Here is a 72089-nt window from a genome sequence, read left to right on the forward strand (position 1 = left end):
ACATTACTTTTAGATGTTGATGGTTCTGCATTTTTATTAATGTTAGCTTTTATTTCTAAAATATAAAATTATAGTATATATTATATTATTCAAGAATTATTTAATTATTACGAAATATTTCTGTATATTTTCCAAAAAATAGATAAAAGAAAAAATACCTGTATGATTAGGTATAGCAGGAAATTTTATGGGAGCTGCTACTTCATTATCAGATGAACTTTCAGTAGAAAATGCGCTTTGTGTCTCATCTGTACTACTATACAGATTTTTCTTTTTCTTTCTGATTCTTTTGCCATCATGATCGGATGCTAGATCTGACGTATCTTCTGCTTTAGAAGCTTTTGGTTTTGCTTTTGGCAAATTATCTGTAATAAATAATATAATATATCATAATACATAGTATACATAATTAAATGTAAATAAGAATAAACAAAGTTTATTTCTCATATATAATTCATAACTTACCATAAGTACGTCCATTTTCCAATTGTCTAATTTTAAATAAATTCCAAGTAGCAAATACTGGCTTCTCACACATAGTAATAGCGTGATTTAATCTTTTGTTAGTATATGGCGGCCAATAACATAGTTTATCATGCAACCATACCCAGATAGCAACACAAATGCATTCTGAACTCATATTGTACTCATATTTCTTACAAACATGATGACAAAAATAGACACAGATGCAGGCTCATATGCTACTCAAAACGCAGACATGTTGTGATATCTTTAAAATTTTGCAAAAGGATGACATCATGAGTACATAAATGATGTTCAAATTAATATTGCATATTATATGTTATATGAAGTTTAGAAAATTACAACATTGTATGTTTGTATTTATTGCAGTGCTATGAGTTCACGAAAATAATATAATATTTTTGACACATATTAGCTATTCAAATTAGGATTATTTATAAAATTCAACAAATTGATAAAAAATTTTATTTATTACATATATATTTGGTTATTACAAAATAGTTATCACATAGGTGTACAACTTTGCTTCCGCCGTTTTTTTTCCGAAATTCGAGGCTTTATTGTAAAAAACTAGTTATACATTTATACATTTATGATTCAAAGTATTGTCCATCGCTGGCCACTACTTTCTCCCATCTTTCGGGCAGCGTACGAATCCCGCGTTGAAAAAACTGGTCATCTTTTGAAGCGATCCACGAATCGATCCAATTTCTTACTTCTTCATAAGACCGGAAGTGCTGGTCAACCAGGCCGTGTGCCATTGATCGAAACAAGTGATAGTCAGAGGGAGCAACGTCTGAAGAATACGGCGGGTGGGGTACGACTTCCCATTTCAACGTTTCCAAGTATGTCTTGACCACTTTCGCAACATGGGATCGAGCATTGTCATGCTGCAAAATCACTTTATCGTGTCTCTCGTTGTATTGCGGCCGTTTGTCTTTTAATGCTCGGCTCAAACGCATTAATTGCGTTCGATAACGATCGCCTGTGATTGTTTCAGTCGGTTTTAACAGCTCATAATACACTACGCCGAGCTGGTCCCACCAAATACAGAGCATGACCTTGGAGCCGTGAATATTCGGTTTGGCCGTCGACGTGGAAGCATGGCCGGGATATCTCCATGATTTTCTGCGCTTGGGGTTATCGTAATGAACCCATTTTTCGTCCCCAGTCACAATGCGATGCAGAAATCCCTTCCGTCTTTGCCTTTCAAGCAACTGTTCACAAGCAAACAAACGCCGTTCAACATCTCTCGATTTCAACTCGTACGGCACCCAATTTCCTTGCTTCTGAATCATTCCCATGTCTTTGAGGCGTTTTGAAATTGCTTGTTGAGTCACTCCCAATGATCGTGCCAATTCTTCTTGACTTTGACTCGAGTCTTCATTAAGTAATGCCTCCAATTCTGCATCTTCGAAAACCTTCTCTCTTCCACCGCTATGCCGGTCTTCGACGTGAAAATCACCGTTCTTGAAGCGTTGAAACCACTCACGACACGTTCTTTCACTAATAGCGGCCTCACCATAAGTATTTGAGAGCATTCGATGAGCCTCAGCCGCAGATTTCTTCATATTGAAGCAGAAAATTAAAACCTCCCGCAAATGACGAGAATTTGGCTCGTAAACTGACATTTTCAATCGAGAATAACTTTATGATGCAGACACAAATCGACTAATGTTTCTATGGGGTTATGTTGACAGATGCCCAAGTTTATTGCATGACGTCTATGATCTATTTATTTCGACCACTACTTACCGCTAAAGCCATCTATAGGAAAACGGCGGAAGCAAAGTTGTACACCTATAAAATAAATCATATTCATATACAATAATATATATATTATATAGGATTTAATTTATTGCTCCACATCTTTTGGAATCTATTACGGTTCTTGGATGAATTTACTCACGAGGTGAAAATTACAAAAGTGAGAGATTCACTAGATTATCTACGATTTCATTTGTCGAAATCTAATGAATCTCCTCACTTTTGTAATTTTCACCTTGTGAACAAACTCACCCAAGAACCGTAATAGAGGCTCTTATCGCCTAAAAATATCTTTGGGATATATCTTATTCCTAACGTCTTGTGAATACGCATATGCTATGTGGGGCACATTCTTTTTTATAGAAAAATAATATATTATTTATATATATATAATATATATATATTATACACACACAGAATGTGCACAAAAAATGTTGCGGAAAAAAAGAAATTGCATTTCTATAAAAAAAAAGCTGTTCTGAGATAGTCCGCACCGTTAAGGCTCCTGGCTTCTCACCGACCATGTTGGAATTATGACGTCAGAGGCGAGAAAACACGCTAAAAATTCTTAGATGCCATTTCGAAATAAAAAGATATTCCGGTTTCAATGAAACTGCACTTCAGATGGCTTTAGCACACTCTTTATACCTCGAAAACTATCTTTTTCTCTCTTTATAATCAAACAGCTGTAAAATGACTGTAAAATATGAAGCCCAGTGCGTCTGGTCTTTGCATGCGCAGTCATTCCACATGACAAAGTCTGATATATCACGATTATTATATAGTTATTGATTGACTGTCAAGGGAAAGAATAATTTTCGAGGTATTTTAAAAGTGTGCTAAAACCATCTGAAATATAGTGTTTCATCGAAATATCCTTTCATTTAAAAATGGCATCTAAGAATTTTCAGCGTGTGCTTTCTCTCCTCTGACGTCACAATCTAACATGGTCGCGAGGACCCAGAAGTCTTAATAAAAACTTAGATAGAAATTAAAATTTAAAAGGGATAACATTTTTAATAAATGTGCATATCTTGAATACTCTCATTACATCAATCACTTTCATGGGACGCATCAGGATCTTCCGTTTCAGGAATATCATCAGTATTGAACTGAACGTTGAAAATAGTATCCTCAGAAGACATTTCTTCCTCATTTTCTTCTGAAAGTGCCGCTGTACTTTTATTTTTCAAATACTGTCGTTGCTTTGCCGCACGAAAAACTTCCATTATTTCTAATTTAAATTCCGCTCTAGTTTCGGGCCCTTTAAAATTTGGACACGTTTTAGCTGCATCTATAAAATACAAATATTTATACATTATTGATATTTCAAGAATCAAAGTATTTATATTTTAATATATGTAGAGCATATCACACATAGCTTTCAAAAAACAACAAATACGTACAAAAATACACTTTTGCCATCTGTGTATTATAAAATGACGATTCTTTTGTTCGACCCCAGTAAGTAAATTTACATGTTAGCTCATCTGTCATTGTTTCTTTTTGGAAATGACTGAGAGCTTCTCTTAACTTTATGCCACCAACAAATTTAAGATATGTTAGCTGTAACAAATTTTCATAAAATTTTTAAATTATAATTATATACGGGTGGCTTATTTTAATTTATCGATTCAGATATCTTTTCTTTTATGCTTTTTATAAAAAAATGTTCTGACAAAAAAGTAGTAGAGTTCAAGAGGAACATTATATCACGATCTTGAATTATTTTTGAGTGGCGTTTCTCAAAGTCACACAAAATTTACTCGATTTTTTAAAAATGAAACTACTCAAAATGTTTTATGTAAATAAATTTCTTGTAATATTCTGCATAAAAAGTTATAAGTTATAAGGATAAAATAGCCATATAAATAAATAAATTATTATCTAATTATTATCTAGTAAAACCATATCGTCAGCATACGCAAGCGACCAAATCCTATCATTACCTAAAGCTACCCTTCCTATTCCCTACAAGATATCCCTTTTGATTTTTTTTATTTTGTAATTTTTTATATACCAAAATGTCAGATTGAGAGGTAAAATATCTTGTAAACTACGTTCAATTTTTGGTTATTTTATCTTTATAATTTTTCATGCAGAATACAAGGAATCAATTTATATAAAATTATTATATATATTAGGGTAATTTTATTTTAAAAAAGTTAACTTTAAAATGATCTTGAAAGACGCCATACGAGGCCAATTGAGGATCAATAGATAGTTCTCCTTGCAATCTTACAACTTTTGTTAAAAAGTTTCTTGTAAAAAGCATAGGAAAAAGGTATTTGAGTGGATAAATTAAAAAGTCACCTCCCTCGTATATATTTTTTGCAAAGAATATTAATATCATATAGACCAAGCATATATCTTTGTACAGCACCATGTAAAGCTATATGTTGACAGTTTACTGTGAAAGCTATATTTTTGAAAGCTTTTTAAATATTGTTTTAGTTGTATCTTATATATTTCATCAATATGTCAATTCTAAGATAGCATTTAATTATATAGTATTGGCTGCGTTCAGCAGAGAAAGTTGCTTTACAATTATTGTATAGCAACTTTCTCTGCTGAACGCAACCAATTATCTAATAGGACAATTGATTGCTAATAGAGTGACATCTTTCTGCTCTAAGATAAATGACTAGTCTTAAAGAACAACTATCTTTCTTAATTTTATAAACTATTAATTTCAGCTTTATTTATTTGAATGCTTGATCCATTATGATATTTATTATAATATATATCGTTGGATTAAAAGCATATTATAAATACCAATTCTTGCAGACGATCTGTATCAGTTTCTAGTTCCTTAAATTCTTCTATCGTTTTCAATGGAAAGCCATCTGGTCTTTTATATAAATTGTTTTGCATCGATGATATATGCTGCCCTTTTAAAGTTTTTATGTCAGATAACATTTTAGAATTTTGTTCCATCAGTTGCCTGTAACGTAGAAAATATATAATTGTACGTACATGTAATAAAATAAAAATAATACATAATACATGATTACTATAAACTTTTCACAGACATAAGATTTTTTATTGGTATAATACCATAAATAAATTTCAATAACATTTTATTTAAAAGCATGTTTGACATAAGAATTTTGAATAAACTTATAGTCAACATTTTCAAATTATAATAAATATTTATAAATTGAAAGAAATATAAGAAACTAATATTATTAGCATACCTCAAAAGTTTAAGAATTTCGCGTAGGTTCGTGACATCTTTCTCCAATCCATTGATACTTTCAGATGGCTCAACCGTTTTATTATTTTGACTTGATAATTTAGAGTTGTTAGTATTACAAGACATACTCGAATCTCCTCCACTATATTTTTTTGATAATGAATGACTTGTATCATGTTCGATTGATCGCTTTAAGTTCTTATCATTAAATGACATATTTGAATCTGATCTTGGTCTACTACAATTTTTTGATGATGAATCAGTTTTATCATATTCGACTGATTGCTTTAAATTCTGATCATTACATGACATATTTGAATCTGATCCACTATAATTTTTTGATGATGAATCAGTTTTATCATATTCGATTGATCGCTGTGAATTCTGATCGTTAAATGATGTATTTGAATCTACTTCAGTTAGATTTCTTGTCAATGCATGAGTGGCATCATATTTAATCGATTGTTTTGAATAATGATTATTGTGTAACAGATTAGTATCATCCATGCTAATACTACGAGGTAAAATAAATGTTACTTGCGTGGGGTGTTTTTGATGTAATACGTTTTGATGTATACACTTTGTTTGATGAAGTGGTATCTCTTAAGATATTTGGTTGTGATGCACATGACTGAAGATCGTTCAACTCATCATGCATATTTATAGATTTGCATTTTAAAATCCTTTTTTTCGTTTTCAATTTTTCATCAGATGAAGTTGTAAGCAATTTCTTGGGTTTTATTATATGTCTTCCTTTTGAAGTCACTTTCAATTCTTTTTTAAAAGTTTATCAGCGATCGCGGGGGTGACGTCGGCGGGTCGCATGCCGATTGTTCGGTGCTTGCGCGCGTTATAATCCGATACGAGTCGCGGCAACGCGTCGATCCACTTGTAAGTTCCATTCAGCGTAAACATCTTCCACATGTCGTTCTTCAGCGTAAGATTGAATCGCTTGACGACCGATGCCTTCATTACCGAATATATAGAATAATGATTGATGTTATGTTTCCGTATAAGCCGTTGCGCATCAGCGTTGTAAAATTCCTTCCCCATATCAGTTTGCATGTTTTTCGGGCATCTCTTGCTATCTCGAATTATATCGGCGATAGCGTCAGCCGTCTCGCTTCCACCTTTACTCTTGAGTGGTACTGCCCACGCGTACTTGCTCAACACATCGATGATGGTGAGTATGTAGTGATAACCTTTGTTGAAACGAGAATACGGACGCATCTCGACGATGTCGGCTTGCCACAGATCATCGTATCGTCGCACTATGACGTGTCTTCGGGGAAAATTTTTTCTCGCCGGCGCGTGCAGTTGGTCACCAACTGCCGTCTCTCCAAACTATGTTGTTTCATCGCTTCGTCGGTTTTTTTTCCCGATCGTCGTTTACTGCTGCTTGTTTTATCGCTCATTTCCGTTACTGAGCCGTTCGTAGTCGTTCTTGACCCGTTCTTGAGCCGTTTGTAGTCGTTCTTGACCCGTTCTTGACCCGTTCGTAGCCGTTCTTGACCCGTTCTTGAGCCGTTCATAGCCGTTCTTGCGTTGTTTACTTCCGTTCTTGACCCATTCGAAAATCGTTCCTGACCCGTTCGCACCCGTTCCTAACCCGTTCGCAGCCGTTCCTGAGTTGATAGTAGCCTTGTATGTAGCCTTTAATGACTTGTTCGTAGCCTCGTTCGCAACCCTGCTTGAGTTGTTCGTACCCTCGTTCGCAGCTGTTGCTAGGCCGTTCGCTACCACTCATTGTAGTTAGATAGCAGTTCGATAATTTTTCGTAGCCGTTCGATAATTGTTCGTAGCCGTTCGATAACCGTTCGACAGCCGCTCCTAACCCGTTCACTGCTGCTCATTCAGGTTGATAGTCGTTTTTGAGTTAGCATTAGCTGTACGTTGAAGTTCGTTTATCGCAGTCTGTACTGCTCGCACATCCTTCTCGAACGAAGTCAGCTTCTCATCTGATTCTTTCTGTTGATTCATCAATCTTTTAACGCAGGATTCCACATACAGTTTGTTGACAGCATCAGTGTCAGCTTCAGGTTGCGCTACACGACGAATCTTGCGCGATCTTGCATCATAGTCTGTAGCGACACGACACAGAGCGTTTCCGCGCACATAACTTCTCACCAATCTATCCCAATGATCGCTTGTGCCAGTTGCATCATTTCTCCGTTCGAATAATCCAAATTTGTTGATAGACATTTTTCGATGCGAATGACGCCGATCGACTGATTAGTTTTGCCGAGACCCCGTTTAATTTATAATAATGCCTGCTTCGCGAAGTTCCTCGATGATCGACAGGATCTCGTTGTCGTGAGCGTTGTGGCCAGCTCGGCGCGAAGCATCGAGCAATCGTACCCGATCCACTAGCTCGTTGGGGTCGTCCCAGTGCACGTAATCGATTTTATTGTCGGTTAGCGTCATCGCTTGAGGCATGAATACACCCTTTCCAGATTTTTTCTTTTCAATTGACATCAACGGTGCGATTATTTGTTTGTATTTGTATCTCCTGTTGCTCCGTCATTGACCTTGCGCTTCATATTTGCGTTTATGCGCGTTCGTCGCCAATAATATGCTCTTGTATTTTTGCATATCGTCTTCCGTGTAAATAACATCATCGGGAATCCTCTTGAAGACTAGCTCGTATAAATCCAGGTGTACCAATGTACTTTACTTTGTCTATAATTATAGAATCATATTTATCCATGTCAAATCGTTTGTTAAGGGTGCTCTACACGATGCTACTTTTGACGCTTGTCGCTGGCTTCTTTTGTCGCCAGCTTTTCGCTCTTTCACGAATTTCTGGTTGACGAAGTCGCTAGCGTTAAATCATTTACACGTTGCTGATAAAAAAAATAAAGTCGCAAGCGTTTTGGCAAAAATTTTGTTTTTGGGGACGACCAGCCTCAACAAACATGGCATCTCGGAATGATTTATTTCAAGCCGCTGTTGTGCTTTGTGCTCGAGCTCTTCAAGTAGAAATTTATAATTCTGCAATAAACCAGAAGAAAAAAAGAAGAATATGGGTACGAAAATGGATAAGTAGGAGACTAGTTCAGGGTGCCTCAAACAATCTCTTCATGGAATTAGCATTGGAAGATCCAATCGCGTACCGTAAAATATTGCGATTAACGTGTGAGAAATTTGAAGAGCTTTTGAAAAAAGTACATCCACTTATTCAAAAAAAGGATACTCTAATGCGACCTGCTATTCCATCTCGGACTAAATTGGAAATAGCTCTTCGATATTTAGCCACAGGAGACTCCTATCAATCGTTAGAATTGCTCTTTAGAGTCGCAGCCTGTACTATTTGTAAATTTCTGCCAGAAGTTTTTGATGCAATTAAACAAGTGTTGTGGGACTATCTAAAGGTAAGTCTTATAAAATTTGTAACTATTTAATTTTGAAAGAGATATAATATTCGGACTTGTTGTATTTCGGACAGTTTTAAAAAACAAATATTTTTTTAAAGAAAAAAGTATTGTTTTAATTCAGCTAATATAATTAATATAATATAATTCTTAATAAAATTAAATATAATTCTAATATAATTAATATAATTAACATAATTCTTTTAATTTATTATTTAAACATATCATGGTCATATTGAGAATGAGAATAAGGATGCAATTATGAAGACGAAGGAGGATGTAGTGATGGAGAGAGAGGAGGCTGTATTGATGGAGAGGGAGGATTTAGTGATGGAGAGAGATGATGTATTGATGGAGAGGAAGGATATGATGATGAAGAAGGGGGGGGGATATGATGATGGAGAGGGAGAAGGATGTATTGATGCAAAGGGAAGATATGATGATGAAGAAGGGGGGGGGGATATGATGATGGAGAGGGAGAAGGATGTATTGATGCAAAGGGAGAATATGATGATGAAGAAGTGGCCGGATATGATGATGGAGAGGGAGGAGGATATGATGATGAAGAAGGGGGGGATATGATGATGGAGAGGGAGAATGTGATGATGAAGAAGGAGGATATGGTGATGGAAAGAGAGGAGAATATGGTAATAGAGAAGGATATGGTGATGGAAAGAGAGGAGAATATGGTAATAGAGAAGGATTTGGCGATGCATTCAGTTGATTGACACTTGTATGGAAAGTAGAAGACCTGGAGTGATAATTGTAAACAGATGAAGAATAGTTTGATACGTCTTGTAAAGGATGTCGATGATAGGACGAAAGAAGTTCTTTACTAGTTCCAGGTTGTTGGCCAGACATAGATTCCAAAACAATTTTTGTAATGATATTTTGAATTTCATCTCTGAGCATGACAGACCAAATGGGAGACAAAGAACTGAGTTGGGAAGCTACATATCGGCCAAATTGATCATTTTCATTTTCTGTTTTTTTCATCTTTGAAACGATATTATCAAGATGCTCCATGGCGTTTTGTACTTCATTGCTGAGAGTTGGATTGGTCAATTTCTTTTTTTTTAGATCCTTCGTAACTTGCCTATTTTCAGTAATTTTCTCCAATTTATCATTCGATATTTGGCGTTTTTTCTGATTGGCTTCATTAGTTCTTTTCTGTTCCGGAACGATATTGTTTGTTGTTTCATCTACGACATTGTCTTTACTCTTATCCTCAGGAGTTTCCACGTGCTGGGTCAGTTCATTATTTTCAAATTCTTCAAAAGATACTTCTTGACTCTCTTTTATTGAATCACCACGGTCTTCATTCTGTCAATAAATAAGATATTTTGTTAGATATTTAAAAAAAAATTTTATTAATTTGCATTGTTTTTTTCAGTCACCATCTACACCACAAGAATGGAAGCACATAATAAAAGGATTTGAGACACGATGGAACTTTCCTAACTGCGCAGGCGCTATCGACGGAAAACATATCGAGATAGTATGCCCAGCCAATAGTGGCTCTGAATTTTTTAATTATAAGGGAACATATAGCATTATTTTATTTGCTATGGTAGATGATGACTACAATTTTACATTCGTCGACATAGGAGCAAATGGTCGAGCAAGTGACAGTGCTATTTTCAGAGATTCAAAGCTCAATCAAGGATTAGAGAATAAATCAATTGATCTGCCAGAAAATGCAGTGATTGTTGGAGATGATGCGTTCCCTCTGCGTTTCAATCTCTTGAAACCTTATAGCAGAAGATTACTTAGTGAAGAAGAACTTATCTTCAATTATCGATTATCTCGAGCAAGACGTGTTTCTGAAAATACTTTTGGTATTTTAGTATGGAGATTTGGTGTGTTCTTGCGAGCAATAAACCAGACGCCTGACAGGGTAGACAAAATTGTTTGGGCTGCATGTGCAATCCATAATTGGCTTAGGAAAACTTCGGCATCAACATACCTACCACCTAAATCTGTTGATGTAGAAGATATTGTTACTCGAGATGTTATTCCAGGACAGTGGCGAGGACAAGTAGGAGAATTAGCAGTTGTTAATTTAAGAAGTTCTAACAACTACAGATTTGCTGCAGAGAAAATAAGAAAGCAGTATGCTGAATACTTTGTTGGAGAAGGATCACTTCCTTGGCAATTGAAGAAGATTGGAAGAAAGATTTAATATACATATGTGTCATCGTTACAAAGGTTTAAAGATATTAAGTGACTTTTATTTATCCAGATATTTGTTTAAAAGTAATAAATCTTACCATATTTGATGATGAATTTCTTGTACTAACAATTTCTCGTAAGAAAGAATCCGCTTGATAATATCAAGTCAATCTTGGAATGTACAAGGAATCTGGATCTGTTCCACTTTTCTTGCTACTATTCACTTTTTTAAGTTCCTTCCTGTATGTATCTTTAATGCCTTTCAAACGTGCTATAAAAATAAAAACGAAGAAATTAAATTAAATTAAAAATTAAATTAAATTATTATTAAAAAAATAAATTAATAAATTATTATTATTAAAAAAATTATTAAAAATAATTATTAAAAATTATTATTATTAAATTATTATTATTATTATTAATTATATATATATTATTATTAAATTAAATTGTAATAGTTATTTATTTAAAAATACCAACTTACCTCGGAATTCTTCTTCGCACATCTTCAAATTCTTTTTTTCGAGGTCGAGGAGCATCATTGCTATTTGTCCATCTCGCATGGATTTGTTCGAATATTCTTTTAATTTTATAATCCAAATAATTGGATAATTTTCCAAAATATCCAGAAACGTACATATTTCGTTATTTTTCAATCTTGGTAATTTTTGGGGCATTTTGGACGCAAAAATGAAAAAGAACAAAATTCCATAAATAATAAGAAAATATTATTGTACCAAACACTCGCATGTAGGTACGTCTCCTGGATAATAAACGTCAGTTGGTCATCTAGTACATGCGCAGGATGCCGAATTATTCGCTACTCGCCTGTTTATACATTCGCTACCATCTTTACACGGAGCGTTTTTTGACGCTGCTGCTAAAGTCGCCCAGTTATTCGCTTGACGAGAGCGTTAAAGTTAGACATGTTCAACTTTAGCGCAGACAGACGCAGCGAATATTAGACGCCGCAAATTCAAAATTTTAGACGCTAGCGAATAAAAAACGAGCGTCTAGAAGAAGTTTTTATCAGCGAATTCGCTGACGAATTAAGAAGCTTGCTCAAAGCGAATAAAAGTAGCATCGTGGAAAGCACCCATTACCGAGCAACATTCCATCCTTTTCGAAATAGACACCATAAACGTGATCGATCTCGTTTTTTTTATCGCCACCGAGGAGAGCGCCCATGTATTTTTGTCCCAGTGTTACGTCCGAAGCGCAGTCGCGGCGTGAAATTCGCGAGAAATAATTATCGCGGTCCACGTGCTCGGATTATCGCGCTGAACAACGTCGTATTTCGGAAAACCTTTCCGGGGATACCCACGACGAAGGGTGTTCCGCCAAGGCTATACGCAACGGTTCCATGTCTAGCGGAGTGGAGGGTGTCGCCTTAAGATTCGTACGAGGGAGTTGCAAATGTTACTCAGGAGTTTGGGGATATTATCGAATATAATCCTGAAAACGTTCGAGGGAATCATCGACGGAGTGGAAAATTGTAATCACGATGTTACCATCGGTGTCGATACGAAAGGTTTCTTCGCTGTTGATGTACCGTAGGTAAGCGATATGACAACGGTAACAGTTGAGTTGAGGGTCGCGAGTTACTGATAGTCGATGGAAGTTAAACACAGCAAAGTATTCCGGTTGGTAAGTTACCGATTACGAGCAAATGTTTGGCAATGTTCAACCATTCGTTTCGAGCAGTACCGCGTAAGCGCATATGGCAGTCTACACAAAGGGCGGCATTTGTTTCTTTATTAATAAACTCGACTGATATTTGGCAGTAAGGGGTCCCCTGTTCAATAGGCTCTTCTTCCTCTTCGGGAAGAGGCAAGATGTACGGGGCGGTGAGGTACTGAGGCCTTATTGGGCACATGGGTGAATTATTTAAATAAATGGAATTAAATAAATGAATAAAACGTTCGCGTTATTTTATTCGGAATTCTAGAGTATTCATTGAATGTGCTACGTTAGCTTAGTTTGCAAAAGAGAAATCGTCGAGACCCCTTTTTTTTATCAAGGGTCTAAGGGTCAGTTTTATGACCCTAGGCAAAAAACAGAGTTTCACTTTTATGGCCCTTGGAAAACGCAGTTTTCCAAGAGTCTTTACGAATATTCTAGAGACCACGTGTAAAGTTATATTTCAAATTTCGTAGAAAATATTAATTTTAAATATGTTTAAACAATAATTATACACGCACGTATGTGTTTGAAATTATTTCGATAATTTGGCTATTTGTGACGGCAAATAGTCTTATCCTTTAGTTTTAGAATCTTAGCATTGAATTTTATTATTTATTTCAATTGTTTATAATAGTTGAGACTTACCTTAGTTGATCTCTAGGGGGTGGACAGTGGTTCCCCGATGCTCTGAAATAGGCGCGTCGTAATGGGTGTGCAGGATGTCCGCCCTGATTTGTAAGTGCCGGGTGCGACGAGGATCGTTGTCCGGGATGTCATCTCTCGGAATACGAGGGTTCTCGATTTCGATTGGAGTCAATTGCACTGGCCACTTTCTCAGTTTAACGTCTTTATTATTAATAGCGAACGGCGCGGTTTCGTCAAATAAATTATCGTACTCTGAGTCGTTATGATAGTAGGTGCCGATGAGATTTGAATATTCACTCGATGATGCTGGATAGTAGAGTCGCGCGGTTAAAGGGCGAAGTTGGTTTTTCCTGCCTGCACGGCGAGTCTTAGGCATAATGATTTATAATATAAAACATTCTGAATATTGCGTCACTTTTACAATAAGTCGACGTGCGGCGGTCCTCACTGTCGGTTATTGTTCCAGTGCGTAACTACGAGCGGTTCGTCCTCTCAAAGTAGTCACAACAGAATTCAGAAATTATAAGAAAAGTGAAATCGTGCGGCAGCGACGAGCGGTTCGTCCTCTCTAAGTCGCAGCTTGGATTCCACTAAGAAAATTATTTATATAATAGATTTTCACTACACGTGCAGATTGGAAGAACTCGTTTTAGAATATTTTAGAAATACTAAAATCGTAATATTAGAATAGTAATAATATTAAAGCAAAATATTATATTGAAAACGCGTAAAATTGGAATTGGAATTGTTTAAAATAAATGTGGAGAATTATTATAAATGAAACACACACTTTTATTCTAAATTAACACTACACGATACAAAGTTAACTAAAGTTAAAGTTTTAATACTAGAGTTAGGACTTATAATATTAGAGTTAGAATCAAACAATCAATAATAGGCCAACTTGCGAGCCGAATAATCAAGATGTTAAACAGATTCTTTATTAAGGAATAAATTAAGTTATTAAAAAAACATGTAAACGTTTCGACAGTACAACTGTCTTTTTCAATACAAAAACTTAAGACATATTATTACCTTGAAAATGACAAATTAAAATTTGTTTATAAAGAGACTATATCTAACTGCTAGATTAATTAACAAATTACTATAAATGTTGAATATATCGCAACGTGACACGTACATGGTTATATTAGGTAACAAATATTCAACTGAAACCGGACGCTGATAGATCTAATTTTATCGCTGGTAAACGCATAAAACCGACAATCAGGTTTTTCTCGATGTCACATTTTGAACAACGTCTAATTTTATGATCCGATACTCGTCAGTGTGTTAAACATGTGCTGTAGAAATAATGTGACATGTAACTCTAGAAAACAATTTACAGACATATCTTTTTTTAATTTTAAAATAAAGCGACAGTACTTATAAGAGTGTCAAGTCAAGAGAAACTCGCGATTATTATCCTCATTATAATTGTTCTTGTGTAACGTAACTGTTATAGAGCATGATGATAAGTCTAAGGGACAACGCCAACTAATATTTATTTAGTTATTACAAGGTTATTATATATATTTCTATGTTATGAAGACTCAGACAATTTAGATAAAACATCAAAATAAGAACTGTCAAGAAGTTCGGTGTCTTTTTTTAAATTAATACTGTTCTTTTGCTCTTTAATGTATACCATTTCTGAAATTAATCTTTTATGATAATTTCTTTCATGGTCTAGAATTTTGGTATTGCCCCAATCGAATGTATGTGTTAAATTCACAATGTGTTCCGAGACAACCGAATGTCTCGCAGAATCCAATTTTATGTTATTCTTATGTTCATTTAATCTTGTGTGTAATTGTCGTTTTGTCTGTCCTATGTAAGTTGCATCACAATTATTGCAACTTATTTTATAAATAACGCCAGCATTATTCTGAATTTCATCCTTGTCTTTCTGCGTCTTAATGATTCCGTTTAATTTTTTTAAAATTCTGTATCCCACTTTTACATTGGATTTTTTAAGTTCGGAGGCTATTAGATCAGAAATTCTTTCCACGTACGTGCGTTTACCAGCGATAAAATTAGATCTATCAGCGTCCGGTTTCAGTTGAATATTTGTTACCTAATATAACCATGTACGTGTCACGTTGCGATATATTCAACATTTATAGTAATTTGTTAATTAATCTAGCAGTTAGATATAGTCTCTTTATAAACAAATTTTAATTTGTCATTTTCAAGGTAATAATATGTCTTAAGTTTTTGTATTGAAAAAGACAGTTGTACTGTCGAAACGTTTACATGTTTTTTTAATAACTTAATTTATTCCTTAATAAAGAATCTGTTTAACATCTTGATTATTCGGCTCGCAAGTTGGCCTATTATTGATTGTTTGATTTTAATTATACACGAGCCTTATCTTAATTTTGATATTATTAATTTTAGAGTTAGAATGTTAGAATTGAATTAGATTTAGAATTAGGAGAGCGTTCAAGGTATGACTGCTCTAGTCGGAGTCGCGATGTGATCTGCCGGGTTTTGGGACCGCTCTGAGGTCCTTCGTTTTCGGAGACTCGGCGCTGCGGCGGCCCGAGAGTGGGAGACGCTCGGTGTGGCGGGGGCGTTTCCCCGTAGTGGGAAGTTCCTAGACGTTACGCAGCGCCTCTCTTAGTCACTAGGCTGAGTTAGGCATCATGGCCGGCACTGGCGCGCTTTTCAAACAGCGCTTAGAGGACTTAGAATTTATTTCATGTGAAAGTAAAAATTTTATGTGACCGGACGTGACACCAGTGGTCCGAAGTGCTCTCGCAACATTTCTTGATCTTCCGACGTTTGTAACGTGTTTCGAACGGATGTTTCAAGTGAATTGCTTGTGGTTTCGAAAACATTTTCGTTTGCGAGTGATTCGGGTATTGTAAATGGTAGAATTCTCGTTGTCGCGGACTGTGTAGAGGTGGACGGTGTAGAGCTTATCGGTGGTTCATCCAGTAAAAATCCGTCCGATGTACGTGGTGTCGATGAGCGATTTGTGTTTGGTCGTTTTCTCTTTTTCGGTGTCGCATCTTCCTCCTCCTCCTCGTACAGCTTAACAGCGGGTAACGTTTTAATTTTCACGTCAGCTTTACTCTCAGGTTCGTATTTCACTGCGATCAAGCTCGCGTTGTCGACAATCTTTTGTAGTGGTTCGATAATAGGTTTAAAGTGAGTCTTGACTGCGATATCGTCATCGATCTTACCAGTCTTTAAAGCACGATGTTTCTTACGGATCGATTCGCTCGTTTTCACAATTTCCTTTGCAATCTTTTCACGCTCGCGAATGTTATCGCTATCAGCCATGTCTGCAGAGTGCTCGCGTTTCACTCTTCTCGACAGAATATCGGCAGCGACTAATCGTTTTGCGGTATCGCAAACTCGTTAAATCCTTTTCTGTATCGCCCGTTTGTAAGCAAGCTGTCCTTGTCTATCACTAAGAATCCATACTTTTGTTGCCAACAAATACGACATAATTACGGCCCCCGACGGCATTCAGAACAAAAAGAGTTCCATTGTGTCTCCTCACTCTTTTTCAAACTGGGTGTTGGGATCTCAGCCCAGAATTTTCCACTAGGCTTATGAGTTCCGTCACCCTTGTTTCGCTTAAGTCTTGGGATTTAAGAAAACCTTGCCCCCAGGTCGTAAATCTCTTGCGAGCAAGAGCCGGGCATTGGCACAGTATATGTATGCTGTCCTCTTTCTCCTCCCCACATAGTCGACACTCCTTCCTATCTGCAAGTCTGATGTTGAATAGGTGAGCTTTAAGTATTGGGGAGTGTCCTGTAAGTAGTCCTATCCCCACCCTCAGTCTCTGCCTATTCAGTGCAAGTAATTCTTTGGTCCTGACACCACTGATGTCCTTCATCAGGAACTTGGCCTGGCGGCAGGTTTCCAACTTCTCCCACCTGGCCTTATGCTGTTTGCTTATGCTTTCCCTGATGGAGTTTTTGCCCACCGCGAAAGGTAATCCTACCTCCCGACTAGTTGGTGCCTTACTGGCCCCTTCCCTAGCCAGAGAGTCTGCTATTTCGTTCTTTGGTATACCTTGGTGCCCAGACTAGAGTTACCTTATTTGATCCGCTCAGCTCCTCCAGCGCTAGCACGCAGTCCCAAACCAAGTGTGATTCAGTGGTTGTCTTTGCCAACGCCAAAAGAGCTGCCCGGCTATCCGAGCAGATATATATTTTTCTGCGTTTTGTTCCTTTAGCTAGGATGTGTTCGATGCACCTGAGGATGGCAAGCATCTCGACCATAAAGACCGTACAGTCGCCTCCCATAGGAATGCTTTCCCTATAGTTTTCCCTAGATCCATATACTCCCGCTCCGAAGCAGTTGTTTATGCCTGATCCGTCCGTGAACCACCGGTCCACATTTGTGTTCATGATTCCCCCCGGATTCAGCCATTCGTTTCTTTCTGGTATCCATACTTTAAAATGTTTTACCAGCTGGTATTTCCTTGTTATTCTGTCTTGTTTGCCCTCGACAGGTTTCTTTCGGAGTAGACCCAGCCTAGTGTGTCCTAGTCCAGTGTCTCTCCATTCACCCTGACATTTTAGGCGGTATGCCGTGGTGTTGGCTGTTTTGACCACGGCCAGGTCTAGTGGCATAACATTGAGGGCTATTTCAAGCGCCTCTGTGGGTGTGGTTCTCATGGCCCCTACTGCAGCCCTTAGGTAGCTACCTTGCAGGCTTCTCAGTAGTTTCTCTGCCTCCCTCTTGCTTGTTCTCGTCCACCAGACAACTGATGCATACAGCAGTCGCGGCAGCAGGACCGCCCCATACAGTCACATTGCTGCACTAGCACTGATGCCCCACGACTTGCTCATTGCTCTTCTGCACATCCACATGGATGCGTAGAATTTTTTCCTTCGTTCTGTTAAGTGTTTTTCCCAGCTAAGCTTGGGATTTAGTATTAACCCCAGGTATTTTACTGAGTCTGTAAAAGGTATTTCCTTCTCCCAGAGTTTTAACGGCTCTATAGGTTCCGGTTTATATTTTCTGGTGAAGACCATGTTTGTCTTGCTCGGATTTACCGATAGACCTCTGTTCTCACACCAGTTTTGCACAATTCTTAAGGTATCCTTTGCTTGGTCCCTTAATGTAATTAGAAATGATCCTCCTACCACGATGGCCACGTCATCAGCATAACCAAAGGTCGAGAAACCTTTCCTCTGAATTCCTTTAGTAGGTCGTCTATCACCAGGCACCACAGCAGCGGAGATAGGACTCCTCCCTGTGGGCAACCTCTTGTTGGTTTTCCTCTGACGGAGATGTCTTGGCACTCAACCGACAGACATCTGTCCGCTAGCATATCTTCTATCCAGTCCACCAGCGGTTCTTGAACTCCATGTCTGATCAGTGCTTCCCTGATAACTGCATGTGAGGTGCTATCAAAAGCTCCCTCAATGTCCAGGAAAATTCCGATAGCATAGTCTTTTGCCTCTAGCTGCCCTTCAATTTTGCCTGTCAGGTGGTGTAGGGCAGTCTCGGTAGACCTGCCCTCCCTGTAAGCATATTGGGCGCTAGCTAGAGGATGGTGTATTAGAGAGTTGGACTTGAGGAATCTGTCCACCAGCCTCTCTAAGGTCTTCAGTATGAAGGACATAAGGCTTATTGGCCTATAATCTTTGGCTCTGACATGACCATTCTTGCCAGGTTTTGGTATAAAGACCACTTTAGTCTCTCTCCACTTTTGAGGGACGTGTCTAAGGGCAATGCTTGCCCTATAGATTTTCGTCAGTGGGCCTAGCAGGTTGCTGAGCCCTTTCTGCAGTAGGATTGGGTATATGCCGTCAGGTCCTGGAGCCTTTAAAGGCTCAAAGGAGCCGACAGCCCATTCCACTGCTTGCGGGTATACCACTTTGGCTGCCAGTCCCCATGCTCTCGGTTTATGAACGGTCATGGGTCTCTTCTTGTCATTGACTGTGGAGTCTCCCCGAAAGCCCGGGAAATGAATTTCCATAAGATGCTGTAGGGTTTCCTCCGCAGTTTCTGTATACTCTCCACTGGGACGCTTAAGGCAGCCCCATTGTGATTGGTTTTCTTTACAGAGTATTTTGCTCAGTCTAGATGCTTCAGAACTCTCGATACTTGAGCAAAAACTTCTCCATCCTTTCCTTTTAGCTTTTACTATCGCTCTTTTGTAGATTCTTTGGGATTTCCTGTACTCCTCCTAGGATCTCGGTGTATTTACATTTCTAGCCCTGTTAAAGAGTCTTCTCCCCTCAGCCCTGAGCTTAGCTAGCTCCTTGTTCCACCATGGTGTTCTGGCTGTGGGATCTTTCATCTCTAATGGGCAGTTCATCTCATAAGAGTATTTGATGGCATCATTCAGATAGTCCGCCGCCATTTCCAAATTTTCTTTGGTGTGGAATTTGGTGGGAGTATCCTTGAGTCGACTCTTAAGATCTTCCTCGAACCCCCTCCAATTCGTTTTCTTGGGATTTCTCTTCCATATCCCTTGGCTTTGTGTTCGCTCCATGGTGAAGCGGATCTGTCTGTGGTCTGATCCTGAGGGCTCATCAGAGACCCTCCATCCTCTCACCAGATTCAGTACTCCACCAGAGGATATGGTTATGTCTATCACTTCCTGTCTTCTAGTCCAGGAAGGTAGGTTCTGTTCCTCTGTTGAGAATGTGTAACTCTGTACCTACCACAAAGTTGAATAGGCTTTCTCCCCTGGGATTTATATCAGTGCTTCCCCACACCAGGTGGTGTGAGTTGGCATCACAGCCCAGGAGTATCTCCAGCCCCTTCTGCTTCGCATAGGTCGTGAGTTTGATTACATTTTCATGAAGGGGTAAGTTATCCAAATCATAGGGCATGTATACTGACCCTATTATCAGATCCCTGACTCCCCCACTAGTCAGCTTTATCTTCAGTCTGATGGCGACTAGGTCACCATCGCTGAATTGTGGCAGTAGACAGGCGTCTAGTCCTTTCACCATGATGCAGGCTCTCAGTCGGTTCGTGTTACCCGCCCAGAATAATTTTCCTACTAAGTCAGCTACCAAGTCCTCTGATATTCCATGGTTCCTGTATTAAGAATATATATCTACTTGTGTGCATCACAGCTGCACCTGGCTAGTACAGCCGAGGCGCTTTTGCTGTGATGCAAGTTAATCTGCGTAAAGTGTACACGGTCCGCCATATTTATTCTGACGGGCCCGGTGCTTTCTCCTTTGCGCTTTCCTTACCGCTGTCTCCAGCAGGCAACCTAACCGTCGCCTGCCCGAGTCCGCAGTAGGGTTTAAAATTGAGAGCTCTTAACGCCCTCAACGCCCCATCCCCCACAAGGGCAGCGAAGTGGGTGCTCGTGGCGTCCCTACTCTCGCTCCCCTTCGCGATCACCCAGTCCGATGACTGGATGCCTTCGTTTTGCCTGTCAAGTAGCTCCAGCGCTTCCTTGACAGGTATCGTGGGATCCTCTACGTGCACTACGATTCGATGTCTCCTAGGGAGCTCATCGACTCGCAGTGCACGCAGTTCGATCCCATTTAACTTGACTTCTGAGGTTAGGCTTCTAAGCCACCCTTCAGTCTCTTTGTCGGTGCAGTTGAAGACAACTGCCCCGTCCCCTATCCGAGGTGCCTCTGAAAGTAGGCGCTTTGGTACCCTTTGCTAGGCAAAGGATACGCTTTCTCACCATTTCTTTCAGAAGCGATGCCTCGTCTTTTTCTAGTCTTCTATCCGGGTATGCCATGGAAACCAAGGCAACCCTGATGAGACCAGAAGTCAGTTGGGCAAAAGTCCTTTGGTCAGTTACGACTTTCGGCCTTTTGCCCAACTGAGTGTTACTGGAAGGACTGGGTGTGCTATGCTCTGACCTGAGTCGTTTAACCGCCCTAGTAGTAGCTCGCTCCCCCGTCCTTGGAGTAACTGTTAAAGCAGGTGTCGGTTCTGGAGTAGGCCGCAGCCTACTTGCAGCTTTCCCCTTCGCCACCATCTGCTTTTGTTTTTTATAGCGTCGCCTTGCCGCTCCGCTATACCGAACCCGAACGTTTGGTGGCTGGGCCTTAGTTGGCTCCGCCCCCGAACTGCCCGGGCATTCTCCTTCAGGTCGTTCGTCACCTAAGGTGGCCACGCCCTGTAGGACTTCCGAAAAGTGTGTTTTATTTTTCTCAATGTCCATTTTGTTCCCACGAGTAGTGCGGTCGCGCGGTTTCACCCGGGCAGAGCCGCGATGCCCAGGGCTTGGCTCGATACTCTCGGAGGTCGCCCGGTATCCGAGAGGCACCGTTAGCAACGTAACTCCCCTTACGCCACGCAGCCCTCGGCACGGTTGCACACACCTTTGCTTGGGGGGTTCCTCTTTGTCCGGTGCACACGGTTGCTATCTCCTGAGCGAGCGGCCCCCGCGTGCCCCCTCAAGCCCCTCCACCCGTCCCTACGACTGGACGAGCGAGGGGGGCCCGAGGCTGCGGTCGGTCACACCCCTGAGCGGGTGATATCCTTCCACCTCGGACCCCCCCCCATCAGTCGAGGGACTTCGTCAAGGTGGGAACCCATCGGGAGGATTAAAGCGTTAATTTGTTAATTAAATTTTAAAATAATAGTATGTAATAGAAATTATAAAATGTTTTAAATAAAATGTTATAGTACATTAAACTCGATAATATTTTTTGACAGAAATCAGCTGATAATTGTGCGCCGTATGAGGTCCGCGGTTTAAAAATTCTAATTTTCAATATTTTAAGACGAGCCAAAAATGATTCTTTTATATATTTCAACAGTACATTATCTGCACAATATGATGGTACCATCAGCATACCGGCCTACAAACTTTTTGGTATAATATACGTAATATAATTGTGCGCCGTATGAGATCATCGGATTAGAAATTTTAATTTTCAATATTTTAAAAAGAGCCAAAAATTATTATTTTATATATTTTAACAGTACATTATCTGCACAATATGATGGTACCATCAGCATACCAGCCTACAAACTTTTTGATCTAATATACGTAAAATGAAACCGCGCCGTATGTGGTCCGCGGTTAAAAATTTTAATTTTCAATATTTTAAAACGAGCCAAAAATTATTCTTTTATATATTTCAACAATACATTATCTGCACAATATGATGGTACCATCAGCATACCAGCCTAAAAAATTTTATCTAATATACGTAAAATGAATCCGCGCCGTATGGGGTTTGCGGTTCAAAAATTCTTATTTTCATTATTTTAAAACGAGCCAAAAGTTATTCTTATTTCAACAGTACATTATCTGCACAATATGATGGTACCATCAGCATACCAGCCTAAAAACTTTTTGATCTATAATACGTAAAATGTATCCGCGCTGTATGTGGCGGTTAAAAAATTTTAATTTCCAATATTTTAAAACGAGCCAAAAATTAATCTTGTATATATTTCAACAGTACATTGTCTGCACATTATGATGATACCATCGGCATACCAGCGTACAAACTTTTTGATCTATCAAGCGCGCGCCATTCCTTGATTTTATTGAAAAAAGAATGATATTATAAAAATGATATTTTTATATAACATTTGTTTAAACTTGATTAATATTTTTTGACAGAAATCTGATTAAAGCGTTAATTTGCTAATTAAATTTTAAAATAAAAATATGTTACTAAATAATAAAATAATAATATTTTACAGAGAGAATTTTCTTTTAGAATTTGATTTAAAAAATTAAGGCTTTTAAGAGACTTTTATAACACGTCCAAATAAAATGTTCTACGACTTACACAGGCTTTAATTTTCGCAAATAACGTTTAAACTTTGAATTAAAAAATTAAGGTTTGTGTCAGTCATACAACATTTTCTTTGAGCACGTTTTAAAGGTCTTATCAAAGCCTTAATTTTTGAAATCAAAGTCTAAACGGTTTTCGCGAAAATTAAAGCCTGTGTAAAACGTAAAACATTTTTTTTGGGCGCGTTTTAAAGATTTTTTCAAGACCTACAAAATGAGCCTTTAGAAAATGTTCTACGTCTTACACAGGCCTTAATTATTGAATTCAAAGTTTAAACGTTTTTTGCGAAAATTAAGGCCTGTGAAAGTCGTAGAACATTATCTTTTAGCGATTTTTAAAGATCTCTTTAAGACCTACAAAATAAATTCTCAGAAAATGTTCTACGACTTACACAGGCCTTAATTTTTGAATTGAAAGCTTAAACGTTTTTTTACGAAAATTAAGGCCTGGGTAAGTCATCCAACATTTTCTGAGGTCTTATTTTGTAGATCTTGAAGAGACCTTTAAAACGCGCCCAAAGAAAATGTTCTACGTTTTACACAGGCCTTAATAAACTTGAAAAGATTAAGGCCTCTATAAAGCCTAGAACAGAAAATTCTACGTTTTATAGAGGCCTTAATCTTTTCAAGTTTAAACGTTTATCGGGAAAATTCAGCAAACTATAAAATAGCAATATGTTGTGAATAATATGTTGTAATACCTTATCCTTGATAAATATTTTTGTTACAGAAATCAGCTGATTAAAACGTTAATTTGCTAATTAATTTTTAAAATAAGAATACATGTTATAACATTTAAAATAATAATATGTTTTAAATAATGTATGTTATAATTCCTTAAACTCGATTAATATTTATGACAGCTATCAGCTGATTTCTGTCAAAAAATATTAATCGCAGATAAAGCATTGTAACATATTATTTATAAAATTATTATTTTAATTTTTATAATATATTTTTATTTTAAAATTTAATTAGCAATGTAATGCTTTAATCATCTGATTTTTTTATATAAAATCGAGGAATGGCGTAGTTCGCGCTTGTGTTGTTCTAGTTATTTTCTAAAAAAGACATATTAAGTCGATTCTCGTAAGTATTGTTGCTTCTTTTCCGCGAAAATATTAATCAAGTTTAAAGTATTATAACATATTATTTAAAACATTATTATTTTATTTAATTTTTTATTTTGGACTAACTGTCAAACTGCTAGCTGCTAATTCTCGCGATGACAGCCTTTCGATGCTACGAATATAACACACAACGCAAATCGACAGAGAGCCAATCAGCATTGCGGAAAAGAGGCAACAATGAGACTTTCGAGATGACTTCGATACATTCGAGAATCGACTTAACATGCCTTTTTTGATAGGGACTAGCACGCAGCGCGCGCTAACGCGCGCGCTTTCTTCGATCATTACTTAAATTTAAATAATATAAAAAATTAAACAAAATCAAATGGTCAGTAAGCGATTAATTATGATCTATTCTAATTGATTTGGGATCAACCTAATGAATTTAACTTCATCTTTGAGCTTGTTTGAGTGTATTTTCATCAAAAATTAACTCCAGCTTGATTATTTCGTTCTTCAAGTTATATGATAGGCATACCAATCTACCGTCATATATGAAAATAAAAACATTTCTTTTTAATAATGGATCAATTTTAAGACTTAATGCGATTTGATAGTATCCAACCAAGCCCAAAAATAATTTAAAATCAATCCCATCCCGCTTAATTAATATTCACCCTTAATTAACTGAAGATTATAATAATTGTATTAAAATGAATCTGATATAACTTCAATAACGAAATAATCAAGATAGAGTAGAAATTTTGGTAAAAATGCACTCAAACATGCAAAAGATAAAGTTGAATTGATCAGATTCTTCCCGAATTAATTATCATAATTAATCAGCTAACTAAGGGTGAATTTCTAATTATGCGAGAATTTTCTTTATTTAAATTATATGATATGCCTATCGATTTATTAATTTATATAAAAATAAAAACCTTTTTTTGACGATGGATTAATTATAATTGAAACATAATGCGATTTGACATGACTCAACTACACCCAAAAATAAGTTCAAATCAATCCCATCTTGTTTAATCAATATCTATATCACATAATTTTAATGGAAAAACTTATCGCTTAATTAATATTCACCCTTAATTTTTTGGTTAATTATGATAATTGATTTGAATTCAATCTAATCAATTTAACTTTATCTTTGTGCTTGTTTGAGTGCATTTTCATCAAAAATTTAACTCCGGCGTGATTATTTCGTTATTCAAGTTATATGATGCCTATCTATTTATTGTTCTATATAAAAATAAAAACACTTTTTTTAACGATGGATCAATTATAAGACCTAATGCGATTTGATAATATCCATGCCCAAACATAATTTAAAATCAATCCCATCTTGCTTAATTAAAATTTACCCTTAAAATTAGCTGAAGATTATGATAATTGTTTCAGGATAAATATGATATAACTTGAATAACAAAATAATCAAGCTGGAGTTTAATTATATATTAATGAAAATGTATTTAAACACCCACAAAGGTAAATTTAAATTGATCAGATTTATTCCAAATCAATTATAATAATTAATCAGCTAATTAAAAGTGAATATTAATTAAACGAGATGGGATTGATTTGAAATTATTTTTGAGATTGTTAGGGTTCTATCAAATAGCATTACATCTTAAAATTAATCCATCGTTACAAAGAAATGTTTATATTTATATATAAAATGATAGATCGATAATAAGCGTATCATAAATCTTAACGAAATAATCAACCTGGAACTTAATTTTTGATGAAGATGGACTCAGATATGTTATCTATTCCTTTTTTTCACTCTCTCTCTCTCTCTCTCTCTCTCTCTCTCTCTTCCTTTTCTTATTTTCTTTTTTCTATATTTCGCCTTTTCCGATTTTAAATCTTCCTTTATTTTTTCTTCATCTTTTTTCCTTTTATTTCTTTTCTTCTTTCTATCTCTTTCTATTGCCTATAACAAAAACGTAAATAATAATATAATATAATTATGTTATAATAATTACAAATACAATAATAATATTATACTTTTATAAAAAAAAGAGATATGAATTAAAATTGATATCCCTTTGTGCAAAACAAATTTTTGTAAATGTTTCAATTTTTTTTAAAAGAAAAAAGAGCATTATTGTTAATTCTCTATTTATACTAAATGAGAATTTAACAAATCAATACGCACTGTAATTTCACTATCAGTATTTACAACTATTACGCCAGTTCTATGAGCGATGACGATCGGTCTGTTCTTCTGTGATTCGGGTGTTTTTGATTTTACCACCGAGTACAGTTTGTTAGCATCTACCGCCATGAGCCATACGTTACCGAATTCGTCCGAGATAAATAGATTTCCTTCCGACGTCCAAGACGAAGACACAAATCTGTGTTCTGGAATTGGCACATCCACGTGATGTATACTCACGATTTTCGAGCACGTGGGTACTTGACAGATAGAAAGCGTGCCATCGACGATTCCGAATTGCAATATCAAAAACGGAGGATTCGGCAAACAGCTAATAAAATTATTAATTCCACTTTAATTCCACCTTTTTTCCACTTATTTTTTACATCATCATTACATCATTTACGTCCATACATTCATTATAATAATTGTTTTAAGATGAATCCGATATAACTTAAATAACGACATAATCAGGATAAAGTTAAATTTTTGTAAAAATGCACTCAAACATGCACATAGATGAAGTTAAATTGGTCAAATTATGCCTAATTAATTATCATGATTAATCTGCTAATTAAGATTGAATATTATTATAATTAAGTTATATATTTCTCTATTTAAATTATATGATATAGATATTAATTAATCGAGATGTGATTGATTTTAAACTATTTTTTGCATGTTCAAATACAATCAAATCACATTAGGTGTTAAAATAAATCCATCGTTAGAAAGAAATGTTATTATTAAAATATTCTTCCTTTATTAGCTGAAATCTTTGATAATTATTTTAGAATGAATTTGATATAACTTGAATAACGAAATAATCAAGCTGGAGTTGAATTTTTAATAAAAATGCACTCAAACACACACACACACGCGCGCGCGCGCACACACACGCGCACACACACACACACACACACACACACATATGCACAATGATGGAGTTAAATAAATCATATTCGTTTTAAATCTCAAATTGATCCATCGCGCGTCAAATAGAAATGTTTTTATTAATACAAAAATCGATATATCTCTAGGCATATCATATAATTTTAATAAAGTAATAATTAAGCTAAAACATAAATTTTGATGAAGATGCATTCCGACATGTCCAAAGATGAAGTTATTTAGATTAGATTTATCCCATATCAATTATCATATTTAATTGACAAATTAAGTGAGGATATTAATTATGCGGAATGGGATTTATTTAAAATAATTTTGAGGCGTAGTCGGGTCATGTCAAATTGCATTATGTTTTAAAATTAATCCATCGCCAAAAAAATGATTTTATTTCTATATAAATCGATAATTCGATAGGCATATCAAATAATTTAAATAGAGAAACTTCTCGCTTAATTATTATTCACCTTTAATAAGATAGTTAATTATAATAATTGATTTGAGATGTTTCTCAAATATAGATAAATTAAACTTCATCTTTGTGCATGTTTGAGTGCATTTTTATCAAGAATTTAACTCCAGCTTAATTATTTCGTTATTCAAGTTGTATGATATGCCTATCGATCTATCGTCCTATATAGAAATACAAACATTTTTTTAAGGATGTGGATCAATTTTAACATCTAATGCAGGCATGTCAAACTCGTTTTGGATTACGGGCCACATGATCTATTTTGTATTAAGCTGAGGGCCGCATGTTTTCAATGTTCCTAGAATAAATAAAATACGATTTTTTAAATTATTATATTTAGTATATTCAATGTATATTATACATAGTCGCTTTATATTTATATCTTATGTTACTTTTTAAAATAAAAATATTTTACGATTTTTTAAATAAAAAAACAAAAATAGAAACTATAATAAAAAATATTTTACTTTTTTTTATAAAAAACAAAAATAGAAACTATAATGAAAAATAAACAAAATCACAATTTAATATTATTTTTTAGAAGATATTTGACATCGTTTTTCACAAAACAATTTTTTTGAAAAGATTTTCAAGAAGTTTCGGCGGGCCGCAGTTTTTTTGTTGGCGGGCCGCGTGTTTGACATGCCTGATCTAATGCGATTTTATAGTGTCCAACCATGCTAAAAAATAATTTTAAATCAATCCCATCTCGTTTAATTAATATTTAACCTTAATTTTTTGGTTACTTATGATAATTGATTTGGATTCAATCTAATCAATTTAACTTTATCTCTGAACTTGTTTGAGTGCATGTTCATCAAAAATTTAACTTCAGCTTGATTATTTCGTTATCCAATTTATATGATAGGCATATCGATCCATGTCGTCGTATATGAAAATAAAAACATTTCTTTTTGACGATGGATCAATCTTAACACCTAATGCGATTTGATATTATTTAACCATGCCTAAAAATAATTTTAAATTAATCCCATCTCGCTTAATTAATATTCATCCTTAATTAACTGAAAATTATAATAATTGCTCTAAGTAAGATGAATCTGATATAACTTGTATAACGAAATAATCAAAATGGAGTTAAAAATTTTTGTAAAAATGCACTCAAAGCTTCACATAGATGAAATTAAATTGATCAGATTAATCCCAAGTCAATTATCATAATTAAGCAGCTAATTAAGAGTGAATATTAGTTAAGCGAGATGGATTTCTTTTTAATTATTTTTGGGCATGGTTGAATATTAACAAATCGCATTAAATGTTAAAATTGATCCATCGTCAAAAGAAATGTTTTTATTTCTACATAGGACGATAGATCGATAGGCGTATCATATAATAATACTTGAATAACAAAATAATCAAGCAGGAGTTAAATTTTTGATAAAAATGCACTCAAATATGCACAAAGATGAGATAAAATTGATCAGATTCATCCCAAATTAATTATCATAATTTATAAAATAATTAAGAGTGAATATTTATTAAGAGCAAACTTTCTCTATTTAAATTTTATAATATACCTATCGATCTATCGATTTATATAGAAATAAAAATATTTTTTTTACTATTGATTAATTTTAATTCCTAATGCGATTTGACATGACCCAACCACGCCTAAAAATAATTTTAATCATCATCAATCCCATCCCGCTTAATTAATATTCTCACTTAATTAGTTAATTAAGTATGATAATTTCATCTTTGGACATATCTGAGTACATCTACATCAAAAATTTAACTCCAGCAGGATTATTTCGTTATTATATACAAGTTATATCATATTCATTCTAAAACAATTATCATTATTTTCAGCTAATTAAGGGTGAATATTAATTAAACAAGATGGGATTAATTTTAAATTATTTTTAGGCATGGTTGAATACCATCACCGACTAGGTACTAGTAGTAATAGTATCTCGTAATAGTATCTCGTCGGTGATACCATCAAATTTTTTACTTATGATATACTTTGCTTTATTAATCTCTCCTTCTTTTTTTTCCTTTTTTCCCTTCTTTTCTTCTTTTTCTTCTTCTTTTTCTCATTTTCTCTTTCTCTCTCTTTTTCGTCTTATCTATGAACAGCATGTGTAAAAATTTTTATTTCTAACCAGCAGATTTCGAGAGCTCATACATATTCCCATTGATTACCTAAAGAGATGAATATTTTCTTTTTACGCACTTACTATATTAAACATGCGATACATAAACGACATATGGACACATTAATAGTATATTAATATATTACACGCAATATAAAATACTTATTTATTTTCGTCATTGCTTCCTATTTTTTAATTTGCTTTCTTTTATAAATTTTTTTCCACTAATCTTGCGCGACACAATACAAGCTCTCATACGAGCTGACATACTGATACCCCGCGACATTTAAATATAAATATTCGCCGAACATCGCATAGATGTTTCACAAAATAATCATTCGCAATAACGAGATACTAACACCGCGATCTCACGCAATATCTTCTACCGCAACATTTAACCTTTATCACTGTTAAACTGACAGGATACGAACTGTCAGTCACCATAACCGCGATCCGGGATCTCGATCGCCTCGAATCGACCGCCAATCACATACGCGGAAAAACGGCAACAATACACGCGATACATGTCGACTCCAAACGCACACTTCTCGGTACAAATGACTTTTTTCATAGTAGATACTGTTAATATAATATTTTGGTTAACGAAACGATTTTCTTTACATAGAAAATTATTAATAAACAAAAGAATATTGTAGAACAATCGGTAGTGCCGATAAACATATGGGTCAAAAATAATTTGAACGAGACAACAACAATTTGACCGAATAAACTTTTTTTATGCAATGTGAATTGCCGTTGAATCAGTTTTAATTTTAGCAATGTATACAAACACATTACATAATTTTTATCAAAAATAATAAAATATAGGTATTACACTGAAGAATATATCATTAAATGCGTCTTTATTCAAAATTCTCTCTGTTCATTCTACGATTTGTGCACAATATAAAATAAAATTTTATTATATTTTTATTTATTTTGGTCTCTTTTTTAATTTAGTTATTTATTTAATTTTGTTATGCAAAATTAATAGCATTTATTACATTATGCAATATTTAGAATGTACAAAATATTTATTAATAATAATAGTATGAAATTTATTTCTAATATTGTAAAAGTTGTCCTAAATATGATAAAACTAACTGTTGTATATTATAAATTAAATTACTATATAATATTATATAGTATATATTTAATCGTTACTGCCCGGGATACAGCATGTTTAACAAAATTTCTGTTTTTTTATTTTCTGTTTTTCTATTTAATTATTTATCTATAATTTAATGTTTACTGATTTTATTCGTGGACATTTGATATTTTTTATATATTTTGTATCATTTTTATATAGTTTGTATTATACACGCTTTTGTTCATCGAATTTCTTTGTTACTTTAAAACAATAACATTGATGAGTTCATTCAAGTCTCCTTTTGTCACACCTCCGTAATCAAAACATCTAGGAAGGGTTTATCGTGTTTCGCAAAAAGAAGGTTGCGTTTTTTTTCTACTAGGATCATGCAGTAATTTGGCAACCACAGATGTCCATACTGTAATATTGTTTTTATTTATTATTTTATTTGCATTGATGAAGGTTCAAAGATGAGTAATGTTTGCAAACTCCATTGTTAATTTGCATTAATAAATTCGTACGTGCTTTAATTAATGCAGTGGACCTATTACTGATAATATTTTATGCGCTTTATTTGTATTATTATTAAAATCTTTTATGAATATTAAAAGTTTATATTTTTTTATTTATTTGTTTTTTTCTAATTTAATATGTTATGTAAGTGTTAAATTAAAAAGAAAAAAAAATGTAACTGTGTGTAAAATTATTACAGTTTGTATACAGAAATTTTTTATTTTAAAATTGTCATATAAAAATATATCTAAGATCTAATGACCTACAATCATACGATTAATATTGTAATATTGGCTGCAGAAAATATAAAAAATGTATTGATAAGTTGGAATTTTTTAGCAAATATATATGTTTTAATATCAAGAGGTAACTAATGTTCGAGCCGAACGTGCTTATTATGTCTTAAATAGATTAACGACTTAGAAGAGACCTCGCTCTTACGCTATTTAAAAGCCGTTCGCTCAGTGGTTTCTGTTTTGTAAGAGAATTTAATCTCTTTTGCACGGGATGGAACCCTGTGTGATTTCGAATCATGAGAAGAGAGATAGGGTCAATAAAATATCTTCTGGATTATACATAAGAAATTGATATGAAGCAATTTGGACAGCGGCATTGTTTTTTGCAGCTGAAAATAGAGAAGAAACGTAAATACAGCTTTGTTTATTGTATATTCCAAAGATAAAATTTAATTGCAATTTATATTTGAAGATGTGTGTAATATATTTTATATTTTTGATCTTTTAAAACAAAAAGATTTATATTTTGACTAATATTCTAAATATTTTGCATATATTTAAGATAAATTTATTTGATTAAAAATTAAATACTGATGCAGTAGCATTTTGTTTAGTGTAATTTTCAAAATGTTTTATTAAAATTATTTAATAATTTTATTAATATTATTTGTTTGTATTGCTGATGGTCTCTTGCAAAGACATATTATAAAAAGCATAAGAAAGTTTTGCAAATAGAGTTTAAAGAGAACAGACAAAAGGATAAAAAACCCAAAAACTTTATAGAAGCGGGCATAGATTGTTCGAGGCAATTACGAAACAATATGTCTCATATAATTTATAAATATTATTATGACAATATATTGTCTATTAATTTTGGTGAGATGTCAATCGATAATTTAATAAAATTTGACATAGCTAATTTAGAGAATATTTCAAGAACCATCTCTAATTTTTTCTTTAATTTTAGTACTGAGAACGTATATTGATAATAAAATATCTCTTTGGTGTATTATTGTTTATTGATGAGATTAAAAACCTGCTTACACAATCTTCACAGTAAGATTTAACATATATTATAGTATTATTAATTTCATATATAGATTAATGTACTTATTGCATGTTTAATATGTAAATTTTTCAGAAGAAATGGTCGCGATTTAATCGAAAGACTTCTTTATATTGCAATATAAAGAAGTCTTACTATAAGAGACTACGTTTAGTGAGAGAAGCGTGGAATGAATTTCTAGAACGACCTGGCAAAATGCAGCTTTTGGAATTAAGGGGATGTCGGAGACGGGTCTGTCTTATCGACCGAATGCAAATATTAATTATTATGGAAAATCTTTTTATTGACTATACAGATCAATAAATCCTTTTCCACAATTAAAGTATTTATAAAAATGGATCGCGCACCACATAATTCCATATATAAATACAAAAAAGTTAAATAACATAGTTTTGTCGTCTGCTTCTCGTGTCAGTTCGTAACAATACTTATTTAAAAAAAAAGTTCTGCAGTTTGTCTGTGCATAAAATCTGTGCAGCGCGAAAGGATTAGCATAAAGAAATATTAGTGAACAATTAAAAGTGAAATTGCAAGTCTAATAAAAAAGTATTATTCTAATAACGTTTTCACACATATGTGTGTGTGCGAATCGAGGCTGAAGAATAAAACAGAGCATAAGATTAGTTGCGTGATGTCGCGATAGATGGAGCTGTAATATGTTGAGCTGACAAAGACAGATACAACAGTATATCCTTGTCTATATAATGTGCGTGTAGAATAATACACATACATGAAACAGACATATATACACTAATATTATTGCAATTTCTCATACGTTCTCTCGATTGTACGCTCATTTTATCTCTTTCTAATCACGCATTCAATTTCATTCTCCTCACATACATATATTCGCTTACACATTTACTCGCGGTTCTTTCTTTCTTCTTTTCACTCAAACTGCAAATGTAAAAATTGTATGTATAAATATAGAATTATATGTATAGAATTGTATGGATAGAATTGTAGTATAGAATTATATGTATGGAATTGTGTATGTATGGAATTGTATGTATAAATTAACAGCATAATTGATTTTAAAAATTGAAACATTTTATTCAAAACACAAATATATATTGTATACACTTATATGTATATCATAATTGAATCGAGGCTCCAAAAATTAGTCATAGCAATTGCATGCATTACAGGTTTTACAATTAAAAAAAGGATCTTATCCTACAACTAGAATGTTTTATAGAAACCCTGGAGACAAAGCTCGCCTCTAATCTTATTTGCTAAATGAAAAAAAATGCAATGTTGCACGCGCTTCGCTATATTTTAAATCACTACTACTAAGCGCTGGCGGTAGGAACGAGTCCGGACGCGACAAAAAGAAACAAACATTAATATAGAAAGAAAGATAGCGTTTTTCATTGGCAGAATTGGTGCGCACTGAGTGCATATAAAGGTTATCGCACACAAATTCACAGTGACATAGGTAATTATAAAAGTAAAATAATTAATAGTCAGAGCTATTATTATCATTATTCATATTGAACAACAATAATAATAGCTATAACTAATAATTACTTTACTTTTTTAATTACTTATGTCATTGTTAATTTGTGTGCGATAATCTTTATATGCACTCAGTGCGCATTAGTTCTGCCAATGAAAAACGCTAAGAGAGTGCCTCATAAAGATATTGTGTTAGCTGCCGACGAAATTTAATTTTCTTGTTTCTTCTAATGGTTAATTTCCTATGACAATAATACTCAATTTTTTTCCACATTCATATCCTCAGTACTATACATCTGGCAGATGCGAAAGATTATGCTAGCTAGTTAAAATTTTTAAGTGTGCATTCTTTGTTAAGATTTATTTATAAGTAAATTTGAAATACGACTTCAGTTTATTTCAAAATAGCTAGATTTTAATAGTAAAGCCTGTTGTATATTAATTTATCTAAGTATAGAGATGGACAAAACATTCGTAAGCTTTTTCACAATGATGAAATAAACATATTTGCTGAACAATGATAATTTATGCTGAGCGTTTCATTGATTCAACTATTTTCATGTTCATGTTACTTTGTATACAACAAACTTTATCTGCATCATCAAATTGAATAATATACATTATCTTTCAAATACAAGAAGTAGATTCAGATAAATTATTAAAACAAATATTTGCAGAAAGGCTGCAACTTTGACAATATTATAATTTTATTCAACATTTCTTTAGCGAATTAATTTTGCACTTAACCCTCTGCCTAGGTGTTAAGGGCTTAAACTGATTCTATTTCCTATATATCCGAATTTCTATTAGATTATTAAATTTTCTATTACAGTAGAAAACTTGCATGTTTACATCAGTCAAATAAATTCCTGTTGTGTGTGTAAACAATCTTGTAAACAATCTTGTAAAGATTGTTTAGTAAAATAAAATATCATTTTCATTAAAAGTTTTTACATAACTTTAAAGAAATATACAGTTCTTATATCTTAATATAACTTCAATTAAATCAAGAGTTTAAAACCATGGCAACAGTATAATCAATTAAATTATAATTGATTATGAACATAAAACAAATAAACAGAATTATTTTATAGATTGTACTTAATATACATTTTTCTTATAGCGAATTTGGCTGCACTAGTACATATTGGTGCAAATTAAAATCTCTTGTACAGTCGTGGTCAATAATGCCTTCCACCTGAAATCAACTACTATCTGATGAAATCACTACTGATTGGTTGATAGTGGTTAGGAGTCAGATAGTAGTTGACTTCAGATGGAAGGCATTATTAACCACAACAGTACATTAAACTCTCCCTCCTCTCGTACATTACAAATATAATATAAGTATAATTTGATTAATAAAATATCTTTAACATATACATATTTTATTAAATATAAATTATATTGAAATTATATAAATTGTATATATAAATTATATTGAGCATTTTGTCAGTCTAAAATCTGCTTAGATATTATGCAGATACATTTTTTTACATCATAATTTATATACCATAGCCTTTAATATGTACCAGCATTAGTACATTTAACCAAATTTGCTATTAAAGCTAAAAAAAACACTGAGCAGCTCATTTATCTTGTGCAAAAAGCTTTCCGTCATATCGTTTTCATTTTTTCGTTTCTTATTTTATTTAAAAATATTATTCATCTAATAAACATTTTTTTCCTTGTACTTAAATTTAAAGAAGTCAGCGCTAAAATAAACTAAAGACATTAAAATATAAAATTTACCATGGTTCTTTTTATATTAAAATACATGACATATAAAAATATAAGAATTGCAGCATTTCTAGTCGCAAGTATATTTTCATTTTTTCGATAAATAATAATGATTGTATAATGAAATTATTAATCAGATGTCACTTATATCTTATGTATTATTTTCGTTTTTTATAATTTACATCAATGTAATTTCAATACACATTGATACATTGATGTTCATGTCATATACTTCTAAAAATGTCAAAAAAAAACCCGCAGGATCCTTTAATCGATGATTCTGATGACAAATGGTACTCATAAAAATTAATTTTATTCATGAAATTGATATCGCATATATCGATTGCTGAAAAAAGATAATATTTATTATAATGTTTATCAGGAATGTTTATGTAGGATAAAACAAAGACAATGCAATTGCCCATGGCTCGTCTCTAATAATATATACGTCTGTTTTGTTATTAATATCGAATATATTGTAACGTCCGTCCTGCGTTATGTTTTACGACCCGTTACATTCGTCGTTCGTCATCAGTCATCTGTGAAAGGAAGATCGTCTCTGAGCACGTTGCTAGGAGGACTGTTGTTGTTGTGGTAGTGAAGTCGACTGACAGCTGTTGGTCTGCGCGGACGTTTTTCCGATTTACGGATTAATGCATTTAATATTTCTGTGTTTCATTGAGTTAATTTACGTTCTATTTTTAATAAAGTTCTTTCGCTTCTTACGCGGGCGTATTAATTTCGCGGTGTGAGTGAGCAAGAGGGAGTGCGTGCGAGAAACGTAACGAGTGCGCTTCGAGTAATCTCGAAGACGTCCGAAGGATGTTATATTTGTTACGACCGTCGACTCCACTTGACGTCCACCGCCGTTCGTCACGCAAAATTTTCTTTTCTTCTTCCCGAACCACTGGCAACGCGCACGATTGTCTTATCACTTAGATATAATAATTTCATTCACCCAACGCGCACCTGCAGCACACGGAATTAATTATCTTAGACAATTATCAAACGTAAACGCAACGCTGCACGTAACAGATTTAAAGAGACAGCCAGTAGCGCCCTGTCACTGCACGTATATCAGCGCCGCCGCAATAATGCACAGCTGTACGATTCTCTCCTGAGATCTCGAAACTCTCTCTCTCGCTCGCTTTAGTGATAGATGACATACAGGGTATAAATTTAAATATCATATATATATTATATATATTAATATATATAATATATATATGATATTTAAATTTGTACCCTGTATGTCATCTATCACTTTAAAAATGTATTATATAATACATTTTAAAAATAAATATACATAGTACATTTTTTAAAATCATAAATTCATAAATAAATAAATTCTACATTATTTATATATATATATATATATATATATATATATAAGAGGCTGTAAAAAAACTGTCACGCGTATTAGTGAACAGCTGTCTCTCTTCTTCATTGTCGGCTTGGTATAAAAAAGACAGAAAACAAAATATATCTGTCCTCCTCTATACTGAAGCGTCGAACTATATAATTTTCGATAGCTGCGTTATTCCATACGCAATTGCCTGTTGCCAGTCAGCGTCTCGAAACTGGCAACGCTGTGTCTGTTATATATATATATTTGCGCGGGATTACTCATTGTCGTGCGGTACTACGTACGTGTAAGCAGCGCGACTCGACCGTTACAACGTGTTATAACGTGTCAAATAGTGAACTGTGATATATAGTGATATTTTCAGTGATATTTATACAGGGTGTCCGGTAATAGTCGCATCAACCGTCGTGTGCAGATAGAGCTAGTTAAACCGAGTAGAAAAGTCCTCTACCATTTTGCGATATTCTCAATAATAAGAGAGATATTAATTAATAAGGATCGGCCAATTCGCGTGACGACGGCGAGAAGAGACAGCCCAGTTTTATGTCGTTACTAAGCATGCGGCGAAAAGAAACAGTATAATGTTACACGGTTGCTAAGCGCGCGATGAAGCGGGGAGGAGCGCTTTACAAAAGACAGTAACTCCATACGAGTAGCGCTAACTCTGGACCCCCGAGTGGGCTGTCTCTTCTCGCCGCACGCTTACCATCGCGCGAATTGGCTGATTTTCTTTAATTTATTTCTCTCTTATTATTGAGAATATCGCAAAATGGTAGAGGACTTTTCTACTCGGTTTAACTAGCTCTACCTGCACACGACGGTTGATGCGACTATTACCGGACACCCTGTATAATTATATACATAGTATATAATGGGAGCAAACAGAAATAAACGCTTGCCTGTCTCTGTTCCCAGATTGAGCAAAAAGAGAGCATGGTTTAAAAGGTTAGTAATGTCATAATATTATAATTGATTCAGAATTACTGTTACATACAGCACAAATACACATTATATATATCTGTTTATTATGCACATAAATGTATATAACAATTAGACGGACAAAGAGAAAGATAAAAAAAAGAGATAAAAGAGAAGAGAAAGAAATAGAAAGAGAGCGAGCGAGCGAGCCTTTTTATAAACATTGACAAGCAATATATTATTATGGCTCTGTATTTTTATGCTACGATGTTAGGAGAAAATCATCTCCGAGACGATTCACACGTCATTTCAGAGATGATCTTTCAACGAATAACATGACATCGCGGCACAGGAATACAGCTCACTCACTATCTTTCTCTTCTTTTCTCTTCTTTCTTTTTTTCTTCTGTATCTGTTCATTTATTCATTATGTACATTTATGTGCATAATAAATAGATATATAATCCGTGTTCATTTGTACTATGTGTGTATATATATGTGTGTATATATATGTGTATATATGTAATGTGTGTGTGTGTGTGTGTGTGAGAGAGAGAGAGAGAGAGAGAGAGTGTGTGTGTGTGTGTGTGTGTGTGTACAGGGTGTTAAAAAATTAGACCGACAATTTTTAAAGGGAAATAGAAGACTTAAAAATAAATATTTTTTGTTATTACTATTTTTCTCTACGTTTTTTATTTGATACTAATGTTAAATGAAATAGGAGTTTGTAACTTAAACAATTAACAAATATATAAGTAGAAAAATTAAATTGTATTTGTTACAATTAAATTAAATACTCAAAAATTCCTTTATTTATTTTAATACAAAAGTGACAAACAGAAGTCACAAACTCATATCTCATATCATTAATAATATTAAAACTAAACGTTATAGAGAAATTATTAACAAAAAATGTTTATTTTGAAGTTGTCTTTCTCCCTTCCAAGTTTGTCGGTCTAATTTATTAACACCTGTATGTATATATGACACACACACACACACACACACACATTTTTTATACAAGATGATCCAAAAAGATGGCGAAAAATTTATTTTCAAGTAAAATGTTAAGTATTATTTATTCATATTTACAAATTATATGTCAAAATGCAATTTTCAAATAATTTTTTATTTTTAACAAGAATTACAAAAAATCTGCAAAAACTAAAAAATAATTATATGTCAAATATTAGCTGTAACAATATTTTTTTCTTTAGTTATGCATTTGTAGAAAATTTCCGACAATATAAATTTTCAGACTTTGAAATACTGTACAAACGCATAAGTGGATAAATAGAAAGCATTCCAACTAAGATGTGAAATACAATTATTGACTTTATTTTTAACCATTTCAATAATAGTTACGATAGTGATAATAAAATTTTATAATCCAACTTTTTATAATAAGTTATTAAAATTTAATTTACATTAGATTTAATTTAATTTGCCTGTTTGCGAAAAATGAGCACTTTTCGACAAAATACTTTTTTGGATCACTTGACATTTTACGTACATATAAATTTATATTTATATAATTATATTGTGCCACAATATTTGTTTCTACATTATTCTTGTACACTATGTATACACAAACATATACACATACACAAATAATCGTGATACAAGTACAATCTCTGACAGATAAAAATGCAATCCTTTGTTTATTTTTTATATATAATTGATAATTGTTATAATTTTTATTATAATTATTTATATTTAATTATAATTATTTATATTTAATTATAATTATTTATATTTAATTATAATTATTTATATTTAATTATAATTGTTATTATAATTAAATATTATTGTTATTATATTGTAGTAGTTAGTGCCAGAGGCGATCTATTCGTGTGCTGGTTGTAAAAAATAATCCCAGAGGCGATCTATTCGTGTGCTGGTTGTAAAAAATAATTCCAGAGGCGATCTATTCGTGTGCTGGTTGTAACAAATAATTCCAGAGGCGATCTATTCGTGTGCTGGTTGTAAAAAATAATCCCAGAGGCGATCTATTCGTGTGCTGGTTGTAAAAAATAATTCCAGAGGCGATCTATTCGTGTACTGGTTGTAACAAATAATTCCAGAGGCGATCTATTCGTGTGCTGGTTGTAAAAAATAATTCCAGAGGCGATCTATTCGTGTGCTGGTTGTAAAAAATAATCCCAAAGGCGATCTATTCGTGTGCTGGTTGTTTTAAAAAATAATTTCAGAGACGATATATTTGTGTGCTGGTTGTTTAAAAAAATATTTTATACCAAATGCGGTTTGCATGTGCGCTTTGGTTTAGTGAAAAATATGGCATTTATGTTGTAAAAAAATTTTTAATAATAATTATTTCTATTATAAATCTACGATTTTAGATTTTTTAAACAAAGGATTGCACTTATTTTTCAGAGACGTTTTTTAAATAGAATTGTTAGAACTTATGTTACAAATGTGGCATTTTATTTCTTTGCATAAGATTTTATAATATAATAATCTATTTATTTTTCTTTGCAGGCGACAATTTTTAAAGAAATTAGGGAAGGCCCAAGAAGCTAATAACTCCAATATTATAAAGATTACCAAGGGTACTGACGACAAATCCATCGATTTTTGTAAATCAATGAGATCACCCAACATGGATTCGAAAATCAGTACCCAGGTAATGCAATGCTTGGAGTCAAATAAAGGTACGTATTATCAAAATGACAATTGCGATGATAACAATTCTCTTGTTATTATCAACGAAGCCCTTCCAGACAGTTGTTGTATACAAGAAAACTTGCCTGAAGGACGTCGCATTGTCGACATTTCTCATATGTGGAATGAAATCCAAACAACATTTAATGATCATATGAAAGGAATAGAGTGCCATTTTAGAGATTGGAAACTCATGTATACTCTTTCCAAAGGGTTAAAGACGCAATTTTTCTTTAAGTGCCAAATGTGCAATACTACAGCTAATTTCTGGTCAGAACCCGAAGAGCCAAAAACATTGGGCATTAATATGGCTGCTGTAGCAGGAACTATTACAGTGGGAATTGGCTATGCCCAGCTGGAAGAATTGTGTGCAGCCATAAATATTCCATGTATGTCCGATAAAACTTATATTAAAAATCGAGAAAAGTTAGTCGATGATTTTGAGAAAACAGTCATGGAAAATATGAAAATGGCTGGCAAAGTTGAAAAGCAACTCGCTCTCGAAAGGAACAATGTTATAAACGGTGTTCCGTACATAACTGTTATAGCGGATGGTAGTTGGATGAAGAGATCGTACGGCACCTCTTACGATTCTCTTTCTGGTATTGGTGCTATAATTGGTTACCGCACGAAAAAGATTCTCTTCGTCGGTGTCCGCAATAAATTTTGCACCATATGTGATATAGCGGAACGAAACAGAATCGAACCAAGAGATCATAAATGCTATAAAAATTTCAATCGTAACGCAAGCTCCACAAGCATGGAGAGCGACGCCATTGCAGAAGGCTTTAAAAATAGCCTAGAAATGCATGGATTAATTTATAGAACGATTATTGCCGATGGTGATAGCAGCGTATATCAGACCATCGTTGATAGCAGACCATATCGGGAACATATGGTAACCGTGAAAAAAATAGAATGTACCAATCATTTGCTTCGAAATCTATGCAAAAAGCTGAAGGCTGTAGCAGAGACAACTCAACAAAAAACGCATAGAAAGCGTGGTTTCGTCCAGCTACGAAATGTTGTAAAAGACAATATTTCGAAGATACGAAAAGAAGTGATAGAAGCAATTGATTTACGAAGAGAACAAGAGCAATCTGACGATTATAAGGCTAGAGAATTACAAAAAGATATATTAAATATTCCTAGCCATATATTTGGTGAACATAAACGATGTAAGGAACGCGGTCGTATATGTGACCTTGATGAAACGAAGAAAAATTATGTACCGTTTCTCAAGTTGCACGGTCTTTACCAAAAAGTAGAGAATGCTATCATATATGTAAGCACTTATTCTGACAGCTTGTTGTTAAAATTCACCAACAATCCTGCAGAGTCGTTCAATTCGATAATCTGCAAAGAAATTGGTGGCAAGCGCATTAATTTTGGTAACCGGGGCCCCTACAATGCTAGAATTGCGGGAGCAGTTGTGCAATTTAATACGCAACAAGTTCTCACGGAAGTACATAATAGCATGGGTAAAAATGTTCCTCCTGTTATCGAGACTCTGGAAAAGCGACGACAAGTAAAAGTTGCAAGAACTAGAGAATCTCGGGAAGTAAATGGAAGGCAAAAGAAATTTAAAAGGGAGTCAGGAACAGATTGCCATTACGGTCCGCAATCACAAAAACCTGATCTTCCACCCGATGTTTTTGAACAACTTCGACAAAATCATTTGGAAAAGTTGTTTGAAAATGGGAAAAATTGGAGACAAATTGAACATAATACAACGGAGCAAAGTGATTCAGATTTGGCATACATTGAGATAGGAATTGTTGACGGCATCTAATTTTGGAATCGTATGTCGCATGAGATCGACAACGTCTTGCGCCGCGACTGTAAAGAACATTATATTTCCTCCCTCTGTCGATACTGCGGCTATGAAATATGGTCGCGAAATGGAAAAATTGCGAGAAAAGAATTGGCCGTAATATTGAAAAAGGAGATTAAAACTTGCGGATTATTTATTGATATTAAAAATCCATGCTTGGGTGCTTTTCCTGACGGACTCATAGATGAAGATGGTCTGGTAGAAATAAAGTCCTCTATCAGCTGAGCATTTAACAGCGGAAGAGGCCATAAAGACATTGCCTAAACTGAAAGGCATCTTTGATAAGAAAAATCCAGATAATATGAATCGAAACCACCGATTTTTCTATCAAATTCAAGGCTAGTTAAATATAACGCAGCGAGATTATTGTATTTTCGCTGTGTGGACGCCAAACAGCTTGAAAATAGTACGTGTTAATAAAGACAATGTATTTTGGAGTAATCAAATGCTGCCCTTTTTAACACGTTTCTATTACGATTGCATGCTTCCGGAAATCTTAGATAGTCGGCATAATAGACATATGCCAATTAGAAATCCAAGCTATATAATAGAAGCTCAAGAAAAAGCAGCCCAAAAAAAGAATTAACCGAACAAGTCTTCGACAGTGTAATGTAGAAGACGAAAACATTGCCAAAGAAAATAAATGTATCAAATCAAATATGTTATCGATGGAAGCAACTATTACTACTTTGAATGCAGAACAAGATGATGATTGCATCGTAGTTAGTTACTCGAAAAATACAGAAGAGCTAACTGAACACGATAAGGCAAAACAAAAAGAATTTCTAGATAATTCGGTAGCTCCTTTTTATTTACTAAAGGATAATGTATTACCTTTACATAGTAAAATAAATGATGAATCATTGGATCGATTTTTGCGCGTCATAAGAGATAATTCTTGTTTTAAAACACAAAGTGTGTTATATTTGGAATCCTCATATAATTGAAGCAAGTCTTAGTGACAAAAGCTTACAAATTATTGGAGGAAATTGCAGTGATCACTGGCGATGTATTTCTTTTGATGGCACCAAGCTTCGAGTGTACGATAGTCTACCCGGCTGTACATACGATAAATTGGTGCCTAAAGAAAAAAATTACGTTCATCGCCGTTATCCTCAAATAAATAAAAAAAATATAATATTTGAAAAGGTTCAAACACAACCTGATGGTATATGTTGTGGAATCTTTGCTGCAGCATTTGCTACAACTATAGCTTTAGGAGGAAATCCTTGTAATGAGACATATTCTCATAATATTAAATATATGAGGCAACATTTTCTTCAAATTGTAGCAGAAAATAAATTGTCGCCTTTTCCTAAATAATAAAAATTTACCATTATATCAGAACTTTATTATATTCTAATAAATATCGTTGCAATAGACGCCTCAATGCAAATGTCTTGTTTGCAATTAATCGGAGAGACGAAAAAAAATACATATAATGTGGTTGCGTTCTCACGGGAATGGGCGATTGAGGGGCCCATTCTATCCTCGATATTTAAAAAAATATTGTATAATATAATATTCTATTATATTGTATATTTTATCGTTTTAAAAATATTTTATTCCAGAGGCGATCTATTCGTGAGCTGGTTGTTATATTTTCTATTTTCTCAATTATATTGATTAGAGAAAAATAAGCAAATGTGTACTGCATACATTGTAACTTATAGAAAGTTACATGTAATATCAATATAACATATTTATCATACACATGTGTATATATATATTCCGGGTGTTCTAAATAAAACGTTACAAATTTTTATCTCTAAAAGTATTATTTCTTAAAAAAATGCTTTAAATAAAAGTTCCCGTTTTTCAAGGATATAAGTTGATGTTACAGGAATGTTTGTAGGAGGCAATTTTCATGGTCAACTTGATTTTTTTATATGGAATTATCCTAAGTGTTTATGTAAATAGATTGTGTTACGTCCTGGAGGGAGATTTTGACGCGTTCTGGCGTGATCTATGAAGGTACGCAATAGAAAGCCTTTTTTTTTTTTTTTTGTATCGCAGTGGAAACCGTCATGGTAACCCCCGCCATCCACGAATGGATCGGCCAGGGGGCCCAAGACCTACCGCACTAAAACCACTGCGGGTATCCTACACGGGCGTTTCAGGGGGCGGCGAGGATGCTGGAATCCTATGCCAACTCGCCGCCCCCCGCCTTTCCTTCCCAGGGAGACTGCCGCCCCGAGAGGCGACACTCTCCCCCCGCGTATTGCATCGTGCGGGACGACGCGGTTGCGGCGCAGGGCGATACCAACCCCACGCCGCGCCCTCCCAAAAAGTTTGGGGGGCGGGGTCACGGCTCGAGTATCCCGTTCGAGCCGCCACCCCCCGCCTCCGGAGCGGTGCTCCCTCCCCCCCAGATGGGGGAGGGTAAGAAAAGGGGATTCGGCATCCGACCCCAGAGGCCCTCTCCGGATTGTCACCCCCAGAAGGGAGGTGACATCCCCACGGAGGCTGCTCCCTCCCCTCGGGATCACACCCAGTGACCCTGGGCGTATTTTCCGGTGGGAGGGCATCAACCCCCGCCCACTCGGGGGTAACCGGGGGATCAGGCACTGGCTTGGATTCCCTGCGGTTCCCCCGAGTTCCGGGTACCGCGGCTACCCCCCTCAGGGTTCGGCCAACGGCACCCGGCACCCAACACGCCGGGGTCTCTCCTTTTTGGAGAGGCCCCGGCTGGACTGGACGGGGACGCCAGGCCGCCCGCCGCCCCCCCCCCCGGCCAGCTCATACGAGCCGTCGGCGGATTGGCGGGCGGCCAGGCGCCCCCGTCTCCTTCTGCTCCGGGGGGGGGGCGAGGGGGCGCCGGTCCGGCACAGCGGGACCGACACCCCCACGCCCCCCTCTCAAGGGGGGCGACGGGGGAAAGCCAGAAGGACCCAAAAGTCCCCGCCACCCCCGCCCCGCGCCTTATCTGGCGCGGGTGTTGTGTTGGGGACGCCTCACCCCCGCCGCCACAAATGGGGGTGCCCACCAAGATGGACACCCCCACCGACGACGAAAAAAAAAGGAGAGCCACCCCCACCGTCTCGTGAGGCCGCCGGGGGGGGAAATTCCGGGACTTTAAGCGTCCCGGGTCCCCCCCGACGGCCTCATCCCGGGTCGACGCTTAACCGCGTCGAACCGGGTGTGGGCCCGTACCCCCCCGGCTCCCACCACGGCGGTTTCTTCGCTCAGGCAGCCAGGAGGGGTCGTCTCTCTCCTCCCGGGATTCTGGGGTGTGGGGGAGTCTCCTCCCTCTTCCCCGTCTCTCCCGTTCTCTTTCCTCCTCCTCCTTCTGTGACATTACTTTCTCGCAGAAGGAGGAGAAGGCTCCCCACTTTCCATTAGTTTGGACTATCTCCCTCACTACAGCAGTGAGGGAGAGGTCCCCTCCTATTTTCTCTATCAGCTCCTCTCTTTCTTCCCGCCACGCAGCACACTCCTCTAGAGTGTGCTGCGCGGTATCCTCCTCGGCTCCACAGCTGTGACACCGCGCGGTGCGTTCCTTGCCAATTTGACTCAGGTACCTACCGAAGCACCCGTGCCCGGTAAGCACCTGAGTCATCCTATAAGTCACCCCCCTGGCCCCGCCTATCCACTCTTCCAGGCAGGGCCGGATGGCCTCGTCGGTCCGCCGGCCCGGTAGTCTCGGATCTTCGAGCATACCGGACCAGCTCTCCATAAGGGACCGCCGAGCCTGGGCCCTGATTCTATATCGGACATGGTCCGTAATCGGGGCACTCTCCCTCTTGAGCTCGTCTGTACGCCGATATACTTCGGCGTACATTTGAGCTAATAGCTCAATGGGGGGTATCCCCGCGATGATCCCGGTAGCTACCCAGCTTACCGTACGGTAGCCCCTGCATGCACGGCCGGCCACCCGTCTTTGCAACTGATGTAGTGTTGCTTTGATTTCTCGGGTGGCCACCACTTTATTGGCCCCGTACATGATCATCGCGTGGACCGTGCCCGCATACAGTCTCCTAACCCTCCCGTCGGGCCCCCTCAGGTTAGGCAATAGCCTGCTCAAGGCCATAGAGGCCCTCTCTGCTTTGGGGGTTACCCGGCGGAAGTGTTCCTTGAAGGCCCATTTACCATCCAAGTGGAGGCCCAGGTATTTAATCTGGGCCCCCATCAAAACGGGGGTTCCTCCTACATTAATACGGGCTTCCGGTGGCTCCCCATGAGAGCCGTCATGCATATAGACGGCTTCTGTTTTTTGGGGAGCCACCTTTAGCCCCAGTTCTCTTATTGCTCGCACCACGCGATTCACTGCTATGTTCGCTCTCGCCCTAGCCTCCCACCAGTCTCCCCCCTTAGCCACAACAAGTGTGTCGTCAGCATAACACACAATGCTGCAACCGAGGGGGAGGGCAGTCCGCAAAACTGTGTCGTATGTGAGGTTCCACATTAATGGCCCCAATACTGAGCCTTGTGGAACCCCACACGACATTTCCCTCTCGCATACCTTGGCCTCTTGGTCTGTATACCCGATCTTTCTCTCGCGGAAGTAGTCCCCCATAATGGCAATAAGGTAGGGAGGCACCCGATGATGTTCCATCGCTTCACCCACCCTACGCCAGGGCAGGGTGTTGAATGCATTGGTTATGTCAAGAGATACCTAACCAATGCCACCCCGCCCTCTTCAGTGATGGCTTCCACCGCTGAGCGGACCCTGAAGACAGCGTCTATGGTGGACCGCCCAGCATGGAAGCCATACTGGTCCTTATGCAGGTTAGGACCACTCCGCGAAAGATGGTCGACGAGGCGGTCGGCAATAATCCTCTCTAGGATTTTGCCCGCCTCGTCGAGCAAACAGATAGGCCGGTATGCAGAGGGTTCTTCTTGCGGCCTGCCCCCTTTTGGAAGAAGGACTAACGTTGCCTTCTTCCTGGGGGGAATGTTCCTTCCTTAAAGCAGTTATTATATAACTCTACCTTTTCCTTTTCCAAGTGGGCAAAGGCGGTGGCCCAAATCTTACCATGCATGCCGTCAGGCCCAGGGGCTTTGCCTCTTTTTATTCTCCTGACGGCTGCTTTTAACTCCCCTCCCGTAGCCCCCATCTCGTTCTCGGACCATCTAAATTCCCTACGCGGGATTGGTTCCTCCTCCTGTCTCTCTTCTTGCGGAAACAGGGTGTTGATGATCCGTTCGACGAAATGGGGGTCCATCGCTTCAGTCAATGGGGACGCCCCTCTCCTTAATTTATTAAGAACCATTTTATATGGGCGCCCCCATGGGTCCTTGTCAAGGGAGAGGAGTAGTTCATTCCAGGCCACAGCCTTTGCCTCCCATATCGCTTTTCGAAGTTCATCCCTCGCTGCACGGTATGTTTGCCATGCTTCCTCATCCATGTCTTCGCCTCGTCTCCTTCTTCGGATTCGCCTCCTTGCCTGGTCGGCCGATCGCCTTAAATTGGCGATCGTGTCCGACCACCAATAGGCTGATTTGGGGGGGCAGAATCTGATCCTAGGCATGGATGCATCGCACGCCGCCTCGACCGTTTCGAGCATCCATCGCAGGTGTTCTTGCAGATTCCAGCCCCCCTCTACCTCACCCCTAATTAACAGAGCCGCTTGTAACACAGCTCCAAATATATCCTCATTCATCTTTTTGAGGGACCATCGTCGTCGCATTTTTTTCTGGGCCTGGCGGCGGCACCGAATTTCAGGTGGGATGACGGAGACGGAGAATTCTATGTACCTATGATCGGACAGTGTCTCCGCCTCTGTCACCACTCTCCACCCCTCTGTTAATCTCATTGCAGAGGGAGTCGCCCACGTTAAGTCTATGATCGACTCCCCCTGCATTCTCACGCATGTGCTGGTGCTCCCCGTGTTCATCACGGAGAGCCCCAGCTCCGCCGCCCAGTCCAGGACTTGCTTCCCTCTCGTGTTGTTTTGCGGGGAACCCCAAGCGCCATCTTTGGCGTTGAAGTCCCCCGCAACTATGGTTGGCAGTGGGAGATGCCTCTTTACGCAGTCTCCCACTGCCCCCAGCCTCTCTCGGAATTCCATGCTTCTCATATTCGAAAAAGCATAGAGGCTCAGGACGACGATGGCCCCCCATTTAACTGCGACGTATCCTTCGCCAGACTCTACTCTAGATATTGGCGGGGAGTTTTTCGCTCCCCTCCATAAGATGGCAGCTGAGCCATCCACACTCCCTACCCAGTTTGGGTTGTTCTTGGGGATGTGATATGGCTCTGATATTATGCCTAGCCCTCCTCCACGCTCAGCAAGGCTCTGTATAAATAGGTCCTGAGCCTTACTGGCGTGATTTAGGTTACCCTGTAAAGCCAGGCAGCTCATGCTGAGCTATGGTCTGGCCTCATCTCGGATACCACCTCGTATCCGGATCATCCTTTTCCAAGTTCTCTCGAAGCCTTTGCTTCTTGTTGCCTCCCTCTTCTTCTCTTTTTTCTTCCTCTCTTCTTTCTCTTGTCTTCATCTCCTTTGTGGAGATCTTTGCTTTCGAGAGGGTCAAGGCTCCGGTTATACTGTCGGTTTTAACCGCTATTGCTACTTCTTTCACCTCCTTAACGCGGGGCTTTGTTGCCTCTTTCTGGCTTATGGGTTTTGGGCCCAGACTTATCCCTTTGCTACCCTTCTGTGTGGGTCCACAAGCTTTACTCCCTGCCCTATGATTGGCAGGGAGTCCCCTGTCGCTGCACACTGGGCAGTTTATTTTTTCCGTGCAGAGTCTGGAGGGATGTCCTTCGCCCCCGCATCTGTAGCAGCGGGAGCTCCTGTCTACTTTGTTGGGACATCTGTCCCTGACATGACCCCCCTCCAAACATTTGTAGCATTGCAAGGGCCTTTTTTCGAGAACTTCTACTCTGGCCCTTGCCCATCCTACAACGATCCTTCCTCTTTCCGCTATTTTCTTAGCGGCTGTCAGTGGGCATCTCGCCCATGCCGTGCCCGTACCTGAGGGGGATATTCTGATATCCCACACCTTAATTTGGCCTACATCGCAGTCTCCTGCATCAGCTATTGCTTCGTGTATTTCTGAGGGTGAGATCAACCCTTCCAAGTCCTTAATTCTAATTTCGACTGTCTTGGTGGGTCGGTCCACCCTCACTCCTTCTTTCCCGGCGAGTGCTACTTGTAGCTTCGCAGCCAATTTGTCGGCCCTTTCCTCCTTGGTTTGGACTATTTCTCCGTCTTTGTTACGGAGTGCGGGAATTTCCATTTTTAGTGCTCCCGTTTGAGCTCTGGTAATATGAACTCCATCTTTCATATCTAATTCTTCCAGGTTTATTTTCTTTCTTGCCTCCCGCATTGTTTCCTCGTACGTCCCAGCGGGGCATGTTAGTATTACCGCGGCTGTTCGCGGTATTTTTCCCATTTTGGGTTTGTCCTTCTCCCCTTTTGGGTTATCCTTTTTGTTTTGTCCCTTGGTTGTGGTTGTCTCCTTCTCTGAAGCATTTTTTGGCTCCTTATTATTATTATTATTGTTAATTTTTTTCCTCTTGCCCACTGTGATCCATTCCTCCTCTTCCTCCTCTTTCTTTGGCTTTTCCTCTTCCTTCTTTGGTTTTTCCCCTTCTGATTTTGCAGCTATTGTTGCTGCTTTATTTTTCCCTTCTCTTTTTCTTTATTCTTCCCCTCGTCCTTTTTACCTGATTTACTAGGCACAGGGTTTCTCGGAACTGGGTTGCGAGCGGGTGGGTTGAGGGTAGTTACCCTCTGCCCACTTTCCTTGCTTTTGAATTTTTTATCTCTTGTTTCCGGTACTTTATTGGTCTCAAGAGGTGCCTTGTCAGACTTAAGAGGTGGTCTCATTGGCTTGACCACCATGGCGGTAACGTCTTGGATCATTTTTCCTATCATTCTTTCCATCATTGGGAAGAAATCACTATAGAACAATCTTTGGGTCACTTTTTCGATTTCCTCTTCACGTTTATTCCTCCCTTCCTCTGTCTCTTGAGCCTGAGGTGGGGATATGTTTTCCTCTTCTCCCTCTACTTCCATTCTTTCTTCTCTTCTAGGTGTTGGGGAGGCTTCCCTGCCACTCTGTGGCAGAAGTGGGGTTTCCTCGACACTTCCTTTCCCTTGTGTTGAAGAGGCTCCCCTACCTTTTGGTAGAAGTGGGGTTTCCTCAGCACTTTCTTTTCATACTCCTCTTTTCCTGGGGGCTTTCCTACCCCTTGCGGGTAGAGGTGGAGCTCCCTCTTCTGTCTCCATGTCCTCCCCATCACTTGATGGAAGCGGGATTACGGAGGCTTCCTCCCATCCAAAGTATCCCCACTCATCGTTGGATCTTTCCTTCTTTTTTCCCTCTATCTGTCTCATTTTGCCAACTATTCTTCTTAGTTTGGCATTTTCCTCCCTTAGTGCTCTTATTTCCTTACTCATCTCCTCAAGCCTTCTTTCGATGGCTGAGGAGTCGCCATACTCTTGCGTTTTTTGCGCAAGGACTGTCGCTGCCGCGATCATTTTTGCGGCCGACTCTTTGAATTGTTTCTGGAATGTTCCTTTCAGTGTTCCAGAATCCCTTGCTACTTTGAACAGTTGCGTAGCTTCTTCTGCGACTATCGCCTCTATGTCTAACAGTGGGGTCATTTTCATTTCCTCCTCCTTGTTCTTCGTTGATAAAAGAAAATTCGTTGATAAAAGCATATCGATGCTTTGGTATCGTCAGGCTTCGATGAGGGGTCCAGAATGTACCTCTTCAATTGTGCCTTTCTTTGTCCTCTTCCTTCTTCTTCTGTTCCAGGAGCTTGCGGTATTCTCCTGTAGATTCTTTCCTTCCCCTCTTTTTCTTTCTGGGCCTCTCCGTACTCAGTTGATTGCCTTCAGTATCTCCTGTCTCGTACTCGGATTCGCCGAGGCTTATTGTGTCGTCGACAGAGTCCGACCGTTCCCCGTCTTCGCCCACTTCCTGCTGTTTGCTAGTGGTGAGCGTTGCTTTTCCTGGGTGTTTTGCCCCTCTTTGTTTTGGTCAACTGTGATGACCGAACTTGCATTGCTCGTCGAGCTCATTCTCGACAAGGCAACGCTGCATTCCGACATGTTGATGCATACTTGCATCCCTCTCTGTTTGTCGTCCAGGCTTTGACTACGATTTATTTGGCTCTGCCTTGTCTTCCTGGTTGTCGGGAATTCTTCAACCTTTCTGATAGGAGACCTTTCCCTGCCCCTGCCATCCTCCTTTCCTCTCAGCTCCTCAGAGCTTGAGTTCTTCCTCTTTTCTTGTTTTTGGTTTTTAGGTGTTTGTTGTCTTTTCATTTCTGGTTTTTCCCACTACCCGCGGAGGCTCGACCGGCCGGCGTATCTCCCACCGGCCAGGGGACGACCCGTAGCGCGACCCGAAACATGACCGGCCTTCGCGCCCGGAATCGCCCCCCAAACCGGTGCCCCGGGGACTCCCGGGGGGCCGGCTTATGTCGCGGGCCGGGGGGGATACCGCACCCCCGGCACTGGACTCCGAGCTTCTTACTCCCCCATGAGGGGTTTGACTCCCTCATGGAGTTTCGGGGGTCCCCCGCCTCCGACAACGGGGGCACCTCCGCGGGTGACGCCACTCGGGGGGCCCCGTGGACGCTTTGGACAGGGTCGCCGCTCCCCGGCCCTGCCCTACACACTGTGGCGGCCAGCACATCCACCCACCGGTGCCTTCACCTGCCAGCGGGGGGACAACGCCTCTCCTGGCCGGCCGGTTCGGAAGGGGAAACGGTCCCGACCGACCAGGAGTACTTGCTCTCGCCGCCGGGCCCCGCCTCGGAATAAAGTCCGAGCGGCCCCGACGGCAGGTCCGCGTGGCACCCTCCGGGCAATACCCCTTGGGTAACCCCTCCGGGCAAAGCCCCTTGGGTAACCACACGGCCCTCCACGCCGCACCCGACCCGAGCTCAGAATATGTCCGAGCGGCCCGAGCGCGGCTACTCCCCAGGAACGCTGGAACCCAGGCTACCCAGCCTGGAGACTCCCAACCAGCACCCTGGGGTTCCTCTCGTCGCCGGGCCCCGCCTCGGAATACGTCCGAGCGGCCCCGGCGACTGACTGCCGTGACCCTCTCCGGGAAATGCCCCTCGGGTAGTCACGGTCAGTCCCCTCCCCTAGCGGCCCACACCGCACGAAATCCCACTCCCGCGGCCCGGGGGGGGGCACCCCCGGGAAAAACACCGAAAAATACCCCCCCGAACAACGAGGGGGAACCCCGGCGGCCAAGGCCGCAAAAGCATGGCGGGAGGGCAAGCGTCGAAGCGCCGTGCAATGCCCTCTCCTAACGGTGCCATGCCACCGGGCGTTTGTATTCCGGGTCGCCATCCCTTACCACATACGAGCCAAGGCTCACGCGAGTCAAGGCTCTGACGGGGAAGTGGGCCCCGTCCCCCGCGGCTGAGAGGAACTCTCCCAGCCGCGAAGGAGCCCCCGGAAACTAGGGAGCGCCCCCAGTGACCGGGGGCAAGTGTACCTCCATTACTCGGCGGTACTATCCGCTCTTGGCACCTCTTGCAAGGCTATTCCCTTGCGAGGGGTGAGCCCCCCCTCCACGACAAGGTGGCGGATAACGGGGGGGTGCCACCCAGGAGGGTGCGATAGATTTCGGGTCCCCACGGAGACCGTCCATCCCCAAATGTCCCTCTGCCCGGACATACTACTCGTTAGGGGAGGAGCCTGTACACCTTCCGCCAGACACCCCCCCCCCCGATCGCGTGTCACTAGCCGAATGTTTATAGTGGAACGAGTGATCCCCACTAGACAGACGTCTGTATTGGCAGGGAGTCGCCTCTCCTGCGAAACCCTTCTTGGCACCTAGCCCCTGACAGAAGAAGGGAGGTGGGCCGCTCCAAGTGTCATATGGGGTGAGGGGGCTCACCAGTGTCCCACCCCGGCACAAAGAACAACCGAAATCGCAGGAGCACGTGCCCGTCCACCGGTCAGACCATGCCATTTAAACCAGGATGTTTCCACTTCGAATACATCCCAGCACCGACCGCTTTCGTGTTTTTATACGAGGGGAAAGGCGGACCCTTGTTTGTATGATGCATTGCCCTCTGAGTAAAGACCCAGAGAACCATCATCATCTCTACCCGTGTCCCCGCCTCCGTGTTTTTATACGAGGAGGAGGCCTGTTGCTGGCGATGTCAGGCTCCGGGATCCCCCTTCACTTGACATCCCCGCGCCCCGGTGGGCATCCGTGTCTCGACATAAGTGACTCGATATAAGTGTGCTTCCGTATTTCCGGAGGGTGAAGCACTACCCTCACCACCTACTCTACTTGGGTCTCTTTCGAGCACCATGCGGAGCGAGTAACGCGTGCAGACCTCAGGCGATCCGCAAATCCCAGCCAACAGATCACCCCGACACGGCCGAAGCCCATCGGTACATCACCGTCAGCCAGGACGCGCAGTGAGGCCGCTCCTACCCGAACACCTCTGACCTCGGAGGCGCAATCTACTAGCGGAGAGGATGGCTGTTCCCGATAGGCTCGTCGAGGCGTACCTCGCCGTCCACCAAGCCGCCACCTCTCCGTGAGCACCCCACAAGCAAGGCACCCGAACCGGTTCTCCCTCAGATTCGGGAACCAAGCCAATGTTTCCTTCCTCCTAAGGTCGGCCATCCCGAGGAACAAGCTTCCTCGAGATTGCGCCTAATGCGCCGCGATGACACCTTTGCGATCACCCGACATCCCCTGCCACGGCTTAAGGGTAATTACCCCCAGCCTAACGACCGGACATTCGCCCAGTTTTCGGCTGTGACCGCAGCATTCGAAGGGATATCAAGCGATCTCGCCAGTGTCCAGAGACACATAACGATATATGCGCTCTGCCCGAAGCCAGTACCCCGTTAGCCGCTGAAGTTTCCACCTCGACGTTTCCAACTCTCACCACGTGGAGGAGGGGCACATGGACCGTCGTCCTTTGAGAGTCACGCAATAGAAAGCCTGGCTCGCTGGCCGAGCGGTGGTCAGGACTTATGAAGAGAACGCGACGTCGCAGGACGACATAAACATGTATGCTTACGTATGGGTGCGTAAGGAAGGAAATGTGAGTAGTGAATCTTAAGTACTATATTATTGCTTGAGATAATAAATAATGCTAACTCGATATTCAATAATATATATATATATATATATGTTTATTTTTCTATAATTAATATCTACGTGGATTGGTTGAACTTTATTATGCGGTTGTGACTTGTATTTCTACTGTTATTTCTATTAATTCTCCGTCTATTGTGTAATCTAGATCTGGGGTTCCAATCATGAAGTCGAGATATTTATCTCTGCATGAATGACATGTGGGTCCTGGCCTCACAATAGTTAGAGTCCCTTTGCAAAAATCGCAATTTAACCCTATATAGACGCCATTAACCATGGTACAATGCTTATTAATTCGTAATCTGTATGTTCTAGTACGGCGGGGAAGAGCTGAGAAACACACTTGACAAAAGTGTGGACTTGGTGGACCTATGGAAGTATCCCAAGCCTTTCTGGCAAAAGAATAGGGGGATTTCCGGTAGAAGTTCCGGAGTTTCTTGAGGTTCTAGATGGTCCTTGAATGGTCGTGGGCACATCTATCGTTCAAGGCGCAAGTTAGCTATCTTGTAAGTTGTTAATTGTATAAATCGCCGCTTAGACTGCTTGAATTTACATATGTCTATTGATTTTATTTATTAATAATTAATTTATTTTCAATAAGATGAACTAATTCTGTCTTTTATTAATTTACAGGTAGAGAAGGAAGCGGTTATCGCCCTGAGAGAGGCGTGACCTTGAGGCTATTGGCAGGGGTTCACCCTTGTAGAGGCGTTCCCCGAGAATTGGGTATAGAGCTGGAGGAATTGTTAAGGATCGCTCGCCCTGTCGGAGGCGCTCTAATGGATAGGAGCGGTGCGACGCCCTGTGAGGCGCGCGGTAAACGAATGAATTTTTCATAGAAGGCAGAACTATAATTAGATAAGTATAAAAATTCCTTAAATAATAATTATTTTTCTTATATAGCAGTCTGAGCTTGTTGTTATTTTACAGATTCGAAAACCTGTGCGAATGGAGAGAAGAGAGAGAGATACTGAAACTTTGTTTCGAGTTAAATATATATTATTTTTGAATCGTGAAACAATTGTTAGTACCGTCGCGATACTTTGGTTATTTGATAGTTAAAGCGTTGCGTTATTTAATTATAATGAATTAATTTATAATGTAATTAGTTAAGATATGGTTAGGTAGCGCTCGAGAATAATTATAATAATAAGTTTGATTGATACTTACTATAGATTGTAGGTTTCCAGCAAGTTACTTGTAAAATAAATTTATAGGTAGTTAAGAATAATGAATATTTATTTTATACACCGATTTGTTCTGATCTATCTGTCTCTTATAATGACTGAATGACTGAATTACAATTCTTATAATTTGACTAGTATGATAACTATAGTGATATATTGGCTATAATGATGAAGAATAATTAACGAACTATCCCTGCGCGCGGCGTATATATACCTCTGGGCTACCCCCAGATTACGGAAACAGGCGGTTACAATAATTCCATGTGTCTCTGAATGATAGGGTCTCGCGAGAGAGTTTGAATATAATAACCGTTTATTATATTTGCACAGCAACATTTGTATATCTATTTTTAGTCGTGATGTTATTATCGCTGTTTTTATAATGTATGTTCTTTTAATATTTATATTTGTCAAACAATAAGTGTTTTTATATTGAGTAAATAAAGAATACGTTGATTTCAAATGTTCCTGTGTTTTGGTGTTATTTTAAGTGCCCTTGTTTTCATATAGTTGCGAAAAGATATATATATGTATATATGTAATTATTATTACAGAATTTAATAGGGAATATATGTATATATATATATATGTATACATATATGCGTATGCGTGCCTTTTTATATGAGTATGTATGTACGCGAGTGTATTCGGCAAAATATAATATAGAATTAATAATTACATATGTGTATATATAATTATATAGCCATTTTGATGCTTATAATACTTATATCTGTATTTAATAATAATATTACTACTGCAAGACTGTTTGTTAAAATAATATATGCTTATTACATATTTTCATTATATATCTTTATACTTTAGTATTTAATTAATTTAATACTTATCAAGTTTTATTTTAACGTTTCAATCCTGCAATTGACTTAATGCTAGTGTTAGTATTAAAGATAATATAATTCTTAGAATTATCTTAATTTAACATAACATGATTGATTCTCTTAATATATATATATATATATATATATATATATATTTACAATTAAATATTGTTAAAAAGGAAACGTGGAACGTAAATGTTCCTTAAGCGGTTTTGGATTTCCCGCGCGAGAGAGAGTTTCGAGATCTCAGGAGAGAATCGTACAGCTGTGCATTATTCTCCTCATTGTTTAGGAAGAATTCTTTTTCGATAATTTTACCGACATTCGGCCACCCATGCGGTACCTCCCATCCTCCATCTGAGGGGATCTTGGGGGTGTTACGTCCGGGGGTGCAGTTGCGGCGTAAATTTTACGAAATTTAAATCGCGACCTACGAACTCGAACTGCGGGGCGGACTACGTCGTATTTCGGAATTACTCCGGGGATACCCACGACGACAGGTATTTCCTTTATGGTCACGGTTGCGTTTTTGGGAGAAAGGGAGCGTTTCGTATAGGTTCGATTACTGACGAATCAGTCCATGTATCCGCGGAATCGTTCGAGTGAATCGTTGACGGAGTGGAAAATAGTGATTACTGTATTACCATCCGAGTCGATACGGTAGGGTTCTTCACCACGGCGGTACAGAAGGTAAGCTCGTTGGCAATGATAACAAGGGTGGTCGATGTCACGTGTTTTCGACAGTCGGTAAAAATTGCAGACTGAGCAAACGACTCCGGTCGGTACGTCGCCGATAACGAGGAGATGCTTAGCGCAAGTTAACCACTCAGATTGCACGCCAATAGGTAAACGCATACGGCAATCCGTACAGAGAGCGGCACTTGTTTCCTTATTAATAAAACCGATTATCCGTTGGCAATACGGGAGGTTATTTAGGGTTTCTTCAATAGTTTCTTCCTCGGAATCATCCTCGGGGAGGACCAAAGTGGTGGGGATGTCCAAGTGTGACGGTATTATTGGACACATAGGAATTGATTGTTTAAACTAATGTTAGTTAAAATAAATAATTGCCATGAGGTCGATTTGAATGTTCTAACACGTTCACGAAGTTTCTAGATATTCTGGAAAGATTTAGAATTTTCCAAAGGGTTGACTGTAGGATACCTACTACAGTTTCATGAGGGCCATAAACTGACCCTTGATAAAAAAAAAGGTTTCGCACGATTTCTCTTTTTGGGAGATGAGAAAATTTAAGACGCGCAGAGAATATTCTGGAAACCACGTGGTAAGCTAATATTTCTAAAATTGCAAGAGAATTTATTAGTTATTATTGTTAAGTGATTCAAAAATGCGTAGACGTAGTTTCCGAAATAGATTCTTGTATTTCGCGGGTTCCCGGGCAGAAGGGAGGCTCGTGTTGTAAAGAAATATCTTGAGCACCTACCTTATTTAATTTCCAAGGAATGGACAACGACTGGATGGCGATGATCCGGGGTACCCGCGTTGTAGAGGGTGTACAGGATGCCAGACCTTTCTGCAGATACCTTGTACGGCGTGGATCGTTGTCCGGGATGTCGTTCAATGGCACCTTGGAATTCTTGATTTCGATCGCGTGCAATTGCGTAGGCCACTCCCGTAATTTAACGTCCGCGTGATTATTATTATTATTATTAATGCTAAAAGGCACGGAGTCGCCGAACAATCTATCGTATTCCGTGTCGTTATGATAGTCGATTCCAATGAAATTAGAGAGACCACGTGTTGATTCAGTGCGATGTAGTCGTGCTGTTATACGCCGTAGTTGATTCTTTCTTCCTGCACGGCGTGTTTTAGGCATTATAAAATTTAAACATTCTGAACGTCGTTTCGCTTCTGCAATAACTAACGTGCGGCGGTCCTCACTGTTCGTTGTTGCTTTCGGCGAGAGATTATGAGCGGTTCGTCCTCTCTGAATAATCACTACGAGGTTCAGGAAATATTTCTATGTTATAGAATAGTAATTTGTTAGGAATGGATTATTTGACGCGTGTTTTAGCCATTGTAAAATTTAAACGTTCTGAACGTCGTTTCGCTTCTGCAATAATTAACGTGCGGCGGTCCTCACTGTTTGTTGTTGCTTTCGGCGAGAGATTATGAGCGGTTCGTCCTCTCTGAATAATCACTACGAGGTTCAGAAAATATTTCTATGTTATAGAATAATAATTTGTTAGGAATGGATTATTTGGCGTGTGCAGGCGAGAGAATTCGAGATGCGTTGTAGAAATAATATAGGCTTGGAGCTACACGAGGTTGGAACTAATTTAGAATGAATTTAGAATATATATATATATAACACTTTTATTCTAGTATAACACTACGAGTAATACAAAGTATCTAAGTTAAATTTTAGAGTTAGAATCTTAGAGTTAAAGTTAGAATTAGAGTCTTAGAATTAGAATTAGAATCTTAGAGTTAGAATTTGAATTTTAGAATTCGGAGAGAGTCTTAAAGGTGACTGCTCTGCTTGACGGCGCGATTAGAACTGAGCTCCTCTGGGCTCGCTCTGAGGTCCTTCGGTTTTCGGCAGCTCGGTTGCGGCGGCCGAGAGTGGGGGAACTCTCTAGGGTAGGGAGTTGCCGTGGTAGGGAAGTTCCCAGGTGCTGCGGAGCGCCGCGCTCAGGCACTAGGCGGAGTTAGACGTCATGGCCGGCATTGGCGCGCATTTCGAACGGTGTTATAAGAACTTAGAATTATTTTGCATAAGAGTGAAAAAATTTAAGTAGCCGGACGTGACACCTCCCCCCTTAGAAGAAAAAGTTGGACCATGTCTAACTTTTCAGTTCTATATCATAGTGGGTATAATTTTATTTATGCTTAATGTTAAGGTTAACACTTTCTTATTTCTTAGTGGTGAACGAGTCTATACCTCTTCGTTGAGGAGGTTGCGCAATTCTTTATAATTTACATGCGCTTCACTTTTCACTTTTTGTATTGGTGGGGAGTCTTCTTCTTGTGAAGGGGGGGCTAGGGGTGTTGATTCTTCCTGTACGGGTAGTGGTCCCAGTGGTGGTTGCTTCCTTTTGTTATTTTGTCCTCCGTCGGCCGGTCTTCCCATGTGTAATAATATGTTCGTGACTGATGTCCATACGGCTCCCAGGAGGTGTAGGCTCCATCCGTAAACGGAGTGAAGCGCGTAGCCATGGATCAGTGTGTCTATTATTAATTTGGCAAGTCGTGCGACGACAAAGATGCCCAGCACTCCGGCGCTGGCGGATCCGAAACTTATGAAACCTTTCCATAAGCGTGCTCCCGTGTTTTCTGCTAGCTTGTCGAGTGTTTTCTCGTCTAGCAGGTTTAGCATGGATAGACTTCCTGTGGGGACTTCGTGTCCCATTGCTCCTCTGGCGATCGTGTTGAGCATTGAGGGTTTTTCCATCGGGAACATGATGTGGTCGCGCAGACGATCCAGGTCTTCGCTGGTGTAAATGCCGCTGGAGGCGAGCGAGTCAGGGCTTACGTATCTCCATGACGGCTTGGTCAACGGCTGGATTGTCGGAGGTGCGATTGACTCCACTGGTTTCGGTGTCAGTCGGTACCATATGTTGTGCACTTGGTACATCGCTGGTAGAAGTTCGTTGCAGTCCCTGAGTGTTCCAGATTTTGTGAGTATTTTTGATCTGGGTAATAGGAAAAGGGATTTATTCTGGTGGGTGACGGGAAGCTCGTTGTAGCAATTGTCGACGGGTCGTACTCGGCATTCCACAGGTACGCATTTGATGAGGTGGATAACCTCGCCAGCTGTAATGGCGGTGTACCCTGGTGATTTCATAATTCTGTGCGCCATCTCGTCTGGTGCAATGCTTGCAAGGGAGAGAGCGTTGAGCAGGATTTGTCTCTCTAGGGCGCATTTCTGTTCCATTATGTCTCTGTATAGTTGTGATAGCTGTGTTCTGAGGTGTTTTTCTACGTAAATAAACTTGGAGTTTACGTACGAGAAAATATCAAGATTGTCGATTTTGATTTTTGAACGACCTTTGAACACGCGTCCTGGCTGCGTTTCGAGGACGCAGAGCTTGGGGTGCTCAGTTCGCAGGAGTTTATATCCACAGATGTTTGTCTCGGTTGTGCGTGCCAGCGCGAACGTGGTATCTTGTGTCGTTACCGTGTAGACCGTTGGGGAGTCCTTATGCGATGATTTCGGTGATAAGCGATGTGCCAATCCTTCGTATAGGACATCGTATCGGCCGAAATGGCAATTGTCGGCAGGTAACACCGACCAGTATGTGGAGGCTCCGTCTGCGTCGTTGCATTCTCCTGTTGTCACGGGGCAGCGAACACCTGAGGGGAGTATTACCTCGTTAGTGTTGTGTTTAACGGGTAACTCCAGCTTCCGGGTAGTGATCCGTATTGAGGCTTGGACGATTGCGTTATCCCAGGTGCCGTACGGATCGCTGTATTGAGTCCCGCTACATCCTCCGTCGGTTTTTACGGAACCTGCGAATGTTACTGCGCGCAGATTGGTAGCGTTTGGTTTAATGTCGGAGAGATGTCCGTTTAATCCTAAGGAGATGGTTCCCGTTTCGTGCAGTTTTCTACAAGTATCGGCCGATGTTTCGTGAATGTATTCGCGTCTGCCGTTATGTACGGCAGATATGTGTGAGTGCATCCCACAGTAATAGACAGTTCGGTCGACTTCAATTTTGCACTGGATTCCTGATGTGTGCTCGAATTCGCTCAACTGTAGCAATTGTACGTAGACCTCTTCCTTCTTTGGCTCGATGTCGTCGACTTTGCATTCTTCTATGTCCAGTAGTGAGAGCGTAGTGATATTTAAACCGCGGCCTCCGCAGTCGTACCCTATTAGTCCATTAGAGGTTAGGGCTAACAGTGCGATTGCAGTTAGTATGCTTGCGTAGGTCTTCATTCTGTCGTGGTTGGCTGGTTACTGGCCCGTCCTCCGTCGGGGTGTCCGAGATATAGTCGTCTTCGGAGTGGGGGTATTCCGGGGTAGGGGCTTGATGTGGCGAGGGTTTTAGCTTATCCATATGTACAATTCTAAACCTATTATTACTTATAGCTAACTTAACATTATGGTTTTTTAGGATTTGTATAATTTTATAGGGGCCTGTATATTGGTCGGATAGTTTCCCCTTTTTGGGTTCTTTTAATAGGTATACGTTATCTCCTACCTTAAATTCCTTTACATTTAGTTTCCTATCGTAATATTTCTTAGATCTAATCTTAGCTTCTATTAAATTTTCGCGCGCGTTATCTTGTACGTCGCGGATTCTAGAGAACAATTCTCGAAGATAATGCGAGTATGTTTCGTTTTCTTCATTCTCTAGTGGCGGATCGTTGGAGGGGACACGCGCTATTTTGCCGAATATAAGTTCGTGCGGAGTGTATCGCGTGCCTTCGTGTACACTAGTGTTATATGAGAACGTAGCTAACTTCAAAAATTGATCCCATTCGCGGTTTTTATTAACATATTGTTTAAGGTATTCCCATAGTACATGGTGGGATCTTTCAATCGAACCATTCGATTGCGGTCTATAAGCTGTAGTTTTATATTGCTTAATTCTAAACTTACGTGCTATATTGCGCAACAGAGAATTAAGGAAATGTGACCCTTGGTCAGTTAACCAAGCTATAGGAGCGCCGTATATACATATGAATTCGTTAGTGAGTGCATCGGCTACGTCGGTTGCGGATGCGTGCTTCAATGGAATGGCTAGTGAATACTTAGTTAAAAGGTCCTGTATGGTAAGAATGTATGTATTTCCTAAAGAAGTTGTAGGAAGAGGTCCCATTATATCCATTGAGATTTTATCAAATGCTGTGCCTGGCGTATCTGTAAGCACCATTGGTTGTTTAGTTTTTACTCTTACTAATTTTTTCAGTTGACAATCTTTACATTTACGAATATATTCACAGACGTCTTCCTTCATCTTTGGCCAGGAGTATCGTTCTTTTAGTCGGTTATACGTTTTGGTTACTCCTTTATGGCCTCCTATCGCTGAGCTGTGGTTATCTTTTATAATTCTTTCTCTATCTGCAGGGAGTGGAATTTCGATCTTGTTTGCGCATACGAATATCTTAAGATTAGTGTCGCTTAATGTACGCTGCAGCAATGAATATATGATATTCCAGGTAATGCTATCTACATTGTCTTGACATATCGAGATTGACTGTAGGTCCAATTCTGTAACTACGTCCTTTAGTGAGCGTAGCGTTTCTTTGATAATTTCTATTTCAGTGGCGGCTGAGACTCTTTCTTTAGCGATAAGTGATATTAAGTGTCTGTTACCGTTGCAATTAACTTTTGTTCTGCCCAACGTGGCGTCTTTAATTACGGGTAGTATGTTATTATCATGCAACATTTGAGCTCCTCGTCCCAGCGGTACGCCTTGTTGCGTAGCAAATATAACAAGATTGTCTTTTCTGGTTATAAAGTTATCTGGAATAGTTATTATTTTGAATCTCGCGTTCGGTTCTCGTAATTCAAAGGGGGTTCTAGGGTTATCGAAGATTTGATTCTCTTCGTCTGAACTGGAGCTATCGTCAGTCTCGATTTCTTTGTCGGATTCATTTTCTGCGGTACTATCAACGTTATTTCTTGTTGATGAATTTACATTTGTTGGTATGGGAGAATCGACATTTGTTGGGGCTTGTGTTTTCTTATGTTGATTAGTCGAAAATAGTGATTCGTCGGAGTCGGATGTGTTTACAAGCGGGAGAATTTGTTCGATAACAGGGTTTCTAGATAACGCGTCGGCGTTAGCATTTATTTTACCTGCTTTGTATTCTACTTTATATTCGTACTCTAGTAATTTTAGACGCCATCGGACTAAACGCGATGATGGGTCCTTTACTGAGTGTAGCCATACTAAAGGCTTATGATCGGTTACTAACTGGAATTGTCGGCCATATAGGTATGGTCTGAAATAATTTACACTATATACTATTGCTAACAGTTCTTTCTCGATGGTAGAGTAGTTTATTTCTGCTTTATTCAATAGTCTCGATGTGTAGGCTATAGGAAGATCCTTCCCTATAGTGCCCTGGCTAAGTATTCCTCCAACCGCATATCCGGATGCGTCGGTAGTTACAATGAACGGTTTAGTGAAGTCTGGGTATTGCAAAATCGGTTCATTACAAAGCGCATTGCGGAGCTGCGTGAAAGCCGACTCTTGTTCCTCTTTCCAGACGAATGATTCCTCTTTTTTTAGCAGATTCGTGAGGGGTTGTGCTATCTTGGAGAAGTTAGGTATAAACCTTCGATAGTAGCCCGCGAGTCCTAAGAATTGTTTTATGTTTTTCGCGTGTTTGGGTCTAGGGAAATCTTCGACCGCTGTTATTTTCTTGGGATCGGGTTTTACTCCGGCTTCACTTATTACATGGCCCAGGTATGTGACTTCTTTGCGGAGGAATTCGCATTTGTCGGGCTGGAGGCGCAGTCCTGCCCTTCTGAGTCGTTCCGCTAGTTTGTGGAATTTGATTTCGTGTTCTCGCAACGAACTGGAATACAATACTATATCGTCGAGATACACGAAGAGTTCGGCACCTTGAAGTCCCGACAGTACCTGGTCCATGAGCCTTTGGAAGGTCGCGGGGGCATTTTTGAGCCCGAATGGCATTCGTTTAAATTCATAATGCCCATACGGAGTGGAAAACGCGGTTTTATGTGTGTGGGATTCGTTCATCTTTATCTGGTGGAAACCCGATGCCAAGTCAAACACACTAAAGTATTTCGCGCTCCCCAGCTGATCGAGGATCTCTACTATGTTTGGTAAGGGGTAAGCGTCCCCGACTGTTTTTTCGTTCAGTGCTCGGTAATCTATTACCATTCGCCAACGCTTGTTACCTTGTGAGTCCGGTTTTTTGGGCACGATCCACAAGGGGGAGTTATATGGTGACATAGATGGTTGGATTACATCATTCTCAATGAGTTCTTGCACTTGTTTGTTAATCTCCTCCTTGTGCATCGGCGGGTATCTGTATTGTTTTGTGCGTACCGGAAGTTCGTCGGTCGTTGGGATGGTGTGTGTGGTGACGTTAGTAGAGTGTAGTTTGTCGGTAGGAAGGCGAAACAGATCATTGTAAGTGTGTATTAGGTTATGTACGTGTTTCGTTTCTTCCGTGTTTAGATGATCGAGTCGCAGTAGTGTCTTAATCTCGTCGGGACGGGATGTGTTTTGTTTACTTAGTGTTGCGACGTACTGTGTTTTCTTAGCGAAGGTCTCCTCATGCCCTAAGGTTGGGAGAGCGGCTTCGGAGGTTTTATGACTCTTGGTCGAGGGATGAGATTTGGAGAGAGTGCTTTTACGACTCTTAGAAGGGGGCGGTGAGCCCTCATGGTCTCGAGGATAGGATGTGGAGAGTTTTTCTATCTCTTGAAGACTTATTCTAGGTAAGTTGAACTTGAGATCCTTATCGCTTGTATTGACGGCTTTTATGTAGGCTATGCCGTTGCGGTTGGTGACGATGGCGTCTCCTAAGTAGATGTCATCGTTTACGTGGATCCGTGATATATACCCTACGCTAACGTTGGTATCGCTAACACGGAGCGGTAGTGTAGTTCGCGATCTTGCTGGGATCGTGAATGTTTGTTCAGCGTTGAAAGGGATTGAGGCCCCTTGCCAAATGATGCAGCGTTTGACGTAGTCTATTTTAGACGCGTCTTGTAAGAATTCGGAACCTAAGATTCCGTCTTGCGAGATTGGAAAATCGTCGGTGACGACGTGGAGTTTGATTTGGTGACCGAGGTATTTTATGCTAATAGTCCCGAGCGTTTTGATTTTATCGTTCGTGATTCCGCTAAGGAAGATCGTCGAACTTTTATCAATGTCGTTGCTGGGGAGTATTTGTCCTTGTTTAACAAGATTAGGCGCTGCACCTGTGTCTATCATAAAGCATGTCTCGGTCGATAATCCACCTGCGGCTATGGTGACCGCGGGCGCATGTGAAAAATCGTTCGGAGTTAACATTGCGATTCGCGTGTTTCCGGATCGTGTTCCGTGCTTATCGCTCTTATCGGGCGGTTCGTTTGAGAAGAGGCCCCTTGGTGAGGTGTACCCGACCTTCCCGCGGGGCTCGGTGAGTTTCCCGACTCATTTTTTTGCACGTTATTATTATATTCACGTTTTCTGCATTCTTCTATCTCGTGCCCGTTGTTTTTGCAATAGCGGCACCATTTATTGCGACGGTCGTTGTAACGAGTAGGCGCATTGGTGTTTGTGTTAGTATTATTGTAATTTTGGCGTCTATCGCCATATGTTGGGCGTTCGTCGGAGAATCTCACCGGATCGTTACGCGTATTGTTCGGATAGCGTTCCCGAAAATAATTTTCGTTACGCGGAGGCGTATTAGCGTATCCTCGACGCGTATGTTCGTTTCGCGGTGGTTCGGGTTCGCGGCGGTCACGTGTTTTATATCGATCGCGGTCTATTTCTTCCCGTTTTGCGAGTTCTTTCGCTCTCGCGAACGCCTCAGACGGGACGGAGTATAATCGTCTGTCCATCTGCAATCTGTACTGCAGAGGGAGTCCTTCGCAGAAGGATCGTGCCGTGAGTTCGTCGATTCTTAGGGCTGTCTCATTATCTATGCGTCCCATTGCGCGGCGTTCGGCGTCTAAAATCGCGGATCGTAGATCTTTGATGCGGCTGATGTAATCTAACATGTGCTCTTGGGGTTTTAAGTATACGATACTAAGTTCTCCCCTGTATTGATCGATCGTTTTCGCGGGCCCGAATGCGTTATTTAATAGGTCGATCAGTTGTGTGATGCATTCGCAGGGCTCCCCCTCGACGGCGCTATAGGCACGCCCGCTAAGCTTATTAAGTAAGAGTTTGGTAAGGTTGCGTTCGGATGTCGGGGGAATTATTTCTTTCGCGCGTTGGCATGCCCGTGTAAATTGCCTTAACGGTATATTATAACCGTCGAAAGTAGGCACGGTTTCGGTCGCTTCGCGAAAGGAGACCTTGGGGGACTGGGGTCGTCCGGAAGGTAACTCGGAATGCCCGGCGGAGTCGTCGAGCGATAGTAGAGGTTGGCCTGAGAGTCTGATAGACGGACTGGGCTCTCGCCGCAGCCGATTCACCTCATTGCGTAATATTTCGATTTCCGCGAGGAGATCGTTTTTGAGGGAATTCATATCCTCAGGGATGGTGCCCTGGGGTTGGCTCTTTCCCGGATTCCTTTCCATATTTTCGCGGAGCGTTTCGATTTCGCGTTCTCGTTTATCTGCTCTTTTCCGTTGCTCTTCGAGGAGTGCGGCCTCCTCTCTTAGGCTGATTTCTTTGGTTTTCGCGAGAGCTTCCCTAGTTCTAATACGATTTTGAGCTTCGATAATTTCGACTTCCTTTTGCTTTAATTTTGCTTGTATATCCGCGAGCTGTGCTTCAGTTAATTCCTTTCCCGCGAATTCCTTTTCAACCGATTCTTCCTTATCTCCCTGTCTTCCGCGCGTCCCGACCATAGCTCGGAAATTTCAGTATCCCACCGCTGTCACCAGTTTTGTTACGTCCGGGGGTGCAGTTGCGGCGTAAATTTTACGAAATTTAAATCGCGACCTACGAACTCGAACTGCGGGGCGGACTACGTCGTATTTCGGAATTACTCCGGGGATACCCACGACGACAGGTATTTCCTTTATGGTCACGGTTGCGTTTTTGGGAGAAAGGGAGCGTTTCGTATAGGTTCGATTACTGACGAATCAGTCCATGTATCCGCGGAATCGTTCGAGTGAATCGTTGACGGAGTGGAAAATAGTGATTACTGTATTACCATCCGAGTCGATACGGTAGGGTTCTTCACCACGGCGGTACAGAAGGTAAGCTCGTTGGCAATGATAACAAGGGTGGTCGATGTCACGTGTTTTCGACAGTCGGTAAAAATTGCAGACTGAGCAAACGACTCCGGTCGGTACGTCGCCGATAACGAGGAGATGCTTAGCGCAAGTTAACCACTCAGATTGCACGCCAATAGGTAAACGCATACGGCAATCCGTACAGAGAGCGGCACTTGTTTCCTTATTAATAAAACCGATTATCCGTTGGCAATACGGGAGGTTATTTAGGGTTTCTTCAATAGTTTCTTCCTCGGAATCATCCTCGGGGAGGACCAAAGTGGTGGGGATGTCCAAGTGTGACGGTATTATTGGACACATAGGAATTGATTGTTTAAACTAATGTTAGTTAAAATAAATAATTGCCATGAGGTCGATTTGAATGTTCTAACACGTTCACGAAGTTTCTAGATATTCTGGAAAGATTTAGAATTTTCCAAAGGGTTGACTGTAGGATACCTACTGCAGTTTTATGAGGGCCATAAACTGACCCTTGATAAAAAAAAAGGTTTCGCACGATTTCTCTTTTTGGGAGATGAGAAAATTTAAGACGCGCAGAGAATATTCTGGAAACCACGTGGTAAGCTAATATTTCTAAAATTGCAAGAGAATTTATTAGTTATTATTGTTAAGTGATTCAAAAATGCGTAGACGTAGTTTCCGAAATAGATTCTTGTATTTCGCGGGTTCCCGGGCAGAAGGGAGGCTCGTGTTGTAAAGAAATATCTTGAGCACCTACCTTATTTAATTTCCAAGGAATGGACAACGACTGGATGGCGATGATCCGGGGTACCCGCGTTGTAGAGGGTGTACAGGATGCCAGACCTTTCTGCAGATACCTTGTACGGCGTGGATCGTTGTCCGGGATGTCGTTCAATGGCACCTTGGAATTCTTGATTTCGATCGCGTGCAATTGCGTAGGCCACTCCCGTAATTTAACGTCCGCGTGATTATTATTATTATTATTAATGCTAAAAGGCACGGAGTCGCCGAACAATCTATCGTATTCCGTGTCGTTATGATAGTCGATTCCAATGAAATTAGAGAGACCACGTGTTGATTCAGTGCGATGTAGTCGTGCTGTTATACGCCGTAGTTGATTCTTTCTTCCTGCACGGCGTGTTTTAGGCATTATAAAATTTAAACATTCTGAACGTCGTTTCGCTTCTGCAATAACTAACGTGCGGCGGTCCTCACTGTTCGTTGTTGCTTTCGGCGAGAGATTATGAGCGGTTCGTCCTCTCTGAATAATCACTACGAGGTTCAGGAAATATTTCTATGTTATAGAATAGTAATTTGTTAGGAATGGATTATTTGACGCGTGTTTTAGCCATTGTAAAATTTAAACGTTCTGAACGTCGTTTCGCTTCTGCAATAATTAACGTGCGGCGGTCCTCACTGTTTGTTGTTGCTTTCGGCGAGAGATTATGAGCGGTTCGTCCTCTCTGAATAATCACTACGAGGTTCAGAAAATATTTCTATGTTATAGAATAATAATTTGTTAGGAATGGATTATTTGGCGTGTGCAGGCGAGAGAATTCGAGATGCGTTGTAGAAATAATATAGGCTTGGAGCTACACGAGGTTGGAACTAATTTAGAATGAATTTAGAATATATATATATATAACACTTTTATTCTAGTATAACACTACGAGTAATACAAAGTATCTAAGTTAAATTTTAGAGTTAGAATCTTAGAGTTAAAGTTAGAATTAGAGTCTTAGAATTAGAATTAGAATCTTAGAGTTAGAATTTGAATTTTAGAATTCGGAGAGAGTCTTAAAGGTGACTGCTCTGCTTGACGGCGCGATTAGAACTGAGCTCCTCTGGGCTCGCTCTGAGGTCCTTCGGTTTTCGGCAGCTCGGTTGCGGCGGCCGAGAGTGGGGGAACTCTCTAGGGTAGGGAGTTGCCGTGGTAGGGAAGTTCCCAGGTGCTGCGGAGCGCCGCGCTCAGGCACTAGGCGGAGTTAGACGTCATGGCCGGCATTGGCGCGCATTTCGAACGGTGTTATAAGAACTTAGAATTATTTTGCATAAGAGTGAAAAAATTTAAGTAGCCGGACGTGACAGGGGGTCGCGCTTATCGCAATGAACACGTCGGGACACGTGTTTTTTTTCGCGGTAAAAGACCATGATGCATTACGCGCCGATATTCGGCAGCCTTTGCGGTACCTTTCCCCTCCCCCTAAGCGGAATTCTTTCTCATTGTTTAGGGAGCGCCGATTCCTCTGCGAACATCTCTCTCGCGTGCGCCTCTCGCGTTATCTCTTTCTCACATGTGCCTCTCATTCTTTCATAAACGCCTCACGCTCTTTCTTCTAAGCGCTCTCGCGCTATCCCTTTCTCGCGTGCACCTCTCGCGCTATCTCTGGTGGTCCTTAGCATCGCGTTCCCCTTCCCCATCTCTCGATCTCTCATAAAACGCCTCGCGCTATCTCTTCTAAGCGCTCTCGCGATCCTTAAAATTTTATATACTCATATATTCTTATCTTTATATTCATTTATATTTTTAAAAATTTTATATCCATTTTATGTTATAATTTTATATCTATTTTATATTCACATTTATATACATTTACATACATTTATATACATTTATATTCTTTTAAACACACACACACACACAAATGTATAATACACATTTATTCATAATTAAAAATAATTAATATTAAATTAATATATTCATTTTAAAAATTCCTCTTCTTTTCCTTCACTGCGTCATCTCTCGCGTGCGCCTCTCTCGCAATCCCTAACCTCGCGCTATCTCTCTTTCATATTCCTCGCCGCAACATCTCTCTCCTTCACGTTCGCCTCACGCCCTCTCTTTCTCTCGCGTTCACCTCGCGCTCTCTCTTTCGCTCCTAAGCGCTACCTTTCTAGAAGTCCCTAACCTCGCGCTATCTCTCTCTCTTTCATGTTTCTCGCTGCGACACTTCTCTCGCGATCCCTAGCCTCGCAGTCCCTAGCCTCGCAGTCCCTAGCCTCGCGATCCCTAGCCTCTCAGTCTCTAGCGTCATGTTCCCCCTTCCCCGCATGACGTCATCCCCCGCAAGGACCAAGCAACTATTGGGAGCTATACGTATAAGAGCTAGGGAACTGTTTACGGGTGGGAGAGAGTGTGGATTGGAAATGCGTGCAAAGAAATTACATCATAATTTAAACTTAAAATCTCTTTATTCTTCTCTCTTACATATTTTTTCTTACATATTATTTTTTCTTACATATTTTTTTCTTACATATTTTTTTCTTACATATTATGGACTAAAAACTAAAGCTGCCAGCTCGCAATCGACGAGTTGATGTTTATTGAAGGCGTCGCTAGCGTGTATTAAATTTAATACTTCTTTATTATCCTTTACAGTGGACGCGATATTTGAAAATTGTATAAACTTGATATCGACTGTATTGGTAATTTTAACCAATCGGTCAAAAGTTACATCGATGCATGGATCGAGATCGAACATACGGGGTAACGTCGATTCGATCATCATCATGCATACATTTGAAGATTCAAGACTTATTAACTTGGCGTCGTTAATCGTACGAACTCGCACTGTTAATGGTCCAACGCTTATAAAACTGTAGACATCTTTAGAGTCGTTTCGTAGCAGATTCTGAAAATTGTGACGTTACTCGTAGAGTCCCTTCCACGCTTCGAGAGATAGTATCAGTTCCTTTCTTCTATGGCGATTTCCACGTAACTCGGTGGATCCACTTTGATACCAATTTCGAGGAATTTAAATGCCGTAGTTGTCAGTGCATATCGTTTGCATAGTATACGAACCGCATGAGGCTTTAATGAAAAGCTGTAAAATGAAATTATTTTAAAAATAAAACAAATTGTAAAAATATAAAGACATAAAATAGAAAAAAATAGAAAAAGTTAAACTTACTTGTCGCATTTGTTCTCAAACGATGGAGTTTCATCACAATTCGGTATGTAATTATTCGCATGTCTGCCGGAGCCACTGCTTCTTTCAGCGTAGTACATATTTCCAGATTTTAAAAGTGAAACCACCAGTACGAACGGTTAACGCGAGACTGATCGTATAAAGAAATTAATCAAGTGTTGTACATGATGCTTATTTTTAAAAGTAATGGGGTAAATGTGGTGGGAGATTCTAGAATACTATTGGCGCAATGAAATTTAGGAGAAGGGGAAACGGCGCTCGGATAAAAAGAATTTTTAGAAACGATTGGTGAGGAAAGGATAAGAGAAGGGGAATAAGAGATAAAACACATTAAATATTTTATTTTTCCAAATCTTGCAATTCTTTCTGGCGTTGCGACAACCAGTTAAATATTTTGAATACATTTTGTAACGCGCAATTCTTAAGATGTTTTTCACATCGCATAGTGTTTTTAACATCTAGATTATTTAGAGACTCAATATCGTCGTAATCAGCATCCAAGGTCTCAATAATGAAACCGTTTCCCGCATCATCCAATATATCGGCTAACCATTCTCGCTTTTCAAGTCCTTTTACATATACGAGAATGGATTCTTCTTCTTCTTCATGTGGTCC

The 72089-nt window shown here is 39.2% G+C and overlaps 3 protein-coding genes and 1 pseudogene across 3 annotated transcripts; 1 reads left to right on the plus strand and 3 right to left on the minus strand.

Annotated features, from left to right (window-relative positions):
* Positions 1-3302: 3302 nt before the first annotated feature.
* On the minus strand, positions 3303-5573 carry LOC145932853 (uncharacterized). Its single transcript, XM_083032081.1, has 4 exons — positions 5448-5573; positions 5026-5194; positions 3657-3816; positions 3303-3544 (listed from the first exon to the last, which is right to left on the minus strand). The coding sequence occupies exons 1-4, from the start codon at positions 5570-5572 to the stop codon at positions 3303-3305; spliced, it is 696 nt and encodes a 231-aa protein (XP_082888207.1). The 5' UTR covers position 5573.
* Positions 5574-16837: 11264 nt separating this feature from the next.
* Positions 16838-17957, minus strand: LOC145932854 (uncharacterized). The gene is made up of 2 exons (XM_083032082.1): positions 17350-17957; positions 16838-17240 (listed from the first exon to the last, which is right to left on the minus strand). Exons 1-2 carry the CDS (start codon positions 17955-17957, stop codon positions 16838-16840), a joined length of 1011 nt encoding a protein of 336 aa, XP_082888208.1.
* Positions 17958-26321: 8364 nt separating this feature from the next.
* LOC145932855 (uncharacterized) lies at positions 26322-42368 on the plus strand (annotated as a pseudogene).
* Positions 42369-59584: 17216 nt separating this feature from the next.
* On the minus strand, positions 59585-60636 carry LOC145945770 (uncharacterized). The gene has a single exon (XM_083054918.1). The coding sequence runs from the start codon at positions 60634-60636 to the stop codon at positions 59638-59640; it is 999 nt and encodes a 332-aa protein (XP_082911044.1). The 3' UTR covers positions 59585-59637.
* Between the last annotated feature and the right edge of the window lie 11453 nt (positions 60637-72089).

The sequence above is a fragment of the Prenolepis imparis genome, unplaced genomic scaffold (assembly GCF_030444845.1).
Source record: "Prenolepis imparis isolate NDT839.2.m4 unplaced genomic scaffold, iyPreImpa1.0 SCAF_2, whole genome shotgun sequence".
NCBI lineage: Eukaryota > Metazoa > Arthropoda > Insecta > Hymenoptera > Formicidae > Prenolepis > Prenolepis imparis.

Coding starts and splice junctions, on each gene's coding strand:
- LOC145945770 (XM_083054918.1), bottom strand. CDS start 60,636: ATGGAACAGAAATGCGCCCTAGAGAGACAAATCCTGCTCAACGCTCTC.
- LOC145932853 (XM_083032081.1), bottom strand. CDS start 5,572: ATGTCTTGTAATACTAACAACTCTAAATTATCAAGTCAAAATAATAAA. Junction 5,195..5,447: donor GAAATTCTTAAACTTTTGAG/GTATGCTAATAA, acceptor TCTACGTTACAG/GCAACTGATGGAACAAAATT. Junction 3,817..5,025: donor CAGATCGTCTGCAAGAATTG/GTATTTATAATA, acceptor AATTTGTTACAG/CTAACATATCTTAAATTTGT.
- LOC145932854 (XM_083032082.1), bottom strand. CDS start 17,957: ATGAGAACCACACCCACAGAGGCGCTTGAAATAGCCCTCAATGTTATG. Junction 17,241..17,349: donor ACTCTAGTCTGGGCACCAAG/GTATACCAAAGA, acceptor AAACTCCATCAG/GGAAAGCATAAGCAAACAGC.